Source organism: Cryptomeria japonica, chromosome 5, assembly GCF_030272615.1.
Source record: "Cryptomeria japonica chromosome 5, Sugi_1.0, whole genome shotgun sequence".
NCBI lineage: Eukaryota > Viridiplantae > Streptophyta > Pinopsida > Cupressales > Cupressaceae > Cryptomeria > Cryptomeria japonica.
In genome coordinates this window covers 207,102,422-207,174,510 of record NC_081409.1, presented here as the reverse complement: position 1 = coordinate 207,174,510, position 72,089 = coordinate 207,102,422, and positions in this window count along the sequence as shown.

Genomic DNA, 72,089 nt, shown 5'->3' with positions numbered 1-72,089 from the left:
TCATAGAGCTACAAGATTGTCATTATATACCAGTCCCAATAGATGTAGAGAAGTACATGATACAAAGATAGAGTAAAGTACAGTCTAAGATAATGGCTATCTACAAAGACATTTCATCAAATGCTTGTCTTGTAGTCATTACTATTATAAGGCACAACTGGTAGTCACCGTGTACCATGGTTACAAATATTAAAGCTAACATATTCATCTAGAAACTTTGTTCAACATTAAAGTTTTCAAACAAGTATTAATTAGAAGGTTTGTGTCCTTACAACATAAAACAATCTTAAAACAACATAAAAGTCTTAAATAAATAGTCATAAAATGGGGCTCATCAATAATCATCTACATTGCCAACGAGATCAGAATCTTGATCACTAGTGTTTGCATCTACTTGATTTTCTTCCTCGTCCTCATTTGAGAAATGAATTACATTCTCTCTCCCAATTTCTTCATTTGTAATCAAAATTTCTTCTTCAAACAGACCCTCATTGTCTTCATCCACTTCTTTGAATGTTTCTTGTAAATTAGCATATAGCCCATCAGGCATTACATCGACAACTTCCATGAATTTTCATTTTGAACGAGACTCTGTTTGAATGACATAAGACCATCCTGGGTTTCTTACATCATCAATTATAAATGACTGGTTAATCTGAAGAGGGGAAACATATGGCTCATCTGTCTCTGATAAAAATTGTCATGTATTTGCACGCACAAATCCATGCTCATCAAATTGTACCATAGATGGTCGGATCCACTTACATTTTAATAATATAGGACTATTTTCACCAAAATCCACTTGAATAATATTTTGTATGAATCCAACATAAAATTTCTTCTCATTTCCATGAAGAAATTCAGCACTAACAACACAATCACAATTAGTCTTTCCTTTGTCTTTTTCTTCCACTCTTAAGTGACTACCATAGGCCCACATTCCACTAAAATGCATAGCCCATAAGTGTGGAGATTGCGAAAGTTCACTTTCCTCTATTGTTATATCATGACCTCCTTATTTTCAATCATTGATTGCATTAGCAATCCATTCTTCAAATTTTGGAAAAGAATCACCTCTAATCAAATCATGATGGCTACGCATTTGAGGTCGATGTTGCATCCAAGTTTGGTTCTCTTCTTCATATTTTCTACATAAAATAATAACGTAAAAATAGTAATATTAATAATATAAATGTGTAAATGCAATTGAGTAAATAAATTATTGTGTAATTTCTTTTTTACCTGCGCCACTTATCAAATGAAGATGTGTTTTGAAGAATAAAGGCATGTATTGCACTTCTTTCTTAATATGATAGCTTGAAGCAACATCCATTGCCTTCTAATACTTCACCTGCAACTCTATCATCTTCATCATCATCCCATACACGTTGATTAACAATTTTAAAATCCTTCATATATTTTGTGCAAAATCCCATGGCCTCTTGCATTGAATATCCCTCAGACATGCTACCTTTTGATTTTGCCCTAGTACGGACAAAAAAATTCAAAACCTTCATACATCAATCTATAGGATACATCCATCTCGTTCTTATTGGGCCAAAATGCTCTAGTTAATATTCTAGATGTATCAAAAGATGCATAGAAATGTTAAAGATTGTTGGTGGAAATTCTTGTTCCAATAGACAAAGGACTTCAACAACCTCCTCCCTCAAACTATCAAAGTTCAAAGGATCTAATACATGTAAGCTCATTCTCTTTAATATTAGGCCCAACCTTATAGTTTCCAATCTAGTGGGAAAGCGAGTCTGAGACATCAACTGTAAGAATTGTACACATTGTTCCTTTGTCCAGACGTAAGGAGCACTAGGTTTTCTATATTTTTCATTATCATATTTTTCAACCCAAAGATTTCAATGAATCTTTATTTCTCAAAAGTCTTCACATGATGAAATAGTATCTAAGGCACCAAAAAGAGTTTCTATAATAGCATAGGCTATATTTTTCTCAGTATGCATAAAATCAATAGTATGCCTAATGGCTATATCCTTAAAGTATGGCAACTTATACAATATGCACAGCCATTTTACACCACTTTTATTACATGGATCATTTCTACTACCCGCAATCACGTCATTTTCAATAAATGAAATTTTTTTGTCCATAGTCAATAATGTAATCACCTGTTATTAGCAATGGTGCTTCATGATTCTCTTCTTGACCATTGAAACGTGTTTTTTGCTGACGATATGGATGATCAATTTTAAGGTAAGCACGATGTCCACAATAAATACACTTATGCAAACTTCTTGAGTGTCTCATAAAATCCTTAAATTTGCAAGTAGGACATCCATGGTATCCATGAACAGAGAGACTAGATAATGTGACATACGCAGGAAGATCATGAATCGTAAACAATAAGGAAGCTCTTAAAGTGAATTTGATTGAATGACCATTCCTTATAGATTGAATTTCTTCAATTCCTTTCCACAATTCCATTAGCTCATCATACAATGGCTCTAGATAAGCATCTATTGTTTTTAAAGTCACACTTTTCTTTCCTGGTATAATCAATGATAACATTAAGAAAAATGGCTTGGTTGCTAACCATGGAGGCAAGTTATAATTTATTAGAAAAACTGGCCAATTTGACCATTGAGTACTTTGATTTGAGAATGGGTTCACCCCATCTAGAGCCAAACCCAACCTTATATTATGAGGATCTTGACAAAAATCAAGCCATTTATTATCAAATTCTATCCATGTCCTTGAATCAGGCACATGTCATTGTTTTCCATCAGTGCTCTTATTTTGGGCATGCCACTATATAAGTTCAGCAATATCTCTGCACCTATACATTCGGAGTAATAGTGGGATTATCGAAAAGTGGCAAAGAACTTTTCTAGGAACCACAGCTGATTTCAGCCCTTGTCTATACCTCGCTTCATAATATTTCAGACATTCACTATCACTTGTAAGATTTTTGCAAAATAATACACAACCATTCACACATGTGTGGATGTTTTCATACCCCAAGTCGAGCTTACTAATTTTCTTTTTACATTGACTTCATTTTGTTGGCAATGTGGAGTCAGTTGGTAACAATGAACCTAATAATGCCAATAATTGATCTACACTCTCATTTGTCCAACTATGCACCACTTGCAAGTTAAGAATTTGAAGGATTATTGTCAAATGACTTAACTTACCATTAGCATAAACATGCTTTAAAGCATCCTCCATTGACTTGGCCCAATCATCTCTTAGACCCTCATTCAACATTCTATCAACTTCAAACCCTTCGTCACACATTTATGCCTCTTCATCTATATTTGGTGCCACTTCATCTATGTTTGTTGTCACTTCATCTATGGTTTTTTCCTCTTCATCTCTCACAGTCTGCAATTCTATCACATCTTCATAATAATTATAATCCCAAGCGCTTATACCACTAATCCCACAACTTATCATATGTCGATAAATCACATTTCTTTTTTTCACCTTTCCACCAAGACAATCATTACATGGACATGGATATTTCTCCAAGCTCCTCTTATTAGCTACTCTTTCATCATGTGCATGATATTTCTCCATAGTCAACCTTTGGCACTGATCCATATGTAATATTTTGCATTCTAGTATTAATTTAGTTTCTAATTCCAAGAAAAATAAATAAATTTGAAAATGGAGATGCCAAAACATTGTTGAAAGTAGTCACTTTTAATAGAGACTGTAATAGAAAGAAGAGGATAAAATGAGTCATTGTTTTGAGATATATCTTACATTCATTTGAATTTTACCTACTAATAATGGAATATGTCTGTGTTTCCTATCAGCTTACTTTCAGTGATGAGGGTTTCAAATTACCTCTGAAATTGTTGCAGAGGGCCTCACTAACTTCAAATTCATTGCAGCAAACTCTAATTTCCTCGCCCATCTTTTCAAAAGTCTACAGGTCCTATCCAAACAAGCTTTATCGCCCATGCAAGTGCTTCAATACCTATCCATGAGAACAAACGTAAAAAATAATCCAAAGATGACACATTCAAGGCACATTCAAGTAGCTAGTGATATTCAATGATGACACGTTAATGATTTATACTACGATGCAAAGAAATTCAAATACAACATAATCATGAAAGTTTTGTTTAATACATAAATTTATAGAAGATTGAAATCACATTTTATATATCTTACCATCGACGTAACAATTGCACTTTATTTGGTGCAGTTGCTAGTTATTTTGTGGATGACTAATGGAAAGCAGATGAAAGCTATGCACTTTACAGGGTGCTTCCAAATGTTTGATGGCCACTCCTGATGAAATCAAAAGCAACAAGAAAAGTGCAGAGTGGATTTTAGAGTATGTTATCAAGCACTGCAATAAGGATTGGATTATTTCTAGACTCATCAAAGCTCTTCCTATTTCAAATGAAAATTTTAAGCTCAAGAAAATGATGTTGTTGAAGAGTATTTCCTCATATGTTCACAATGAGTCAATTATGCAAGCATAGATAATGGGACATCATGGAGTTTGGTCATGTTATAACTCCATATCTAGATTTTGTGGATGACTAATGGAAAGAAGATGAAAGCTATGCAATTTACAGGGCACTTCCAAATGTTTGATGTTCACTCCTTCTGAAATTAGAAGCGACAAGAAAATTGCAGAGTGGATTTTAGAGTACATTATCAGGCACTACAATGAGGATTGGATTATTTTTGGACTCATCAGAGCTCTTCCTATTTCAAATGAAAATTTTAAGCTCAAGAAAATGATGTTGTTGAAGAGTATTTCCTTAGACCTTTCAAAGGGCATTATTTTTGATAAAACCATAGAAACTCTATAGTCTCTCAAGGATCTTAACAGGCAAATACGCAGAGATTCTAACAGTGAAAATTTTATGCAGGAATTGTGTTGCAAAGTAGTTGTGGGGTGTATTGTAAAATTTTTGAGGGGACCTGCAAAATTAACTAGGATGGTTATAACAATTTTTTATGTAAGCTATGGACTTATCACGTCCAGGACACAGAAGATATAGAAATGGATGGTGTGTTTATTGACGTAAAGAAGGAGCTTCTTACGGTTGCTTCTAATCCTAAGCTTCAGGAAAGACTTATCAAAAAATATAAACAAGATGATGTTTTCAAGTCTTTCCATCGTTCTTAAAAATTGTAGTTGAAGATGTGGTGCAGGGAAGGTATAATCTCATAGTTGGACAAGATTCGAATCACAATGTCATTACTTCAAGAATGGTAGTTCCTTCATGTGAAACTGGAATTCCTTCTTGTAGATTGTCTGACAACAATGAGGAAATCACTTCAACGTTTCCTCCTCCTTGGGATGGTATGCGATTTGATCCATTCACAATATTTTTGTGTTTTTGTTTCATGTAATTACTCTTGTTGAATCATAGCCCTTGGGTGTCTACATGACATTTTTCATACATGGGTAGTTTTTATGGGCTCTTTGTTCACAATTGTCTTTCTTTCCCAAAAGATTTTCAGTATTTGAATATTCTGCCAAAAAGCATTAGCTAAATTATAAAAGCAAATGTGGCAAAATTTGAAAACTACGCATCTGCATTGGATATGTGAAAGTCATTGCACTTGGGAACTACTACTATAGTTGTCAGGTGAAAGAAGTGGTAGAGATTGAAAAGTATACTTGGATATTGAATAGATATAATGATTTTTCTTTGACACTCAGGAGAGAACTTATCGATAGATTGTACATTTTGGGGAATGGGAAGATTCTTGATCACTATTCTATGCACATTAAAAGAATTCCATCCCTTAACTATTACTTTCATTCTTGACACAATTTTTGTCAAACCTGATTAATTTATCTAAACTAGTAAAAAAATGTAGAGATTCCATAAAGTAGCTGCACCTACAAATATTACAATTTCAAAATATGGAGAGCTTAATTCTTAAATGACACAAAATCAGTGACAGAGATCATAAATAGACTTTCTATGATAGACATGATGGAAATGTACAAAGTATAAAGGAGACATATCATAGTCACATGAAAACATACAAAAAATGTAGTCATGCTTCACATAAGAATCAAGGCAATCAATTCATTATTACATAGGGCGGCAACATGATCAATGATCACAACTACAAAGAAGCTATACAAAACAAGGAGAAAAGTTAAAGAACAGTTATGAAGTTTTGAAGAGTTTCCTCCCTCAAAAATAACATTGTAGAGAAACACAGTCTAAGCACAAAGAAGCAATCAAAATCAGTTTTGACAGTCATCAATAGGTAGCATCTAGGGGCATTAAATGATAATCCTTGTTGTTGAAAGTCAAGGAAAAGATATGAGAAGATTGATCCAAGATCTTGTTGCTAAACATAAATTCAAAATGACAACCAAAAATCAATGTGATATAGCTTAAGGCTCAAAGATCACAATGACTTTAATGATAGACTTTGTCAAAGCATGATATGAACAACCCAAGAGGAATGGTAGTCATAAAAAAGTCTTAAGACACAGAGTAGTTAAAGCTCAAAAGGGCAAGGCAAATATAGTCATAACAATCATCTACCCAAAGGAGCAATAGAGATTTCAAGAAACACAAAGCCACCATCAACGAGCTTCCAAAGACCATTAAAATGTACAAGGGTCACATACAGTCCTATTATGCCTGTCATTATGGTCCTTCCAAGACAGACCCAGTGGTGACAAAAGAGATACATGAGGTCATGATCAAGTCTACTCAAGGTGTAGACAAGGTTAGGATAGTATTAGGATAGAGTTAAAACCATTAATACAACAAGAGCAGCCATAGAACAATCATAAGGGAGATTTATTTAATGATTTAAAAGAAGCACTCAGCCCCATGAGACAGAGAAGCAGTAATCAAGATATCAAAGAGAAGAACACTTAGTTATCAAGAAGAAGGATATCATTATGTTTATAGAATAGAGGTCATAGAGCAGCACACACTTAGGTGTGATCAAAGACACTCAAAACATTAAAGAGCAGAGTCAATTATCAAGTAATGAAGGTCCAGACCTAAAGCATCTACAATGGACATCACAACTAAAGAGAAAAATAGTTAAAGGCATAAAAGAGATATCTATTGTAGTGCATACAGGGGCAGTTAAGTTGATTGCTCAAGAGGGACAAGCAATATAATCATGGTAGTAATGTTATATTGATTTACAAGTCTAAAAGGTTTACAAGATAAAAGTAGTCAATCATTGTTATTGAACAATTGTAAACAACAAAGACTGTCTATTGATTTTTTATATGAATATTTTAGTAAGGTCTCTTTGTTTGAAGGGTAGACTAGGACAATCTAGAGCAAGATTGAGCAACAATTCCATAAGAACAAGGATTGCAATATTCATTGGGACAAAAGACTCTTAGTAATCTTATAGTCCTAAAGCCAAAATGACAATAGCAAAGGACAACTATTTGCAATCAAGGCACAAAATAACAGTGCAAAGTCACAAGGGATTCTCAACCTTAAAGAGCAGCGTTGTCAAACCCAAAGAGAGCAGCACACTAAAGTTTTTAGAATTAAGTAAGAGTTTGATATTTACATAAAGAGTCATACATACCAAGATAGTGGCCCAAAGGATAGTCTAAAACATAGAAATATAGCCTTCATAAACTGTAGATATAATGGTTCTTCTTGTCAATAACAAGAGTATTCATGGCCATATAGCTATTTCATGTCATGGTTAGATAAAGAGCAAACATAAATGAGAAATTACTATTATTTTTATGGTGGTATTGTTTTTGGGGTTTGTTGTTGTCCTACTATCGACTATGGATAGGGGTGGGTGGATTCAAAGATCCTTCCCTGATTCCTCTCTCCCAAGACCTTGAATCCCTGCTAACATAGATTGAATTTGAGGGAACCCAACTGATATGGGAGGGCATGCCAATGATCAATCTCCTCTCTAGGTGGGTAGTATATCTAATACAAAAATTTCATATTTCATACAAGAAAAAGATACAAAGAAATTATTCGAAGTTTTATAATTCAAAAACACAGAAATGTACGGTACCTTTGTTTGTCAATGTCTTCCTTTGGTCTTCTTCTATCGTGCGTAATTTGTAGAGTGTTGATAAATACCACTTTTTTCTTTCCTTTTTTTTCCACAGCAAAGTTTTGATTACACCGTTCCATCCATTGGTATGGTTTCCATAGCTCCTCTTACTCCGGCTGTTGATCGAAATTCTAATTTTGCGCTAATTTCTTCCTTGGCGAGAGTCATTTTTTTTTGGAAACAAATTAGCCTTTGGAGGTCTTAGGCTTTATTTACTCTTTAAAGAATTCAAAACCCTTTAAAATTTCAATTATGACCATGAAATCTATATAGGCTATTTTTAATCTAGATAGATGAAAAATGGGTGACAATAAAAAAGGGGTAATCTGCAAGAAAAAATATAATGCAATTTTGATAAACAGTAAGATGTATATATACATTTTTTTTTTTTTGATCCATAACATTATGAATTATATTGCTTAGAATAGAAAACTATTACATCCAAAGAGCAGATAGACTATCTGCAACACAAAGGGGTCACTCCCCTACTACAAAAAGGAACCCAAAAAGCACCATCCCACCATGACCCACAGCCGGGTCGCATACATATACAAAAAACTACACATTAGACCCCGACCAACCCAAACCTAGCTACGAAACCACCCCAATGCCTCTTCTCTTGAGAAATTGGGGATACCCCTACTGGGTCCAGCCTCCTGCGTCACACTCCCTCCACCTGGCTCCATTCTTGGCCTGCTTCCACACAGCGACCCACACTCCACCACCTTCACCGATTTCATTGGAAGCTGATGCCGAAGCAAAGGCCTCCCATCCTCGTCTAGAGGGGCCTTGGACTGAATTGGAGTCACCTTCCTGCAAATCTTAACACTTTCAGTCGGCCCCAATTGGCGAACAAAGTTCACAATCTCAACCCAGCCATTCCTTGTGTCCTCCTCCTGCAAAGCAACCAGCCGAGAAGCCAACTAGATGACAAAAGGCTGCAGCTCCCCAACGGCCACTCCAATCCTCTTACTCAGGCCTACCGCCATCTTCAGCCCCTCGCCAATGACAGCTCAGGCCACCACTTCCTACAAACCTCCTGCCCATTTGGGTCTTAACACCAGGGAAGTAATCTGTTGCACTTCCTCTATAGACTTCCCCACCTGCAAGGCCAAAGCAGTAAAAAGCGATGAAATGTCAAGATTTGTTCTCGGTCACCAATCCTGAGTCAGGAATTCCTCTCCAAACAACAACCTAACTGCCCTCCAAAAATCATCTCCATCCACTCCAAAGACATTTGTTAGCCTAATCCTTGAGACCAGCCCATGAAACGCAAGCAATTGTCCATCTGATTCCAACAAAAAATTCGCTTACATCCTTACGCGCTGTTGCAAAAAATGAAACCCTAAACACTCTGCCTACCACTGAGCAGTCACCACAAAATGCCAGGAATCAAAGCACAAAGGCCTTTAAAGCCGCCTCCATCACATGTCATGAGTACTTCACACACTTCCCTGAAATCTAAACATCATCACCAGTCACTCACAATGCTCGCCTCCATCATCATCCATCACCGCAAGGCCACTTGCAGTAAATTTGTAGAACACACACCACGAGGGACATAAATCCCACAGAACCATGGCTACGAATGGTCATTTCAAATCGAGCTTGGGTTCACTTTTCTAAAATAAGCCTTCTACTCAAAATCATAATCAAGAGGACTACAATTTCTAAAGTCCTCAAACAAACTAAACATATTTTCCAAGGAGCCATTCGCTCCCACATTCGAAAGTTTGTCAGCTTCCAAGTTTACTTCCCGAAAGACATGAGTCACCTTAAAATCTTCAAAATCATTCAGCAGAAGTTGCATTCTACGCACCTACTTGTCTAAAAGCCACGCTTTCATTCGCCCTCGAGCTATCCCATTCACCACAACTTGAGAGTCACCTTCCAAATGAATTTTCTTGACCCCCAATTTCCTAGCCATTAGGATAGCTTCTAATGCTGCATGACATTCAGCAACGTTGTTCATTCCATCCACCAATCTCTTAGCAACAATGGCTAGAGTGTTGCCCCGATCATCGCGTGCAATCACCCCAACACCTGAATCCCCTGGGTTGCCCCTCGATGCACCATCAAAATTAATCTTAATCCACCCCTTCTCAGGTGGAGTCCACTCTGGGATTGATAGGCCCTTACTCTGAAGATTAGCCCTCAGCAACCCATTAACAAGCCTGAATTTGACCAGAGGCCATCTTGATAAAAAACTAGCATCAAACTGTGAAAAAGGAGTCTTGGCTAAATTCACATAAGAGGCAACATTAGAAACCAGTTCTGAAATGGCCCTCTCCAATCTAAACAAAAACCACTTACAATTTTCCACTTTTCCTTCATACACTCTTCGGTTTCTCTCCTTCCAAAGTTCCCATAAAATAGTAGAGGGCAAAATCTTTCATATGGCGGCAAAGTTAGAAGTCTTACCCAAAACCGGCCAAGATTCCAACCAGTCACACAAGTTCCCAGCCATAGGGCCCTTCCAATTCAATCTCTGCAGCCCAAAAAGCCATGCTTTCTAAGCAAATTCACAATTTAGCAGAAGATGGTCCACATCCTCCTCCGCCTTTTCACATAGCACATAGTGAAAAGGTCCTGCAAACCCCATTTTCCTCAGATGATCTCCAGAGAGAATCTGCTTATTGCCAGCTAGCCAAGAAAATTTCCAGCTTTCGGAAGGCACACATTGTTCCAACACACCTTAGATTCCCACTCCTTCGTCCCGACATCACTTTCCAAAAGAGAGACTCCCACTTTCATAGAGTAGATCCATTCTTGGACCTGCACCAGACAATTTCATCCTCCTCCCTCGAGAATGAGACTTCACAATTTTCCAGGATCTTGCTCAGATATCTTTCCTCGTCTACCCCCAAATTTAAAACCCAAGGGTCTTTCCATCTCCATCTCTATCCCAACAAGGGCATATCTTGCGACAAAAAATCACTCACCTTTGAGCCCCAAACTTGACAAGTCTTTAAAACTATTTGTTGGGGGGCCTGGGACTCCAATGTTGGATGACCATCCCAGGAGTCCTACCAAAAGTTCACCTTACGCCTATCACCAATACGCCAAGAAAGGTGATTTGTGATCAGGCTCCTACAACTCACCAAAAAGTTCCACAAAGCCGACCCTCTCGGGGGATCTCTTACTGTAAGAATCCTTTCCTTTTCCCTACTATCCAAATATTTAGCTTGTAGAATTCTGACCCATCTCTACTCCGGTTTACTATAGATTTTCCATACCAACTTAGCCCCCATGGCCTAATTAATAAGCCTCCAATCATGGAGCCCCAACCCTACCCAACCTTTGGGTTTACAAACTCTGTCCCATGCCATGAGCGGAACTTTATCCTGTTCCTGATTTCCATTCCACAAAAAATTTCTCATCTTCTATTGCATACTCTTGATGATCGAGCCTGGGAATTGAAAACAAGCCATTGGGAAAATTGGCATAGCCGATACAACTGACTTCAGCATTAGAATGTGACCAGCCAAAGAAAGCCACTTACTTTTCCAGCCCTCCATCTTAGCTTTACAACCATCTAGCAACCCTTTCCAAATGTCCATCTTACCTGCTCCAGCAAAGAGCAGCATACCAAGGAACTTACTAGGTAGCTGTCCAATCTTAATCCCAAACAATCTAGCAATAGCTCTCTAAAACCAACATTCCGTATGGAAGAAAAAGATCTCTGATTTGAGCCAGTTTATTTCCTAACCAGTGGCCCAAGTAAATCGATCCAAACCTTTCTTCATAACCGAAGCCTCGTGCATAGAAGCAACACCAAAAATACAAGTGTCATCAGCAAACTAAGAATGAGTTGTGGAGTCCACCCCTTAGGCAATCTCAATACCCTTCCACAACCCTTGAGCTCTCTTGTGAGCAATCGACCGTCCAAGAACTTTAGCCATCAAGATAAAGAGAAAGGGGGATATTGGATCCCCTTGCCGAATACCCCTAGATGTCAAAAGGAAGCCTTGAGGGCTGCCATTGACTAAAACCGAGGCTGAGAATTGCATAATCATACTAGAAATCCACTTAATCCAAGAGTTATCAAAACCAAATCTTTCCAACACAACCACAAGGAAAGACCTATCCACCCCATCATAGGTTTTTCAAATGTCAAGCTTCAGGATCATTCTCCTCTGTCTACCCTTCATTTCCGTGTGAATAGCTTCATGGGCCACAATCACCCCATCCACAATATTACTTCCAGGAGTAAAACCACTTTGTTCACAAGAGATCAGCTTATCAAGAATTAACTTGAGCCTGTTAGCAGTAACTTTTGTGATGATTTTGTAAATGGTGTTGCACAGTGAAATAGGACAAAACTCCTCCATCCCATCTAGCTTGGCCTTCTTAGGAATAAGAACCACTAAAGTGCAATTGAATTCCTTCAAAACAAAGCCTCTGGACCTAGACTCTTCAACCACAGCTAGCAAATCCTCACCAAGCTCATCCCAAAAGAACTGAAAAAAGAAATCCTGAAACCCATCTGGTCCTGGTGCTTTCTCCCCACCTAACCCAAAAATGGCAAATTTGACTTCCTTTAGTGAAACAGGCTCCTCAAGCATGATGTTGTCCTCCCTCGAAACTAAGGGAGGGATTAACTCCAGAAGCTCAGTCTGCAAGCCCGATTGAGCAATCCCACTTCTCCTCCACAAATTTTTGAAGAAGTTAACAGCCTCTTTACCTATGTGGTCCAGGTCTTCAGTGATCATTCCATCCGCAAGCCACAAGGAAAGAATTATGTGAAGACTTTTCCTTGCTTTCACCGAACTATGGAAGAATTTCATGTTTCTGTCACCTGCTTTCAGCCAATTTTCTCGCGACTTTTGTTTCCAATAAATCTGCTCCCTCTGCAAAACTTCTCCATATTTACTAAGAAGATCTTTCTCTATGAGGAAGTCCACTTCATCCATTCCTTCTGCCATGACTTTCGCGTTCAAAGCCCCCAAATCTCCTTCAAGCCTTCTCTTTTCATCAAAGATATTACCAAACACCTCCCTATTCCAAGATTTTAATTTTTGTTTCACAAAAATAAGCTTTTTGAAAAACTGATAGGCCAAGAACCCTTCCACCACCCAACTACACGCTCTTTAAAACTCGGTTCCCTAATCCACATCTTTTCCACCTTGAAGGGACATCAAATTGGAACTTCATCTTTCTACACAAACAAGGAGACCAGAAAATGATCTGATCCTAAAATGGCTAAAACCTCAGCCTAAAAAACCAAAGGGGCTAAATTCCAATCCCCTGCAAGGAAGAATTTATCAATTTTCTCAGCAATATTGGAAAAGCCTCTAGGTCTATTAGTCCATGTATAATTCCCACATTTAGCTGCCACTTCAAATAGAGCATTCCCATTAACAAAAGATTGGAAGTCTGATTGCAACCGACTCAACCTCCTCACCCCTCGACGCTTCTCAGAGGAAGAAAGGGTGGCATTGAAATCTCCAGCAACAAATGCTAAAGACGGCCTCACTTCCTCTAGACGCTTAGAGATATCCTCCCATAATCTGCACTTATCTATAGCCAAAGTTAGCCCATAAACATTAAAAAGAAAACAAGAGAAATTCATAGTCTTCGAAATCACCTTAACCACCTGCCAATTCTTAGAACTTGAGACAACATCCACTTGAATAGCCAATGGATTCCACGGAATGCCCAGCCCACCTGATGCCCCATCTGAATCCACAAAGTGTCTAGACCATCTCTGCCTTACCCCAAAAATACAAGCAGCTGCTTCACGACCCAACTTAGTCTCCTGAATACAAATAACTTCTGGCTTGGCCTGATCAAAACCTCTTTTGATCAAATGTCGCTTGTCAGGGGCATTGCAGCCCCTGACAATCCAGGTTAGGAAATTCATTTCTGCCCAGGAGAGAATAAGTCTCTCACAGATCTTAGAAGTCGTGTCTGTCCCTTCATGTTGCCTGCTTCCTCGAGAAACTTCTACCTCTTCTTCCTTCCTCTCAAGTTCCATTTAGACTTAGAGGGGTTTATTTTAGTCTGTTTGATAGTCCTAACCTCTGTCTCCCCAATTTCTACCAACAGCCCCAGAGAATCATCTCTAAATCCTTCCTCCTCCTCAGACTCCAGCTCTACTGATAATCCGTTCACCTTGCCTGGGGACATGTGGATGTCCTTAAAACTGATTGCTTTACCATCCACACTCTCAGTCAAATCCTCTGAAACTACTAGGGACTTTGCATTTAAACCCATCCCCTGTCCCTTCAACCCATCCGCCGAGGTGTTGTAGAACCTATGCTATGTTGGATAACCCCCACCGAATGCACGATCCTTTAACACGGGCCCAATCGCAACCTCCATTAGCTTCCCTTCTACATGAGAACCAACTCCCCCACCATTTCCCATAAAAACTTGACCCTCTTTCTCCTCACCCAGACAATCTCCTTGAACCTAAAGAAGCTTAATAGCCAGCTCACCCACTCCACTCGACGTCATCTCAACAGACTTTACTCCATCCAAGCTAGTGGCCTTCTACATCATAACCTGACCAGGGCAAGAGTCTAGTGGTGCTTCCATCCCTTCTTGCATGTCTGGGTTGTGGCGAAGAACCTCATCCCTTACGACCTCCGGAACAAAACTCAAATTGGTCTTCTGAGTTCCCAAGCTCTGGTCTGCTTCCAAACCTGCTAAAAGTTACTCCTCCAAAGCACGATCTGCCCTTCCTTTCCCCTAATGCCCAAACAAACAATCCCGGTCCTCATGACCCCATTCTTTACAGGACTTACGTTTGACCATGATTTCTTCTATTTCTATATCTTGTCTCCATACACCCTCTGGAGAACTAATCTCAACAACCTTTGGGAGCCCTGGATGAGGCTTCCACATAACACAGATTCGGGAATACATGCATGAACTAAGTTTATCAACCGCTTCATCCAACTTGATGAATCTCCCTATTTTCTCACCTATACTCTTGAAAAATTCCTCCTTCCAGTATTCATGTGGGAGATTGTACAATCTTATCCAAATAGGAATTTCCTCAATGGTGGCTTGTCTTGGGTCAAAATTAGGGGTCTAATCCTTGATAAAAAAAACCAACTCCCGACATCAAAAATGGCCCCGAGTCCATCAGTGAAAACTTCTCCTCAGTCGACCTGACAATGATAAGAAAAAACCCATTAGTTAGAGTTTTTATCTCGAAGTGGTTCCCCCATTCTTCATTGACCCAGTTTCTCACTTTGGGGAAAGCTGGCCAATCACCTTCCCACTTCATGAAGAAAGCCATGTCGCACAAGATTTGTACCAATTCCTTCCAAGCCTTTGAATCAATGCAAATATTGACCGTCCACTTCTCAGACGTTGTCGATATCCCACCTAGGGAAAGGTCTTTTGGGGGTACCTAGAATTTCTTCCTCGGCCTTTCCTCCGACTGTTGCTTGCTCCATTTCGGAAAGTTCAGATACCTTGAATGGCCTCATTTGGATTTATCTTGCTCAAAAGGAAATCGGTTATTCCCCCAACTAAAAACCTCCCTTCATCTCTTGCCCATGCCACTGATTTGAACGCGGTGGACACCATGACTGCTAGTTCACCCTCTATCCATGATCATGTTCCCATCCTCGCGATCGAGCAGCACCTCCATCTGAAAACCCTAGCTTCCTCCTACGCTCCTCCATAGCTTCTTAAACTTAGCCTATTCTAACAAACATATATACATATATATTTATTAGAATATATATATACATATATATAATTAGAATATTTTTAATTTTTAATTTAAGATAATATAAAGAATAATTTTAATATTTAAGGTAAAATATTTATTTTGTCTTCAAAAATTATTTTAAATCCAAGTGAAATTATTATACTTTTATTCTTATTATATTTTTAATAGAAATAAAAAATATAATATAATAAATCTGCTAATAAAATAATTTATTATTTATAAATAAAAACAATATTGAAATAATAAATAATTTACAAACAAAAATATTAGGATCAATTTTTTATATCATTTCCACAAGTACCTAATTTCTTTAAGAGAAGATCTAGACAATTATCTAGTCATTTATTTAGTTATTTCTCTATCATCTATCAAATTAGTCATTTAGTTAGTCATTTTTATTTGTGTGATCTCACCCGATGACCAAATTAGTCATTTATCTAGTCATTTATAGCTTTGTTGTAAAAAATGACTAAAATTTGGTCATTTTTACTTCTCGTGACTAAACATTTTGGGTCACATAGTCATTTATTTGTCATATTTCTACTAGTGATAACGAGTCAATAACATGATGTGTCAATAACTCGACGAGTCAATAGCATGATGAGTCAATAACATGATGGGTCAATAACATGACGTGTCAATAACATGCGTGTCAATAACTCGACGAGTCAATAACATGACGAGTCAATAACATGACAAGTCAATAACATGACAAGTCAATAACATGACGAGTCAATGACATGACGTGTCAATAACATGGTGAGTCAATAACATGGAAGGTCAATAACATGATGTGTCAATAACATGACAAGCCAATAACATGACGTGGCATAAGGGTCTCTGCCCGAGATAAGAAAATAGTGGAGCAGAGAAGGAAACATTATCTCGGGGAGCAAAGAACGACATCCAAAGGTCATCTGAGATAAATCTTACTGAGGGATCACGAAGAAGGAAAGTTGCCCCAAGGAAGTCTCTAGCTAGTCCCCATAGGCCCCGAGATAATTTTACAAAGGAACAAGGAATGCTTTCCTTGCCCCAGGCGGCTTTTCAAAGTCAAAGACTGTGCTCCGGGATAAGAAAATACATAGGAAAGGGTTATCCCATGGGGTTCAAAGAAAAGGGAAAGAAAGCCCAAGATAAAAATATAAAGCCGTTGGCACGAAGGAAAATACCCCAGATCGAGTAGCGAAGTATTTTAAATGATCCCTGGATAATGGTAAAAAGGAAATCTAAGCAAAGAATTATCCTAGAGGAAGAAAATATACACGAAGTTAGCTTCAATATGTTGATGTCCAGGATAAGGAAAAGGAATAATAAATAGAGAAAATCTTATCCCAGAAGGTCACGAAGACTAAAAGAAAATGGCGTGGGATAAGGAAGCGAAGGAAATACAAAGGAAATCTTATCCCGGGGGGCTATTGAGGCTCTAGGGTAAAAATAACTAAGAAAGACAAGGCGAGAGTTATCCTAGGGGATGAAGGGCATAGTGTTCAGTAAGTATAAGTGACAAAGATGAAAGCAATGCTCTGGGATAAAAGAACAGTGATTTCCAAAGTAATTCTTATCCCGAAAGGATGTGATAGATAGAGAAGAGGGGCCTGAGATAAGAAGAAAATCCAGAAATGATGAAAAGTTATCTCGGAGCAATCAGAAAAGGTGAAAAGTGACGCCCGAGATAAGGAAACATGGTGATTTCAGAGCCTTTATTTTCCCATGTGGTGACTGACATGACGTAACAAAGTAGAGATGACAATTATGTGAATTCTTCGGAGTTTAAGTCTTTTTGGCTTAAAGAAAAACTAAGAAATGCAGCTCTAGGGGAAGAAGTAAATATTGACCCAAATAACATGATGAGTCAATAACATAACGGGTCAATAACATGATGTGTCAATAACATGACGAGTCAATAACAAGACATGTCAATAATTCAACGAGTCAATAACATGACGTGTCAGCAACTCGACGACTCAATAACATGACATGTCAATTATGTCTCAAAGTTGTCATATGAAAGTTGTCAAAAGTTGTCAAGTTTGGTCTTCAACGTACATTTGGTTTGAAAAGTGGTTAAGGGAAGCTATACCTGCCATAAAAAGGCTTAAATAGACCTTGGATGGTCGGCCATGAAGAGTTGTTGAAATATTTTTATTGTATTGAAGAGCAATCAATAGAAAACACAAACATTTATGCACTTTCCTTCTTGTTCCCTTGTAATAATTTGATCTCAGCCTTCAGATCATATTGATTCCTCATTCTTTTGTTGTGCAAATCAATTTGGAATGATACATTGAAGAGTTTTTTGTCATTTCCTATTCGTTTCCTATGATTTGGTTTTAAATTGAAGGAGATCTAACATTTTTTGTCAAAACTATTAAAACCCTGATCCAGGGTGAACAACAACGTATAAAACTGTATCTTTCATGTTTTTTTGCTAATAAGCCCACCAATGGGCACAAACCTGTATTGTGTTGTGTTCTATCATTGTCTTAAAATTGTAGGGGTGTTACAAACATATTGCATGTGGGTTTGAAGAGATTTGATGATTGTTATGTCTCTTAGTCAGAGAAAGGGCGGTGTTGAGAGGGTTTGGTGTCAACGTGTGTGTTAGATGATCATTGTGTGTGGATGCTCTGCATCATGATGTAATATAAAAAGGCAATAAAAATATCCATGAAAGATGTTTAAATTCTCTGAATACGATAAAACATTCAAAATGTATAAATCAACTCAATCTGATGCATTGAATATTGTAACCATTCAAGGTGCTTAAATGAACTCAATCAGATTTGTAACTAGTAAAGATGTGTAAATATAATCTATCATATTTATTTTTAACAACAATTGAAAATTTTCAAATCAAAACAATCTATTTTATTGAAAATAAGCATACAGAAAACCAATTAAGGTGTTCAAAAGAACTCAATCTGATTTATTCAAAATTACCGTTGAATATGTTTAAATGAAATCAATTTGTTATGTTGAAAATAACCATTCAATTTGTTTAAATTAACTTCAATGTGATTTACGTAGAATAACCATACATGATACAATAAACATGGGATTCATTGAAAAATAGCATACCCATATCAATTCAAAATGTCTTTTTATTTTTTGGCAAATAGTCTGCATCATTTCTGACGTCTTATTGAAGAGAATCCAGCCATATAATCTAGAAAAGTTTTATAGTAGAACAAGCCTCTTATGAAGGCAAACAACAACTAATTAATAAAAAAATTTAGTCCCCCACTCCTCGCGGTAACAAGAGGCACACCCTTTTCATCAACTTTATCGCTTGCCAGAGCAGCTGCCTCCTTGAACCTTTGTTTCCAGTGTTCAATGTTTGTCTCACATGCATCCAACATGTTATTAAAGTGGTCAGCTAAAAATAAAAAAAATCATTATCACCTCACGCGCTACCTCCACTTTCTCCATCGGCATCTAATTTTTATGCACTTCCATCTCCAACTCGACATTCCTATCGGTCAAATCCATGATATTCTTTGTGAGTTCACTACATCTCCTTTCCAATTCAATAACCTTCTCCTTCAACCTTTCACTTTCAGCCTTGGTAATTTGAACCTTGTCCATTAGCAGTTGTACATGTAGGGCGTCAAACTTCAGATAAGCCATGCAATGAGGGCTTCGGTGATCCTTCGACTTTGGCAAGGGGGGTGTTTCTTTTGTTGTCATCTTCGCTAAACCGTGAGAAGTGAGAACATCGGAGGCCCCATGCTTGGGTGTTGCTTTTGTTGTCGTCTTCCCTTTCCCATCAAAGGTGCAAACATCTAAGGCCCCAAGCTTGGGTGAACTCTTTGCAATCTTTCCATCCACCTCAAGATGTGTTTCAACGACCTTTGTTTTGCCTGCCCATGCTTTTCCCATTATCATCCCTACAAACATTAACAAAAGAAGGCATATTAGTAGACAACAAAGAAAGAAAATGTAAAAGACAATGAAAGATGCATGAAAGAAAAGTGTAGACGAACATGAAATGGCCAAGTTTGTCTTCCATTTTTGTCTAAAAATGAGAAGCTATAATTCTAAACTAAAGATGTGATGCTCAATGGCCCAACAATCGGGGTTGCAGCTACTTTGCCTCCAAAATCTTAAAATCATACATCATGTTATTAACATTTTGCAAAATCACAACACTTACACACAAAATAAATGGGCAATAATGCGCGAAAAGGTCAATAACATGATGTACGATTTTAATATTTTGGATGCAAAATAGCTATCGAGGGGAGGGGGCAGTGGGTGCCATGTTACCTTGCAATTAGGAATGCACTACTGCGGAAACTAACTCCATCACTCACTGTTCCTCCACCTGTTGTTTTCAATCGACTCATTAAACGTCTTTTTCATGAAATTTTTGTGTTGGTCTCATAATTTTGTGTTTATATTGTTCATTTAAATTATTAGTTCATTTCAGATGGTATGTTTAAAAAATAGTCAATAAGAAAACTTTATTCAACTATCATAACTTACAATGGAAAGAGGACATGTTCGACAATTACAACAAACAAATTCAGCATACACTTGGACAAAAGAAGAGACATGGAAAACGTGGCAGTAACATATATGAAAATAGATTATAGCAACACGGAGAAATTTGTGAAGTACGATAAATTGAGAAAAAGGCTATGTTACATTATATGACAAGGTAGATTAGGATGCTGCACCACGATATCCCCTGGGATGCATTACAATATACACACATACAATGAAAAAATACATAAATAATTATTCACATGTACACACAAACATAGAATAAATGTAGAAATAATTGTTCACAGATACACACAATGTTTAAACAAATTTCAACATCTAAGCAGCTGAGATAGGGTGCAAATGGTTTATGAAAAGTATTCTTCCACTAGAGTATCTGGCTATAATTATTACTGTCTACTGTCTGACCTTTCAAGCCTCTATTTTGAGTCCCATAAGGGGGACAGACACAACAAAATCTATCGCCTCCTTTGCCTATTTTGTGCAATGGAGTTGACACCAAAGTAGAAGACTTGACGCTTCTTCAGGTTCTTATGTAACTTAGGAGGAGTGATGCCAAGTATTCGTAGCCTCACACTTGTCTATCTAATTAGGGGATTGCATTTAATATCCTAATTTTCTGGCTCAATATTTTTGACAACTATAACCTACCACATAAAAGCAACATCAAATGACTGCTACCAATATTGTTGCATTCGAAAAAGTTAAATGGTCGCATGAGAGAGAAGAAGAAATGATCTTGCAATCTTACCATAGATGGGACACGTATGAGGTCTTTGCTATCCCACACCTCTCACGACTTAAGGGAGTCTGATAATGACTTGGCGAAGGAATGTGGATAAGGCGGTGAGGCATTGCCATCAAAGACATCCTTGATTCAGACTTTAGCACAACCTCGTTGGAGCGGATTGTTGTGATATCACACACCCCTCCCAACGTCATCAACAATACCTTTACCAATAAATTTGCCATCAAGTTGAGGGTGCACTTCATCTCCAACAGCAAGAGTGTGCCCATCTTCATCGATATAGTCTTCCTCGTCTTGCATGGTTGGTTGCATGAGTAACGTATCCAGGTGCTAACGTAAATAAAATTTTTGTATAGATGGCCATCAGCGTAACTAAATCACTTCATGTAAATGCAATAGAACAATACCAAAATAGGTGGCTGACACACATTATCCCCTTCATCCCCATCGTGGTCTGCAGTTGCAAAGTCACTGTTGTTTTCCTTGAAACATTTCTTCCCATCAACATTTCCTTCTACAGTAGTATGTTGCAAAAGAGCGCACATTCAAAAGGAGTGTAACTACAAAATTAAACCATATGAAACCATATGAGGGAAAAATGGTTGCAAAACTACTTGTCAAGAACACAAAATCTGAAAACATGAGATTTTTCAAGCATTAGAGATCCTTGATCGAGATGGGCTAATTTAGCAACGGCTTTTTTTTTGGAAAATTTTTGGAAAAGTGAGTAACAAGAGATTTATAACTCCTTTTGCAACTAGTTTAGCCATGTAAAACTTCTTGTATTACCTTTTGATGTTTACTTGTATCCTCCAACGTTTGCCCCAAATCAGGAGACTGCCCTACATTCTTCTCATCTCTGAGTGCACTCAACTTTTTTTTCATCGTCTCCTTTTGTCACTTCATCCAAATGGACGTCAGAGGTTTGCGGAATGATTTTTCTGGTCCACTACATACAGTGTCAGCCAGAGCTCCATACAACTACGGGCTCCCTCCACTAACCCCGTCAACATCAACCTAACATCACAAGGATGGAACAATCAACGTAGAAGCCTATGGAGTAAAAACAATAATATACAATGAAAACACATATATGAACAGACATTCACCTTTGATGACAAATATTTGACCTCAACTGAAGTCAGCCTTTTTCTCATGGCAGCCTTCGTCTTCTTTTGCCTCCCCAAAAAAGAAGGTGCACGATCGTTGAGTCGCACATTTGTTGCACGCAGTGCATACAATCCCATATTCACTTTAATATCACCTTCATTGTTACAAACCACCTGCCCAGCAGCCTAGGATAGCTTAATTATGCGTACTTTAGAAAATTACATCCATTATAGTGAAGTATAAAATAAAACAATCACTAGGAATTACCTCTCTTCCAAGTTTCTTTATTTCCATTAACTGTAAAACCTTGTTCAATCTCTCCTCCCTCAATGGACTGCTATTTTACACTGGCATTGCTTCATTTATCTCTTCCTTCTCTTCGACAGGAAGCTCATCAAATGTTTCCATCCCATAATATCTGCACACCCGATCAATGACCCGCTTTATTTGCATATTGTACCGTACTGTCATATGGTACTCAACATCACCCACCTTCTTATTCATGTATCTATGTGTTGTCTCTATGCGGCATTGGCTGTGTTTATTGGTTCAACCTCCCCAGATCCCAAATCTATAGTCTCCATTATATGAACATTCGCTGAAGAGACAAAAGTAGAACAACCTGCCATCGACATATTCTCTTTTGTGGTTGGACTTTTTCTACACAGACCGTACACAACAAAACATCACATTCAATTTTATTGGAATAAAGTATTATAGAGATGATATGAAATATAATAATAAATAGTACACCTCAATACTACCCCCTCGTTGTCCATGTTTGTGACCATCAACACCCTGCCCTTCGTTGTCCTTAGTTGTAGCCTCGCAATTGCTACGGACGTCCTCTTTTTCACTATCACCATAATCCTCAACCATATTCTCGCACTCCTCTACATTCCCAATGGCCTTATCTTCCCCACCAACAAACATGTTATCATGTTGTTATTGAATAAAAAAGCAGACATCAACAGTGCTTTTAACTCCATAAAGTAGTCTATTTTTTCACTTATGAATCCCCACTTCAAGTAATCACAGCACACACATGTGGAAATAAATTGTTATAAAAACAAGAGATATGATTACTGATATGGTTGTGCAGTCAGTTTGAAGACCACCTATTGATGGCTTCAAAATTGAATGGCCAACTGGTGCCTACTTCAGATTTGAAGCCCCAACTCCCTCCTAGGTATACAAATTCGACCTCCCAATCACAAGACTTAAAAAGGATGACAAAATCAAGAAAAAGTACATGTTGTCTCATTGATTGAATCTGTTGCACTTACATGCAAGCAGTTTTCATATGGCACAACCAATCGAGAAATGTGGCCAACTCTTGGTGTGTCATCTGGTTCAAAGAGAGGTCAAGCAATAGCGGTAGCTTCTTTGAACATAGCTCTGAACACATGTGACATATTTGGTCTGAAGAAGGCAACAAGGAGGATTTAGAGGATAGTGAGAAAGAGAGGGTAAGAAGAGAGAAGAGGGAAAGGGAGGCTGAGAGGGAGAGGATAAGAAATTTTGGGGAGGAGGCATGGGAAGTTTTCAGATGTGCAGTGATGAATGGCAACCTGGCTCCTTTTTGTAGGCTTGGGAACTCAGAGGATTGGTGGATTTTGGAGGCATCTATGGAGAAACTTCTTCAATTTGGGTGAGTATGCAGCGCTGATCCTCTATTTCATCAGAGGTTAGGAAATTTTTGAATGCAAACGTTTGTGTGGGATTTAAAATGTAGCATCTAAGGCCTAAATGCAGAGTATTGATGATAGGATTTTTTAAATTGTGTTATGTAAGTGTGTCTTAGAAGGTTGTGTAGTGAATGATAGTGAGGTTGAATGTGTGTTTAAGTATGTTTGTGTCTGGTTAGGGAAGGATGGTAGGTATTTCAAAATGCTAGTATGAGTCAAGTTGAAATATGTAATCTCTTTTTTGAAGAAATATAGGGATCTATCCCCATTATAGATAGCACTTATCTCAAAAATATATATATATATATATCATAAATTTTAACTTATATAATTAATTCATTTTTCCCCTTCTAAGCCTTTCATCATTCAAATGAATAATTTATTTTATGTCAATCATCATTTTCGTAAATGAAATAAATATTTTATTTATTAAATTGCTCCCACTTCCTCTATTAAATAAATAAATTTTTATTTGGACAATTAAATCATTTACTTTTCAGTCTATGACACATGACATTTATCTATTAATCTTCGTTTGCCCAGCCCCTTCATTATTTTATTATAATTTCTTCTACATGCCAACTTATTATTTAATCATTCTATATATGTACCCTTTAATCCTAGCCAACCATCTTAATTCTATCTCTCGATTTTCTAAAAGGTCTTGCATATAGCAAGATTCTTCCATCTTCATCAATCCTAATATGCAATTTAACAATTTATCAATCTAGCATTGGAGCCTGCTCTATGCATTCTAGCATTTTTTTTTTGCATTTGTCATATTTCATAGATTCATTGACCATAGATTCATGTGCATGTTCTTTTTAGAGCATCATTTTTTGAACACAAGGTCTTCCGTGATATAAGAGCAATGGAGTAGATTTTACTATATGTGTGTATTGCTTAGTTCATTTGGCTTTGCATTGTGTGGGTATTCCAGGTTCTCTATTGATGATGATGAAGTAAGTCTATATCTTGTCTCCTAAATTTTCAAATATATTTTCTCTATACACCTCAATAACACTGCACGTTGAAGACAAAGGTTGGAATGGCAACACAACTGATTATTTTCACATTGTGAAATGAGGCCCGCAGATGCCTATGTTATATACGACCAACAAGCAGTGACCCTCCTAAGTATTTGTATGCATGCCACTTGATATCATTGGTAATAGTAATAAGGATTGGTTTCGTTGCATTTGCAACAAATAATGGATTATGATCCATCAGGCATATTCTCAAAAAGGGTGCATGTGATGTCCCCATCCAAATTATAATACAGTCACTATACTTCGTTAACGATCGATAAAAAAACATACAAAACACTGATAATCATTCCATCACAATCTACTGTGTAGCGATTCAATTCCTCCCTCTTTCACGCTAATTTTTTTAGTCGATAAATAGCTAGATGGGCCAGCACATTATATTGTTGCGTAGGAAAAAATTACAAGAATCGGAGGTATCTATATGCTATTAAAACCTTTGTCAAAGTAAAAATGCCCACAAACTCCTCATGCAAGTTGTATCATGTAGATTATAAAATTTTATCAAAGATGTCTATGTATCGTTATCCCTCTGTCACATACATGATAAAACAAACAGCAAGAAACCATAGCACTTCACCTGCTCAGAGTGAGCATAGGGAACAAAAAGAGCACCAGTATGCTCCATATCTACTATTAACCGCTTAAAATCCAAAGATTACAGAAAAATTCTAAAACCAAACAACAAGAAATAGTAATAGATCTAAACACGAGGAAAGAGAGGGCCAGCATCATTCCTTGCTACTGGAGGAGTAAGATATAGCTTCATGCACCATCTATGCAGTATGAGCTTTCACAATCATCAGGAAATCCATTCCACAGTTCACATGGGCCGAACCAGCAGCAATTTCTTCAATGAGCCTCATGTCCTCGAGTATCCACATTTCACCTAGGCCCAAACCCCAATTGTTTCCCTCCTCAATCTGATCATCCTTGGTCACACCAATATCTTGCCTCTCCTGAATATTTTCATCATGAACAAACTGCCCCATGTCAAAGAAATCTGGGTGCATCATATAGTCTGCCACATAAAGTAGGAAATTCAAATTGTGTTGTCTTTCTAGCCTATTTCGGTTGAAATCCTCCAATTCCATGGTTTGAATTAACTAGAACTTCCTAACTTCATTCACTCCCTCACAAAAAATGTAATAATGATTAGCCATGGGGATACATTTTTTATCATTAATTTTGTCCAACACCAAGTCTATTTCCCCCAAAAAATAGTGGTGAAAAAGCTTCGAGCACAATAGCTTCATTTTGGGTTTCCCTACCTCCATTTTGATACACAAATCCAAAAACATAGAGGTGATATTCATGTTCACTTGGTATCTATTCTTGGCACGGAGAAATTCCTTCCCTAGCACCTTTTTTATGGCATGAAGAACTAGAGGATGATTTGACTCCAAAACCATCAGCAAACGCTTCTTCGAAATATTCCCAAAAAAAGACATTTGTTGCTTTGTGGATTCCAGTAGAATAGGAGTGTCCATCATGATAGCGTCCAAACTCAGAAAACACTCTTTGATGTTAATTAATGTCAATAAAGAGCACCAATTCATTATTGGAAAGACATATCTCTTTCCAAATAAGTATCTATTCTAAAGATTCTATCTCTTACTTGATATGGGGATATTAATTGATAACCTAGTATAAATTATTCAATGTAGAAAAATGGAGAACAAGGATGATAGATAGATGAGGAGGGCTCGATCACAAATCTCCACCACTGCAATAGCATGCATACAATATCCCCTCATCTCCCACCGCACTTCACATATCATTTCAAATCGGTATTGGAATGTCAAAAACACATGGTACTCTTTCATTGAGGAACATTACTAATCTATATTTATGCAAATAGTCAGATGAATGTAAACTCTCTTATCCAGATGAATATCATATATACGGAACAGTTGTTTCAATTCACATCATCTGCAGGAATTTGGATATAAGGTTCATGTAACTAACATTGGTTTCATGAGGCCAATTTCCATAAATAATATTTCTACTGATTTCAAAACAAGGAATAATATCTTATTATCTAAGATGCACATGTACAAAAAACACTATAAGGCAGCACACAACTGCATTGATTGTTTTCTTCCTTCACTAACGTGTTAAGCTAAGGACCATCAATATTACTTGATAAAATACATGAATTTTATTCAAATATTTCTACCGAATGGAAGAATAATATGCATCAATATATATAAAAAATGCCTCTTATAAGAAATTAAACAAGCCCTAAATATTATTAATAAGGAGACAGTGCAGTGCAAGTAATATCAAAGCACGTAGAGGGAGCAAAAACCTAGAAAATTTGGGCGTTTCAGTGGACTTCTCAATTGTCCTTCAAAATGAACAACCTACATGGATAACTAGTGTTAGTGGTAGTCTACAGTGGGAAGTAAATGCAATTCAAGACACATAGAATAAACCTACATGTTCAAATCTGAAATTGCATTAAACATTCAATATAAACTAACTCTAAGTAATGCATATCGCCAAAATTATATGTGTCAGTTAGCCATAGTGCCAGAGGTATGATGAAGATAGCGTAAAAATGTGTTTGGTTTAAGTTCTTAAAACATAATAAAAATATTCCAATGTGTCCTAATAAGATAGCAGTAAAAAAAACAATTATTCAATGAACAATGAATACAACGAATACTAAAAAAAGTAAACACAAACATAACAAGACCACAACTGTCTCTATGCAGCCCATCTTAGGTTTTCCTTCCCCACTTGCAATGAAGCCTATCCTTTGCCCCTGCAATCATGAAAGCTTTTGCATTGACAATCTATCCACATTTTAGCTTCACCAGATCCCATAATTTATAGACTCCTCAATTTCCGGTCGCAACCCTGAGGGTTTGCAAAAGACCGATTGCATGTTATAAGCACCCAAAAATCTGATGACCTGACATACGGTGTGAACATTTTATATGTCGATTCCATGTCATTAGGGCCCACATGATGTCCACATTGTCACTGCCCATGCGATGGAAATTCTTGCCTTCCAAGTTAATGGCTTTGCATGTTATTGACCACACAACATGAAGAGATAAACATTAAATGTGTTGTTATTGAACTAACCCTGACAAAGTCAAGTCTCCAAGTTATTGTCCCCAATTACTTGCATATTATAGTACGATATCAGTTGTGGGAGACAGTTGTCTCCCACTACTTTCCTGCCTTCCCAACAAAGCACTTTGCGGTCTCCTGGTGGTTTGACCGATTGTGTGTTATACGCCTCTCCAAACCAAGCAACATGACATGATGTGTGGACATCCTTTCCGGCAAGTCCACATCATCACATCCCATGCATAGGCCCACCTGTAACTGGGCATGGGTATGCATGTATGTTATGCATGTCATCAGTACAACACTAAATTTTTGGATCCCGAATAGCTATGTCATCCGGGGCTAAAGTGGCTCCAAAACCGCACGTCAATAACACAAAAAAAATTAATAATGCACAAATCTTGAAAAATTACAAATCGTTAATTATGATCGGCAAAATTAGCTGTGACTTTGATTTTTAAAATACTTTTGAAAAACTCAATAACATGAGTTTTATAACACTATTTTCAACCTAATTCTGCTAATCACAATCAACCATCTCAGATCTTTTGATAAATTTTGGGTTATTGACTCTTCCTGCCTTTTTCAAGCTAGTTTAGCCAGGGAGTGCCTAGAATAAGTGGTAAGAAACTTTGTGTTATTGACTTTTCCAAAAATCATGGACAGTTGTTTGTGATAGGCACAACACGATATTTTTAATGTTCCTAGTCATCCAATGATGCATATGTCTATGTCTATGTGTCTATGTTTGTGTATGTATCATTCTCCATATATATAACATGCAACATATAATTGCCTATGTATATATGTATGTTAATGTCTGTGCATGTCCATGTGCATGACATATAGAGAGAAAATGACATATGCATAACTGGCTGAGTAGAGAAATGAAATACTAAAAATATGAGTACCAATGGATTGAATAGGAAGGTTAGTCGGATTTTTTGGAGCACATAGGCAATGGAAAACACGCAATATACAAGCAGCGGCAACAACAAGGGTAAACACGCATTATACGAGCGGTAGCGATAGCAAGGGAAGACATAGGTTTGTGCGTGATATATATAGATAGAGACTGAAAGACATACAATCACACAAATATACACACATACATATGCATAATTGTATGACTACAGAAATAGAACACTAAAAAACATGACACATTACACCAAGGTTACTAGGTAGACTGAATCATTTTTCGTATCAAGCTTTAGGATTTATTAAGTAGGTTGTTAATATGAGAGTTACTTATCTGTACCGATGAGGGATTCTATTTCATAGGTGAGGAGGAGATCAGAAAGTTTGATATTTATGTGTATATATGCATGTTTATGTGTATGTCAGTGCATGATATATAGAGAGAAAGAATGACAAACACATAAACACATATACACATAGACATATGCATCAACGTGATTTTTCTATGGCATTTTGTTTCTTAAGTAGAAAAAATTAAAGAACATAACTTTTGTAACTAGGACAAGGATTGAAGAGGGATGTTTCATTTGTGTATATATGTATGTTTGTGTGTGTGCATGATATATAGAGAGAGAATGACAGACACAAACACGCATATACACAAACATATGCATAGTTGGCTAGCTAGAGGAACATAATACTTACAAAAATGAGGCATTGCAACAATTTCAAAGTTATACAAAGCCAATATAACAAATAAAACATGTTGGGCCCTATCATCCAACCTTTCGACAAATAAAACAACATCGTTCTGTTTGGTTAGCACAAGGAAATAGCAGACACTTCCAAAAAAATTCAATTTTAACATACAAAAAATGAAAAAAAATGGCATTTCATCTTTCACAACTCCATTCACTATGGAAGACCGGCACATGTGATTAGGCAAATACACACACCTTTATACTCTTCTTCACCCAGACATAGACAAACATGCATGCTTGGCTTCCTCACACCTCCACTTCAATGCTGCAAATTACAAACAAAATTCACAGTGAACAAAGTAAATGCTAGAAGACAAAAGAATGTCATGTTATCCATTAGGGTTTATGGGAATGGATTTTCCACTCACCAATGGATTTATTTCTTCCTAATGGGATAAATTATTTTTGCAGCTAGTGGATCATGTTTTTCCTTCAAGATTTCATCATTGGTACAAGAGCTACTTCTTTATGGGAGGGTTTATATCTAGGTTATATCTTCCCTATTAGGGGTACATCTATTATACTTGTGTGACAAAATAATTCATTGGGGGTCACATAGAGTCCTTCTTCTATCCTTCTTTCACTAAGTGTGGTTATTTTATTTTCTCTATTTTGGAGAGGAGTTTTATTTCATGTGGTTTTATCATTTTCTCTCAATATGAGAGTTCATTTTTTAACATACATGGGTACCTCATCAAGTCTTGTTGTCAGGACGCATATATACCTCCATTCGTGCATCCATACATTCATTGTTGTGTTCATCATTAGGTTTTTAACTTCTCCCTATGTTAATCTTAAGTGGTGTTGGATTAATTAGGACAATCACCAAATTAATTATTTGAAATTAGGTCTCTTATTACTTTATCTGCTTAAGCTAAACTTGGGAATTCTTTATTTTATTAGATTGAGATAAATACAGCATATGTTGTCTTATTTTATAGGATGTAGACACTTGTCATGCTCTAATTAAATCCCCACCTATGTTTTAGATCTAGGATTTTATCTTTATTCTGCAATAAGCATTTCTTGTATTCATCATAATATATCTAGTCATTGTATCAATTCGATGTAAGAATATCTATCATGATTTCTTGGATAAATCTCTCTATGAGGGTTGCATGGAATATTCATGGTTTTTTCTCTTCAGATGTGATGGGTGCTTTGGTTGCAGGTGATTTCTAGGAGCTCTGGGTTTAACTATCAACTTCAACAATTTTTTGGTGCACATTAAAAATATTTGGAGAGAAAAATAATATTGTGTGTTTTATCTTTGAGAAACTTGTGGAGTGTATGCTCTCTTATAGCACTACAAAGCAATCTTAAGGATCAAAAACTCTATTTATCTCTTTTTTATTTAGATTTTCTCCTAATGAAACTATGTGTGTATTCTCTCCCCTTGCATTGCAAGCTGATCTTGGGTATAAAAAAAATTGTCTTCATTTCCATTTAGGGATTCATCCTAAGAATTTTATCACCCTAGGAGATAACCTCAACCACACAAGTTTGCAAGGTATAAAAAATGAGAAGAATAAAATTTGTTCCCCAAGGGAATTATCATCGTTTCTAGCATGGCCCTATTTTTATGTCAAATGGCCCTTGAGGGTGAGAGGTTGTGTGAAAGGGGGTTATACCTTAGCCACATACTTGTAAATGGGATCAAATTCACAAAGTTCAATTTCACATACCCTTGTGGTATATAGAGGATATCCTTTAGTCATCTTGGAAAGCCTAGTTTAAGACCTTTTGAATATCTTTTTTTTGGTGCATTAGTAAGGGGGGTGAATCAGTATTCACTAGAGAAAATCATAGGAATATGTTGACATCAATGACAACAACATATCCTAGAAGAAGCAATGTCTAGCAAACTCCACAATATCCAACAATCTCCCCATTTGGAATTGATGGCAACATATGAATGTGAAAAACAATCAATGCAAAGAAAGAAGATATCTCTAGCAAACTCCCCCTAAGATCAAGACAGATAAAGAATTTTTTCACATGATATCTATCCCCATTTGATGAAAATGCCAAAGATTCTCGAAATAGAAAACCAAACTCTCTCTCCCAAAATAGGAACATGAATCTCAGGAATCTCTCCCCTAAAACACAGACTACTCCACCAAAGGAGCAGCACCAACTCACCAATCCGGATAGAAAGATAAGGCTCTAAAATCCACTGGATTGATGCAACATAGTGCATCTAGTACTCATTATGAGGGATAGATACACCCAACTTGTCTCTCAAATAGACAAATGTCTCTACAGGAAAAGGCTTAGTGAAAATATCAGCAATTTGTTCCTTTGTAGATACATACTCCAGCTTCACTTTCTCTTCACTAACATGTTCCCTCAAGTAATGATATTTGATTGACACATGTTTAGTCCTTGAATGTTGCACCAGATTCTTTGACATATTAATAGCACTTGTGTCATGAACTATATTTAACTATGAGTATTTGATTAGGAAAATAATGCTTATTTTTCATTTATGAAATGAAATTGAAATGGAAATGAAGTTTTAAGTAAAATTAAAAGATAATGAAATGGAAATTTAAATGCAGTGGAATGACTTAAATTGTGTTCCTTTTTGATATGCAAATGCAATTGAATGATCAGTATTATTTTTATTATGAAATTGGGGATCGTCATTGCTAATGAGCAATTGAGTGCAAGTGAATGCGGGAATAGGTGAACGCGGATGAAGGCGAGAACGGGGTTCAGGTAGAGTTCTCTTAGCTCATGGACTTCGGTAGAATAGATGGAATCTCACACACCACCTTAGAATGTGTGTGTGTGTGTGTGTGTGTGTGTGTGTGTGTGTGTGTGTGTGTGTGTGTGTGTGTGTGTGACTTAATTTTTAGATTGAATTAAATTCAAAGTTGCATGGGTGATTGTAAAAAAAGATATGTTTTAGTTAAAAACAAGATTTAATTTTAAATATTAGGTTAAATATACATATTGATCATAGATTTATACGTTCTTTGTGCGCAGATGGATGAAATATTGTACTTAACTGTTTATTTTTGTATTTTGATAATTATATATATATATAAGTGTATGATTTCGAATATATTGATTCGATCATATACATATATATGTATATAATTATGATATATATACACATCTTATTATCATGAAATTTAGTTACCTTAATCAATGTATATGTATATACATATACATATAAATATATATATATACATATACATATAAATATATATATATACATATACATACATACATATATATATATATATATATATATATATATATATATATTATTTATACACTATAATGGTAGACTTGGCATGGGATTCCAAATTTGAAATGCATGTTGTATTATGCATTGACACTGAATGGTGACTGTCACATGTTTCTTGAAGTAACAAATGTCATATTATAAGGGTGAATGTTTATGTTTTCGGTTGGTTTGTTAGGAAAAACCTTTGTGTTGGGTCAAGCGTAGACCCATAAAGCCCCATGCCACCACTGCAGAAAATAGCAGTGCGTGGGTGGTAAACTCGTGAACTTCTAGTCTTTGGTGGGAGATAAGAGAATCATACGCATCATTGGAAGGTATTGGGGAATTTTATCAAAATAAAAAGAAAGTATTCAAAAGGATTCAAAAAGTGATATTTTGGCTCAGAAAAGGCATTAAATTCATACACCCAGAAGGAAATAGTGAACTGCGACAAAGGATAGGGTTGGAATACTGTGATATCCATTGGCAAATTGCACAATATTCATAGGTTGGTCATCATGAGTCTCTAGTTTTGCAAATAAGTATGCTTGATTTCCAAAACATAGGTACTATGTTGGTCAAATATGTATTTTCTGAGTGCAGTGGAATGATTCAGCATATATTATGAACATATATAGATATATATTTATATGTTTATATATATATATATATATATATATATATATATATATATATATATATATATATATATATATATATATATATATATATATATATATATATATATATATATATATGTTCATAATCATGTACAGAAAGCTATTCAGTAAATTTGTTTATATATACACAGGAATAGATGTATTTATATGCAGAAATCTTTGTGTCAGAATAGAGCTTTCACTGTGACAAACTTTAAATGGAACATATATATATATATATATATAACGAAAAATTGTAAACAAAATCGTGAAACTGAAGATAAGTATTTTCAGACTTATGCAAATGAAGAACTTTTCCAGAATACACATAATGTAAACTTTTTCAGTTTACCTTTGAAAGATGAATGATCATAGCTTAATTGTCTTTATTTTATGTCGAAATTCATAGTGATAAATCATTGAAAATATATATATATATATATATATATATATTTTTTATATATGCACGTACTTATATATATACATTTATATATATAAATACGTACACATATACATATATGCAAGCATATACATGATATTTTCTGTATAGTTGGATTTCTTTGTTTGTTGTTCTTATGTTTTCTCAAAACTTGAAACTGAAAAGAGACAACTCCAAAGCTTGTAATCATTAGATTATTTTCTTTAGAATACCTAAGACAAACACAACAAAATAGAACACCAAAGTGTTCACATGATATTATAATCATTCAAACAATAATTAGAAATAGATCACTCATGTTATTTTCTTTCAGAATAAAAATTGAAACATAGGAATTAAGGACAAAATTTGGAGTTTATACATGATAATCATATACTTAGGATACATTACTAAAGTATGATTCGAAAGAATGTGTCCTCATATTTCCAAACTTGTATTTTGTTTATATGAAAAATGTGCATACATGTGTTACACCTTCTTAAATGAGATTTACCTTATAATGATTGAAAATGAAAGATTGGCCTTTTTCCAAATTATAGATGATATTGGATTTATATAGAGAAAAGTTAGACATTCTAGATGAATGAATAACTAGACATGTGATAGTGGAAATTTTATCTTCCGGGACGGGTGCCGAATGTGGAATTATACAGAAAATAGTTTTCTTTTCCAAACTATGTTTATTTGCTATGCATGGCATTATACTCGGCCAAGTAACTTATTGACCATTGAAATAGATGAATTTATTTATGTTCTTTATCATATCCTTGTTATGATCTTTCTTATTTCTTAATAGAGTTAGAATAATAGAAAATACATGTATAATTCTAAGGCACGCACTAGATTCTATCTTGTATATCGAATTCTTCTTGCTAAGCAATTCGTGCAGGGTCGAGTATTCTAAATTGATTAAGAATTCCAAGGAAGTATATACTTCAAGGTTGGGTGGAAAAAGCACCAGAATTTTGTTCTCGTTTTCATACTAAAGATTCCATTGAAGATAGTTTGTGAAATTGAAGATCAAAGGATGTATCATGTCACATATTTGAAATACTTGTAATATTTATATAATTCACCTTTAAGCTAATTGGAAAGCCCAAGATTTGTATTGTAATCAATAATGATGTATAGTATGATTGAATTAATATGAAGATAGTCTAAGTTGTAAAGATTCCTTTTATATCTATTATTGAATATAGAAGTGTGATATCGTTCATGAAATTTGTGTATGTAAGAATCTTAATTAAATGTTGCTTTTGAATTTCAGATAATACCTAGGGGAAATAAGTGAATTTATTAATAGAATTATGAATTTATTTAAGAATAGAGTTTTTCATTTTATTAATTGAATTAGAACAATTGCGTCTTTACAACTTGAATTATCACAGTATATGACAATAGGCTTATCATAGATAACTTTGATATCCTTCAACATTTGCTTCATCCAAACTACCTAAGTGCAATTACTAGAAGCGACAATGTACTTAGCTTCAGCAGTAGATAAAGATATTGAATCTTGTTTCTTACTAGCCCATGAAACCAGTTTCTTACCCAAAAAGAATGATCCACTTGTAGTACTTTTTCGGTCATCAACATCACCAGCCCAATCAGCATTAGTGTAAGCACATAGCATGAAATCATCATTCCTCAGATACCACAAACCATAGTCCACAATTCCCTTCAAGTATTTGAATATCCTCTTAACAGCAGTGACATTACTCTCTTTCGGATTAGCTTGATATATAGTAGCCATGCATGAAACATGCATAATTTCTGGCCTAGTCTAAGTAAGATATAGCAATCCACCAACCATATATTTGTACAAACTCTGATTAGCTTTCAAAGATTCATCATTCTTAGACAATTTACAACCAATCACCATAGGAGTTCCAACAAGTTTGGAGTCATCCAATCCAGACTTCTTCAGCATTTCCTTCACATATTTAGTTTGAGATATAAATATACCTTTTCCAGCCTGTGAAATTTGTAAACCTAAGAAAAATTTCATCTCTCCAATCATAGACATCTCAAATTCTTTCTACATATGACTGGCAAACTTCATGCTAAAGTTATCATCTCCTCCGAAGATAATATCATCAACAAAGACTTCAACAATCAAGATGTTATCATTATCAATCTTAAAGTATAGATTACTGTAAGCAACATCTTTATTAAATCCCAATTTCAACAAATAGTCATCTAATCTAGCATACCAGGCTCTAGGGGCTTGTTTTAATCCATAAAAAGCTTTATTCAACTTACATACCATGTCTCCATCATCTAATAATGAAAATCTATCAGGTTTCTCTATGTAAACTTATTCCTCAAGATCACCATTCAAAAAGGCACATTTGACATCCATCTGGTATACCTTGAAATCTTTATAGGCAGCATATGCAAGCAATAGTCTAACAGCTTCAAGTCTGGCCACCAGAGCAAAAGTCTCCTCATAGTTAATCCCTTCTTTCTATGAATATCCTTTGCAAACCAATCTAGCTTTATTTTTGACAACTTCACCGGTCCATTTCAATTTGTTCCTGAATACCCATTTAGTACCTATAACATTCTTATCTTTAGGTCTAGGCACAAGCTCACAAGTGTTGTTCTTTTCAATCTGATCCAATTCCTCTTCCATAGCCTTCATCTAATTTTCATCTTTGCAAGCTTCAACAACATCTTTAGTTTAACCTTCTTCTAGTCATCATGCCTTTATTTTTATCACCAATAATCTAATTTTTTGAATGATTCAATCTTACATACCTCAGAGTCTTCAGATTGTTCTAATTTTTAGGTTCCTACACATCTTCACTGGCAGCAGCAACATCCAGATTAACAGTCTCTATTAGATCATTCTGCTTTGGCTCTTCAGTACTCTGAATAGGATTTAGAACAATATGTTGACCATCATCATATTCACATGTTATGATCTATTTCCCAAGGTTCTCATCCACTTTCACATTTGCACGCTCTACTATCTTTCTCAGTCTTTTATTATAGCACAAGTAGGCTTTTCTCTTTGTAGAATATCCCAAGAAAATTCCTTCATCACTTCTAGCATCAAACTTTCCTATATCCTCATCTCTCTTGATATAACATTTTCTACCAAATGCTCTCAAATATCTCACAATAGGAACATGACCAAACCATAACTCATAAGGGGTCTTACCGGTATCACCTTTAATATGGACTCTGTTGAATGTGTAAAAAGAAGTGCCAAAATATTCTCTTCGGTAGATTTTTGGAACATTCCCTTCAATCAGCATAGTCCTTACAGTATCGAAGGCAGTTATGTTCTTCCTTTCAACAACTCCATTTTGTTGAGGGGTTCTAGGAGCAGATAGTTGTCTTCTAATCACATGCTTCTCACAAAATGAATTGAACTCACTGGAATAGAATTCTCCACCTCTGTCAGATCTTAGACATTTCACCTTCAATCCAAACTCAGTCTCAACCTTTGCTTTAAAAATTTTGAATTTGTCCAATGTTTATAATTTTTCCTTCAAAAAGACAACCCACATCATCCTGGAATAATCATCAATTGGCAACATAAAGTATCTATCACCCTTCACACTTATAACATTTGTAGGTCCACATAGGTCAATATGCACAAGATCTAACAATCCATCATATGTATATTGTTTGCTCTTGAAATAAATTCTTGTTTTCTTACCCAACTGACATTCTTTACATAACGAATTAGCAGGCTTAACAATCTTAGGCAGATCTCTAACAACTTGAGTAGAACTAATCTTAATCATTGAAACAAACTTAACATGACACATTCTCCTATGCCACAACCAAATTTCATCAATCTGAGCAATCAAACAACTTTTCTCATCGGAATTCAAATGAAAAATATTACCTTCAGTCTTAGTTCCAGATGCAATCTCTATAGTGGAGGCATTTAGGATTTTTACATTTGCCTTTCTTGAATTGTAGATCATAACCTTTATTAACCATATGTCCAATACTTAAAAGATTATGCTTCAAACCTTCAACATACAAGATATCATCAGTATGATGCTTACCATCAAAGGATATAGAACCTCTCCCACATATCACATAGGCTTTGTCATCTCTAAATCTTATTATTCCATCATCATAACTTTCCATGCTCACAAATTTGCTTTTATCACCAGTCATTTGATGTGAGCATCCATTGTCAATCACCCATTCATCTCTCTCTTCAAATTTAACAGTTGAGGCTTTCTCCTTAACAGTATAGCTAGTGGAATCAATAGGTATCGGTCCATCTTCCTTAATGGCAAGAAATACAACTTCATCTCCTTCTAATTATTCATCTGTAACACCTTCATCAGTAGCATAATAATAGTTCTTCTGATTCCTATACTTCTGGTTAGACTTGTAAGGCTTATCATACTTCTCATTCTTTTCATATCTATCATTTATATCATGCTTATCAAACTTATCATGCCTATCATATTTAGTCACTCTTTCTAGGTATCTAGAAGAAAAATGTCCTATCTTATTGCAACAGAAACATTTCAAAGGGAATTTTACATCATACTTACCAACTCCTTTAGGCAATCTCCAAGAAATCAATGCTTCAAGATCATCTAGTTCTTTTTCTTGCTCTTCCATCTCTCTTCTCTCTCTTTCATATCTAGATATTCTGCACTCGTCGAGATCATACTTATGCTTTCTGGATACAAATGTTGATGCTCTAAATGTTCTTAGACTTTCCATGTGATTCTCCAAACTTGCTTAGCTCAAAAGTAGCAAACTTTCCAACCAGCATATATCTTGTCACTATAGTCACACTCTAGTTCTTATCAATAGCAGCTACCTTATGTTTGTAAGCCAGAGGCAATGATCTCAACACCTTAGCAACAATTTAATCTTAATATAGGGTTCCACCGACACATCTAATACCTAGGACAAGGTCATTCATCTTAGCCATGAAAGAGTGTATGTTCTCATCTTCTTCCATCTTCAACATCTCATATTTTCCTTTCAAACTCTGCAACTTAGCAACTTTCACCTGTTTGTCTCCTTCATACAGGGTCTCAAGTTTCTCCCAAATCTCATGTGCCAACTGAAGTTCCATTACATTTTTCATCTCTGAATCAGTCAAGGCACTAAGAAATGCTTCCTTCTCTTTGATGTTACTTTCATCATCCATGATTTCAGTAGCAGTAACTAGTCCATTTTGAGGAACAGAATAGGCATCCTTTGTAATCTTCCAATGATCTTCTCCAAGACATATCAAGTGCACCTCCATCTGGTTCTTCCATATAGCATAGCTACTTCCATCAAATCTCGGACTGTCCTTCTTAAATATAGTTGCCATCTCGGATCTCCTCAAGCGGTTAAGCTTATTTCGGAGGATCTAGCTTTGATACCAATTGTTGGCAACAACAATGAAGGAAGAATGAGAGTGGGGGTGAATCAGTATTCACCGGAGCAAATCACAGGAATATGTTGGCATCAATGACAACAACATATCCTAGCAGCAGCAATGTCCAGCAAACTCCACAATATCCAACAATCCCTCTCGGTCTTCCTTCATTGTTGTTGCCAACAATTAAATCATACTTTTGAGATGTCAATATAGAGATCGCTATAAAAAAGAAATTATACTCCATAGTAAGGGTTTAAATATGATGGCATGATCTTTGTCTTCTATAACTATCATCAACTTGGTAGATAGTATATTAATGATTCCATATAAATTAATACTCTTGCTTGAATAATTCTAGTTTCTGCATGTGATTGTTATGTCTTCTTTTGTTAAACCCATAATTACCTTCAAATTCAAAATATTCAAAATTTTAAAACCAAAAAATAAAATAAAAATGATTTTGTTTGTTGTGTGTTTTTATACCTCTTGGTAAGGTTCAATCTTGAACCACCAAAATTTTAACCAAGCAAACATCCAACCTTCAAAGAAAAACCAACACTCACCTCCATTGCTACTTCATCCACCCCTTTCATTAAAATCAAAGAATAATTACTCTAAATCAAATTCAACTATTGAAACCTTAAACCACATCCAAAACATTCAACCAATCCTTTTAAACCTCCTTTTCCCCTAACATATCAGTCCTTAAACCAATAAAATAAAAACCTTAATCCTACTCTCATTAGACAAACCAATCCAAATTCAATCCCTAAGCCTAAATCAACTTTAAACCTAAAACCAAAATCCCAATATCAAACCATAATCTAAATCTTAAAAGCTAAACATATTATATCCATGTTCAACAAAATAAACATCTATATACAAGACCAAAAATATTAGATCAAATTAAATAATAGATCCAACTTTCATGGTAATTTAATCTATCCCAAGTATAGCAATCAAATCTAACCTATAGTTAGGAACTTATCCTATCCTAATTATAATGAATCAACCAATCTAAAAGTCATCCTAAAGTTTGTATGTCTTCATTATTTAGTCCTAATCCACCTTAATCACCTCCAACCCATCTAGCTTTAAACCAAACATCATCCTTCATCATCCTTGGATCAAATTCATTTTCTAAACATAGACCTTTAGTCAAATAATACCATTAAATGTTGTCTTACCTTCACTTGAGAACTTACCTGTTGGTTAATAGATTGTGTTCTCTTAAAAAATATGACAATACGACTCCCAACCTGAATAACAAAATAAACTATTAATTAAAGTTGGATGAGTTGCAACTACTTCTGCAACTTTCATCTGAATTTTGAAGTACAACTCCCTCTTATGGTATAAATTTGTGTTTTTTGGGGTAGGCTTTTAACCAGAAAGAAAGAAAGGTGAGAGTTTTGATTGGAAATCCTTAAAACAAAAAAGAAAAGAGAAAGAAACAATATGCAGAAAGAAATTTATAACTAATTATCAATAGCATCACTGCCATTTTGTATTCATAAATATATAACAATGAACAAAGGGGAAATAAATAATTTAATAATCCAAAGCATAGAATCTTAAGCAAAGAAGCACACACGTAAGAAGAATGCCAATTTATCCATCATAGCACAAAGTCTAATCACATCAGATAAACAATTCAAAATTTCCTTACTTGATATTAAAGCAATCAAATTTAGTGAAGTCTAGAATTCTTAGAAAACAACACAAAGTTTGTATTTCCAGAAAACCTCCCACCCCCCTTATTTCTTTTTTTTACCCTCTTTTTATAGTGTAAACCCCTTTAGTTGTTTTCAAGAAACAGTTTCTATAATAGTAATGGCCTTGCAAATGACCATTTTAAACATTATCTTAACCAAAACAAAACCTATCAGAAGACGTCATTAACACTAAACCCATATTATAAATACCCCTAATTTTATGCTTCCTCATCAGGTATCGAGTTCCTACTAGCAATTCTATTGTCGATCATTTCAGCCTTTGTTTCTTCTTCAATTAGTACCCAGAGGACTGTTGAAAATTAATCTTCATCTAGTATGAATTATCAAGCGAGGTCGGTTAGATCAAAGAGGATATCATCTTGCATATACTCAACATTTGGTTGTATTACTGGAGCCTTGCCTTTGAGCACCATCTTCTATGTTATCTGAGGAACGAGTCACCAAGATTCCTTCTCACAATTATCTCTTCTTGTAGACATCATCGTGATTTTCAGCCTGCTCAACAATATTTTCCAATTAGGTGAATGTCTTTCTATATCCGGCAAAATCAGTTTGTTGTTTCCATTCAAGAGATCGTAGCCCTTAGATAATATTCCCTTGTTCACTTTTCGGCCAATTTAGGTCTGGATTATCAATTGGCAGCTAATTATCATGAGGCAAAACCATTTTGACAAAGGAGGCTCATGATAGCATTTGTTATTTCGGCTAGTTTCAAAAGGTAGTGCATTAAATTTCATCTACAAGGATGGTAATATCAAGTGTTACGACACATGTCACCACCTTTACGTGCCTTCAACCATTTAATCAACCATTAATGAGGGTACTTGCGAATCTTCACTTGATTTATTTCTTGGGAGTTGTGTGATGCATAGTTTTGGGCTGACCTGGAAGTATGCAAAAAAAAATTGAATTCTCCAACCTTTTTGATATCGGCCTATAAAGGAGTATCGGTCATCGGGAGGGGAAAGGAATGGGGAATGGTGTGGATTTTTAGTTGTCGCTCGGTCACCCTATAGACAACGACCCCTCTTTTGAAAACATGACATCAGATGAAATTAGAATCCGACAACTCCAAGGCGTAGTTCTAATTTGCTAAGGTTTTACCAATAAGGTGTGACCAATAGGTAAAAAATGATTTGTTGAGTAGGGGCGAGTATTTTTTGAAAATTGAAAGGGGGCTAATAACTATCTCTGACTGGGGACAAGGAATTAGAGGACGTAGCAAGGAACTCAGAATTTTAAATAAAACTGGTGTCTTATCCATTGGGTTATAGAGTTGGGAAAAGCAGGAAGACATGGAGCTACTTTGCAAAGGGCGGAGGGGAATTGGGCACACCAAAAATGAACAAACCAAAACTAACTGAAGCCTATAGCACATCAAAAACTTTATTTATAAATATTTATGAGGTGGGAGACCCCTTACCTTAGGACAAGTTTGGATGAATCATGCAAAGCTATTGACAAGCTAGGAGAAATATATGCCTCTATGAAACAATGGATTGTGGCCATATGATGTCACTAAAAGAAATTGCCACCCAGCGACAGCTCCAAGGCCAAATCTCGGACTAATGAAATGCAAAAATTTGTTGCATATGTACTCATGTCCAAACAACCACTCTTCATCATAAACCTCTGAATCATAACCTCTCTCTTCATTTCCATGTGTAACCTCCACAAAATATTCTGGTTTAACATTGACTATGACTTCACAACATGGAACAAAAGTATCAAAAACCAACCCTTCTTCCTTTTGACTACTGGATAAATCAATCTCGACACATGCAACTACTGGCTACAACTTCTAAAGATTATATTCTTCAAGCATGGGATCAAATTTAATAGCTAAATATTCTTCTCCTTTCATGCAAATAAAATCATCACTGAAAGTACAATGCATTTTACCCATACTTTCATCTATGGTCACATCGTTATATTCTTTGACCTCATCTTTATCAATTGAACCTTCAGTGTAAGGAGAAAGGGTCTAAACTAGAAATTCTTGAATCTGCATAACATTCTTTTTATGAAAAGATTTTCTAAAATGGGAAGGAGGTATTACCTCTTTTTGTAACTCTAATCTCCACCTTCTTGGTCAAGGAAACTAAAAGATGAATATTTAGGCCGCATTGTATGAAAATATAATCGATTGATTTCTTACATATTTACCAAATTTTCTACCTTCTTCTCAACTTCATCCTTAAAAATAAAAGCTTCCATTTCTAGATTACAATTTAAAAATTCTTTTGCAACCTCATAAAAAGTATTATCTTTTTCTTGACCCTTTTCCTCAATATTAAAAGTGAAAGCTTCAAATTTAGGAGGGACTGAAAGCACAAATACAACAGCATTCATACAATTATTTGCATCATCAGAATTGCAAATGAATGAATCAATTCCAACTTCAGTGATGTGGCCATTTGCATCTTCAACTCCACATTGTAGCTCATCATTTTAACCTTTCATAAACCAATCAAGAATATAGACACTCTTACTCTCATCTGGTGATTCTTCCTTTTGAGGAGAAAAAAATGATTGTTCAATCTTTCCCATTTGTATGCATGTCGAAATAAATTTGATATTTTGTTCATTCATGGTGGTAAGATCATGGAGGTGATGAGGATATGAAGAAATGTAACACTTGACATTTCCAAGTTCCTCTTTGATCATCTTCAACTTCTCCAATGTCGCCTGCAACCGATGAATTTCTTGCTTAAGGTCTTTGAGTAAGTAATATCTATGATGTGTGCTCTTCAACAGTAGTTAAGATTTGTGGTCTTCATAAGGATGTAACCCTTTCTTCTCATCTTCACAGATAGTTTCTTTGAAGGCATTTAAAAATGAATGGAGCAACTCATCATCTTCGGCCAAAACTTCTAGAAAATTTGGTGGAGGCCCCCTTCTAGGCTAGGGCTGATTTATTTGCTTGATTTGGCCTAGAACCATTTTTTTGAGATCTTTAAATTGAGCAGATTTGCTAGCCTTCATTTCTATGAAGGTACCATTAGGTATATAAATAAGAAAAGTATAGGTCTTTTCGTCTTCCCCAGCAGAGTCGGCAAAAATCTCTTGGTTAACATATTTTGTTCTCTTCAAAAATATGACAATACAACTCCCAGCTCGAACAAGAGAACAAACTATTAACAAAAGTTGGATGAGTCGCAACTGCTTCTGCAACTTTCCTCTAAATTTTGAGGTACAACTCCCTCTTATGGTATAAGTTTGGGTTTTTTGGGGTATGCTTTTAACCAGAAAGCGGGAAAGGTGAGACTTTTGAATGGAAAGCCTTAAACGAAAAAGGAAAAGAGAAAGAAACGACATGCAAAAAGAAATTTATAACTAATTATCAATAGCATCAATTCCATTTTGTATTCATAAATATATAATAGTGAACAAAGGAGAAATAAATACTTTAATAACCCAAAGCATATAATATTGAACAAAGAAGCACCCATGTAAGAAGAATGCCAATTCATCCATCATAGTACAAAGTCTAATCACATCAGATAAACAGTTCAAAATTTCCTTACTTGATATTAAAGCAATTACATTTAGTAAAATCCAAAATTATTAGAAAACAACACGCAGTCTGTATTTATAGAACACCCCCCCCCCCACTTATGTCTTTTTTTACCCTCTTTTAATAACTTAAACCCCTTTAGTCATTTTCAAGAAATAATTTATGTAATAGTAATAGTCTTGAAAATGAGCATTTTAAACATTATCTTAACCAAAACAAAACTTATCAAAAGACATCATTAACACTAAACCCATATTATAAATAACACTAATTTCATGCTTCCTCATCAAGTATCAGGTTCTTGCTAGCAATTCGATTATCGATCATTTCGGCATTTTTTTCTTCTTCAATTAGTACCCAGAGGACTTCTGGAAATTCATCTTCATCCAATATGATTTCTCGAGCAAGGTCGGTTAGATCGAAGAGGATATCATCTTACATATGCTCAACATCTGGTTGTATCACCAGAGTCTTACCTTTGAGCACCATCTTCTATGTTATCTTTGGAACTGATCACCAGGGTTTCTTCTCACAAGTATCTCTTCTTGCAGATGTCATTCATGATTTTCGGCCTACTCTGCAATTTTTCCCAATAGGGTGATGGTCTTTCTATATACAGCAAAATCAGTTTGTTGTTTCCATGCAAGAGATCATAGCCCTTGGACAATATTCCTTTGTTCACTTTTCGGCTAATTTATGTCTAGATTATCAATTGGCAGTTGCTTATCATGACACAAAAATATTCTTACAAAGGAGGCTCATGATAGCAAGTGTTACTTCAGCCAGTTTCAAAAGGTGGTGCATTAAATTTCATCTACAAGGGTGGTACGACACATGCCACCACCTTTACATGTATTTAGTAGTTAAATCAGCCAATAATGAGGGTACGTACGAATCTTCACTATATTTGTTTATTGGGAGTTGTGTGATGCATAGTTACGAGCTGACTTGGAAGTATGCGAAAAGAATTTTAATTCTCTGACCTTTCTGATATCAACCTCTAAAGGATTATCGGCCATCAGGAGGGGAAAGGAATGGGGAATGGTGTGGATTTCTAGTTGTCACCCAGTCGCCCGATAGACAATGGTGCCTCCTTTTGAATCATAGTATCGGATGAAATTGGAATCCGAAAACTCCAAGGCATAGTCCCAATTTGCTGAGGTTTTGTCGATAGGAAAAACCATTTGTTGAGTAGGGGCAACTATTTTTTTAAAAATGAAAGGGGGCTAAAATTACCTATCTTAGGTGGTGTGTCAAGTTAATTAAAATATAATCCAATCACTAACCTTTGGTGGATTGGCTTAGTTACTTGGTCTATCCTAAGTTATTTAGTTAAAGTCCTAAACCAGCCTCTTATTTGATAACTTCCCTATCTCAAGCAAAACCATCTATCACACTAAAATAATTAATGTTTTCATAGGCAACACACTTTACTAATTAAAACAACCTAACCCTAAAACCAAAAATCATTCTTTAGCCTTACCCAAACCAAATCATAATTCCAAATACAAACATCTAATCCTAAATAAAATGCAACCCTAACCAATTCTAACCTTTAATAATCCTAAACAAATATAATCATTCAACCCTAGAAAAACTCAAATCTAACCAAAATAACTATGTAAACCTAACAAATTCGAACATCTAATCCTAAAATATGTTCAACTAGTCAATCTCAAACAAACCCATCAAACCTTTGACTTAAAAACCTTTTAAACATTCACATCAGCCTTACCAACAAAAATAAAAGAATACTCAAAACCAAAAAAGTCTAAAAACATTGTTTTATGTTCCACATAACAAAGTCAAAAGAAAAAGGACAAATAGAGAAATAAAATGACACCCGAGTGGTATGTCTGGTTATGATTATCATATTCACAAGGTGAAACATCAATCCAACCAACCCATCAAGACACAAATAATGATCAAGGAGACTTTGTTACCCTATCTAAATATTGATCAAGGTTTTAAGAGTTCCTTTACAATAAGAATGCACAAGAATTCATGGATCTTCTTGTCAACATGAAGAAATATGGATTTATTAAACAAGTAATCCAAGAAGGTGCCTAACTCTCATATCAATATGACACCTCCAAGCTAAGTCAGATCATCCAACAAGGACCTGTTAGGCCCAATATGGAAAGCTAATGTACTAAGAGGGGAGGGGTCAATCAGTACTCCAAAACATTTCTTGAATAATAACTTTACTGTTATGCATAAAAAGAATAGTGCAGTAACATAAAATAAAGTTAAAACAAATAGATAGCAATCATAAATGATTCACTCCGTAACACATATATTTTGGTCACGCAGAAACTCTTGGTTAGAGAGAAAAACTGTGGTGGGGATGGCACCCACAACTTCACTACTGCAATAATAAAGAGTGCTCGGTTAGAGCTACATATTAGCTATTTATGATATCTTACCCTGTTAGGAGTAACAAGATTTGTTAGATCTACCTTGCTAAAGGATTTCACAACATTTAATCTGAATGCTGCACTTGGTTAGAGGCTTTACAATTTATAGACTTGATTAGAGTCTTTTACCCTATTAAAGGTTTCTCTTATAACTTCACAATATTACAATAAAATCATTACAAATATCTGCAACTTTACATCAAAAATGTTATAGCAGATTCTATGTGCTCAAAATAGATTACCTTGCTTATAGCATACCTCGGTAACCCATATTGTAACTCGGTAAACCCTTCTGTTTACTCTGTTCTTCGACTGTTCTCTGAAAACCTTCTCGGTGACCTCTATGTCTCTATAACAGTCTTCTTTTTCATACACACACCTTTTTAACTTATGCTGTATAAATAGATCTCTTAAGACGGTGATCTAATTCATTGCTTTGATCTTACAAACAAGATTCCTCGAATGAATAACTATACAAAATATTTCATTGGTTAGATTGATCTTAAAATCATACACAATCTTCTAGTGCAATTTCCAATGTGATAACGGTTAGATGTGCCTCGATCTTGTAACACATTTTCATATGCATGTCCAAGTTCAATGTATCTGGTAACACGTTACACTCGGTGTGTCATCTTTGTTGCTCGGTAGAGATAAGAAGATACTCAGTAGACAGCTCGGTGTGTACTGCGTTTTGTGACTGCTTTCTTCTTTAACTGACTAGACTATGCATACCGACTTCTCTGTGTATACCGACTGCATGATCCGGTAGTGTTAACCGACTAGAGTATATAGTATGACTTTGAATATAAAAACTAATGGCAACTAGATAAGTAGTAACAATCTCCCCTTTTGACATTAGTTGAGATGTTTGACAAAAACTACTTTCAAAGTCATAACTCAAAAATCTATATACTTTGCAAAATGACTATACTTGACAGTATATACAATAGTCAATGAAATAGTATATTCAGATATACTCCCCTTATCATTATACTGTACATAACTCTGATTTTGCATGCTCATTTTTGTGCTTGTGTGCTTTGCTTACTGTCCTTGGATACTCTGCATACTCTACTCGGTATACTCCCCCTGTATACAATACTCAGAATACTATATCAAAACTATATCACCAAAACTGTATCACTCCCCAAATATATTGTATCACTCAAGACTATCATATTACTCCATAAATATAGTATCACTCCCCCTTTTTGACAAACATCAAAAACTTAATTTCCATCCGGGGGTGGTAACTGATCAAAAATGGATTTATACTTTGTTCGGGCGTCGGTGAGTGCGACAGAGAGTGCATCTTTTACACTTTCCATTAAAGAATTTTGTCCTTGAATATCAACCAATAGTGATATTAAGCCATCAAGAGTGCTTCCCTCTTGTGTAGTAGATAGGCATGTGGCTCAGTGAATCTGTTCTTGAACTGATGAAAGATGAAGAAGGAATAATGTCTAGAGTGTCATTATATCCATCCTAATCTTGTGTTCTTCATTTCTTAGTTCCAATTGTTGAGCCATGAGCTATTGAATCTTGGTATAAAAATTTTGAACTGAATTGGGCTCTGGAGTCAACTTATTTGAGAGATCGGTGATCTCTTTCTCAATTGCATCATTTTTATTCTTGATATCTTTAATGAATATAGAAAATGTATAGAGTTTTTGAAATAATTAAAGAATATGCTTGAGTTGAGGGGACAACTCAGCAATGAATTTGACAAGTTTGACTTTGCCAATAGCTAGAGCTTTCTGTACCTCTTCTATCATTTTTGCAGTAAGCTCCTTGTCTTTTAGCTTGCTCAAATACTCAGATGCATCAACTCCGGATGTTTCTATTTGATTAAGGAGTTCATCCAATTGAATGTGGATGGCTGCATCGGTTGACACTGTAGCTATAGGTAGCATATCGGATAGCAATGTCTTCACCTTCTAAAGTACTTTGTTCTTCTTTTGTATGGCCATCTATTTTTCTTGTTCGGCCTTTGCTTTGCACAGTTCACCAAAATCAATGAGTGCTTGCCCCTTTAATTTTGATATATCCACATTGGGAAACACTATTGGTTTAGATAAATCAACTTTGAAACTATGCTTTTTCACCTTCTTCTCTTTACCTTTGGTCAGTTGGACCAAGACAATAGCTTGAGAGGTTTGTTGACCCTCGGTAGGTTGCTCGGTAGAGACAACACTTTGGTCGATTCGTGTAGCCGTTGTGGTGTCTTTTGGTGTCTTGGTACTGGGTGTCTCAGCTACTACATTTTCAGTGCTCGAAGGTGCTTGAGAGGTCTGGTCTAGAGTAGTATCTTCTCCTGTTGTAGACTTGTGACCTTCGGTGCCTTGTGATGTATCCTAAGGAGCTTCGGTAGAGATAGGTTGATTGATCAGTGGATAAGGCTGAACTTGTTCTAAAATGGATTCACTAGATACAAGTTTTGCATATGTAGTGCCTTCTATCATTTCTTGCTCTTGTTCCTCTGTATCCATGACATCTTCATCAATTTGAATAGTGTCAGCAGGGTCTTGCTCAGTAGCATCAGGACCTTGCTCGGTGACATCAATGATTTCAACTATAGATTGTTCACCAGCATTTTTGATTTTGAAGATTTCCTACCATTTTTCTTTTGTCTCATTTTCTACGTCAATATATAGCCCATTCATTAGTTTTAAGGCTCTCTGTTTGACAAGAAATTTTGAATTGTAGGTTGTCAAATGTTCCTTTATTTCTGCTATAGACATATCAAGAAATAGATGGACTAGACTTCTTTCTCTGATTTGTTTCTCTGAGTCCATTGCATATTTCCACCTATTATCAATATGCAAGTAAAGTTCTTTTGGAAGTGACTTTACTAGTTCTAATGGAGCTAGCCGAAACTTTAGAAGTGTACAGATGACAGCTTCTTCAATTTGTCTCTTCTCATCATTATTTCTTGTTTCATACTTGACATATCTAAAAGAACCAAATCCGCCATATTCTTTTAGATTGGCACAGAAGTTTTCAACACTATGTATATTTACCTTGTTGCTCTTGACAATCTAGAACTTGTTTGCATCTTCAGATTCTGTCAGATTCTATATCACTAGACTCTTTTGCCAGAATGAGTCTCTGAGTAGATTTCTTGTATGTCTTGGTTACCTTGGGAGCGGTAACACTCTTTTATTTCTTACTCGGTGATGCAATTGATGCTCTTGTGTTAGGTCTCTTTGTTGGAGGAGTCAGTAGGGCCTTTGAAGTGTCATGTTTCTTTCTTTTCAACACTTTACCCTTAGGCAATTCGGTGCTCAATGTTATTGCTGCCTCTTGAGCTTCTGATTCTTCTTCGGTGATGGCAAGAGTGCCTTTGATAGGTGTGGAGGAAGAATCTTCTCTGAATTTCTCCATTAAAACCTTTATCATTTTTGTTGCTTTTCTTGTAGCTTTGGGTACTACAATGCTCATTTTTACTTTTCCCTTCACCTCTTCATAGGTTCCATACCTCAGCTCGGTAGCATGCCTTGGTAATGAAAGATATGCATCAATTTGTTGTTGTGTGATGTCAAAGTCAATCTCGTAACCCATAGGTGGCAAAGATTGAGTTCTTGGTTCCAAAACATTCACATAATAGTAATCAGTGTCTACTTCAAAGCATATGTCATCTTTATATTTCTCCACTAGCTGGGGTGGAATCCGGTAATTGTTGTGCATTTTCTCTTGAAATTTACTAAAATAATCATCCATTATGTCATTGAAATTATCACCTAGCTTCTTGATAAAGTCGTTAATCTGATGGGTGATTGGTCGGTGTAGCTCCAAAACTACTTTACTGACTGATGGAAAGAATTTTTTAAAGTAGAAAAACATGCATACAAGAAGTGAACCAAACTTTCGTGTATTTTTTGAGTTGTTCTTTTTCGGTTTCCTTATTGTGTTCAGATTCTCAAACAGGTTCTTCAATAATACTTCACATAAGTCAACTTTCATTCCCTTTTTCACAATTTTATAAGCTAAGTCAACTGCTGCACAGGGTACATTGTTTTCCCTTGCTGATTGGAAGAAACAGTAACCAATTACTCTTATGGCAAACTTAAGTTCTGCATCAGTGACATTGTTCAATTTCAGTCCTCTATAGTCATATTCTACTCTGGTTAAACTGATCAATTCCTTCTGTGATATCATCTTTTGAGCTCATGCATGATCATAGATAGGATAAATGGTGATCACATGAATGATTTCCTTGGTGATTTTAAATGGTTGCTCTTCTAGCCACATGAAATCATCATGAACTCTGCTCAAAACAAACTTGACACATTGGGGCTTGAACACACGAGGATAGGTTAGGGCTTTAGTCAATCCTTTGATTCTGATGTGTTCATACTTGTTATTTACTACACCATCGGTACATAGTTCATCATAGGTGTCTCTTATTTCAGCATGACCAAGTTCTTCAACATGGCATTTGGTGAAGAATCTCACATCTTCGACTAACAAGAATCGATCCAGGATGAGTGAAAAGGTGGTTTTGTCATCCGGTTCAAAGGCGACTTTAGGATTCAAAGTGTATTTCAGTGAGGGCTTCTCTACATTCTTGACAACTATGGGATCTTGGATCTTGGGTGCCATTGTAGATTTCAGGTAAAAACTTAGCAAACTATCCTTAGTGTTTGACGGTTTACAAACGGCAGACACTTCACACTCAGCAGATAATAATAATTTGATAAGATCGGTAAACCAGCTTAACAATGCAATGAGATTTGATGTAAATACCTTGGATTCACTCTGAATGAGGTTTGATCACCTTGATTCGCTCTGCTCTGCTCTTTTGAAAACTTGGTATGTGTAAATGACCACGAAAATACCTTTTAAGTACACAAAATACCTTATCGAGCTCCGTGCGTGTTAGGTCAAAAACATTAAATGCACTCAGTTCACCTTTAACCGATTTACTCTCTTTTTTTTCATTTTGACCGAGTAACCAAATTTCCTTCATTTACTGACTTGACAGGCTTCCTGTATTTACCGACTTGACAGGTTTCCTGTAAAGTACTTTTGATAGAATTTCAAACTTAATAATGCATCTTAACTATGCATATTCTGAATTTAGTATATAATAGAGTAGGAACTGTTATGATTTTAACCTTCAGAGAATGCAGTCCCTTCATACCTTTACTAATTAATTTGGAACAGGTGCACCTAACTCGGTAGGTAAGGTGCTTTCTTCATTTGACACAATTTCCTTCTTTTTCCAAATCATTTTTAATTTTTCTTTTATTTCTTCAGTGTCTCCTTTAGGTTGATCTGTGCAATCTCCAGCCAAGTGTCCAACTTTGTGACAATGAAAACATGCCATACCAGGATTTCTCCATGATCTTTGATTGTTCATTCCAAATCTTATAAAACAGTTGGCACTAATATGTCCATATCTTCCACAACATTCACAACATATCCTTGTATTGTAATCCCATGGTACTGCTACATATTGTCGGTAAGGATCTATGTAAGTTCGGTAACCTCTAGTGTTTGCTCGGTGTGCAGACCACATATAGTTCTTTTGCTTAATCCAGCACTTCTTAGTATTATGTCCATATCTATTGCAGTTTCTACAAAACCCTTTGTATTTTGCCTTCTGATAGTTGTTAACGGACTTTGTCCTACATTGGTTAGATGTGTGACCATATTTATTGCAATTGTAACAATAACCATTGAACTTAGTGATATTTGGTTGCTTACCTTTTCTGATTTGGCACATGTTGGCAGTGTGACCTTGATTTCCACAGTAGTTGCAAATAGGCTTCTTTCTTTTGATGTTATTCCTTTTTCTAGCTTGCTTTGATGATTCTCCTCTCTCAGTAGTATGAATTCCTTTCTCGATAGAGTCTTTTCCTTTGTAACCGAGTCCTGCATCTTTGTTGGGTCTTCTTGTATTCAATTGCTCATCCAACATCTTTGATGCTTCATAACTCTTCTTCAATGTTTCTTTGGATTTCTTCTCTGTTTCAATTTCATTGGTCAACCTTGATACTTCGAGTTTCAATGCTTGATTTTCACCATTCTTCAGAATTGCTTCCTGATGTACATAACCTAGTTGATCTGTCATATTTTGTTGAATCTCAGTCAACCTTATGATTTCATCATTTTTATTAGATACTAAGACTTCAAGTTGTTGTTTCTCTCTTTGTAGATCTCTTGTTTTATCCTCAGTTGTCCTTAATGCATCTATATTTTCAGTCATTTGTGTGCTGAAATGTTCATGTTCTCTTTTCATTGCTTTTAGTTGATCAGTTAGTGCTTTGTTCTTTTCTTTCAATATTCCAATCATTTCTTCAGTCTCTTCAGATATATTGTTCTCAGATGATGTCTCAATTTGTTCCACTAACTCTTGAGAGTCCTGTAAATCATCAGATAATCTTCTTCTTACTTTCAGAGATTTTTGCATTTGCCTTTGCATATCTGCAATCACTTGATTAGCATGATCCAGTTCTTCTTGCAGATACACAATCCTCCGAGATTGTTTATAGCTTTCCATTGATAAGATCTTTCTCTTTAGGTAGTTAAACCCTTTTCCAAGATTCAAGCTCTGATACCAATTGTTAGGCCCAATATGGAAAGCTAATGTACTAAGAGGGGAGGGGTGAATCACTACTCCAAAACATTTCTTGAATAATAACTTTACTATTATGCATAAACAGAATAGTGCAGTAACATAAAATAAAGTTAAAACAAATAGATAACAATCATACATGATTCACTCCATAACACATATATTTTGGTCACGCAGAAACTCTTGGTTAGAGAGAAAAACTGCGGTGGGGATGGCACCCACAACTTCACTACTACAATAATAAAGAGTGCTCGGTTAGAGCTACATATTAGCTATTTCTGATAGCTTACCCTGTTAGGAGTAACAAGATCTGTTAGATCTACCTTGCTAAAGGATTTCACAACATTTAATCTGAATGATGCAGCTAGTTAGAGGCTTTACAATTTATAGACTTGATTAGAGTCTTTTACCCTGTTAAAGGTTTCTCTTATAACTTCACAATATTACAATAAAATCATTACAAATATCTGCAACTTTACATCTAAAATGTTATAGCAGATTCTATGTGCTCAGAATAGATTAACTTGCTTATAGCATACCTCGGTAACCCATATTGTAACTCGGTAAACCCTTCTGTTTACTCTGTTCTTCAACTGTTCTCTGAAAACCTTCTCAGTGACCTCTGTGTCTCTGTAACAGTCTTCTTTTTCATACAAACACCTTTTTAACTTATGTTGTATAAATAGATCTCTTAAGACGGTGATCTAATTTGTTGCTTTGATCTTACAAACAAGATTCCTTGAATGAGTAACTATACAAAATATTTCATTGGTTAGATTGATCTTAAAATCATACACAATCTTCTAGTGCAATTTCCAATGTGATAACGGTTAGATGTGCCTCAATCTTGTAACATGTTTTCATATGCATGTCTAGGTTCAATGTATCTGGTAACACATTAGACTCGGTGTATATCAACTCGGTGTGTCATCTTTGCTGCTCGGTAGAGATAAGAAGATACTCGGTAGACAGCTCGATGTGTACTGCGTTCTGTGATTGCTTTCTTCTATAACCAACTAGACTGTGCATACCGACTTCTCTGTGTATACCGACTGCATGATTCGGTAGTGTTAACCGACTAGAGTATATAGTATGACTTTGAATATAAAAAATAATGGCAACTAGATAAGTAGTAATAGGACCTTGTACCACAACCACCTTTCACAGCCTATATAGACATATCCTAAAAACATCTCGCAACCATAACATAGAATGAACAAGTAGTGATCATGTGATGTGAATTTTCCCTCCCTCTTCATCATCCAACCCACTATCATCCTCCCCAAAAAATACCCTCTCACACTCAAAACCCTTCCCATATAATTTGCATAAAAATTTCATCCAACCACATCATGTCCCCTACCAAATCATCCTCCAACCACATCATTGCTTCAACATCATATCCCCTATATCCTCCTAAAAATTCACATTAACATTCAAGATGATGTAGATCATGTCATCAATCACAAAACCAAACCAATTTACTCACCTAGGAATGCTTGCAAAAATTCAAGATGGGAATATTTCCCCCAACTCACCGAACCCTTCACTAGCCCAACTCAAATGGAAATTTTCACCCAACCTTAGGAAAGACCCCAAAATGGTTCAATCTTTCAAGGGAAGCCTTTTAAAATGTTTAAGGGAATCACAATAACATCCACCAAACCCTAGTTGAGGTCCCATAACTTGCCTTGAGGTGAGTTGCTTCACAACTAGGTTAGGTTTCTTGTAGCCCTACTTAGAGGGTTTTTCCACCATAACTTTTTGTAAGGAAAGTTCCTAGACAAAAGGAGAGAATTTATGGATACCCATTTGGCAATTTTACAACATATTTACTTTTCCAAAGGGGTTTTTTTTAAACAGGTGCATCTGATTTGGAATGGTAAAATGACTTTTAAGCCTAATTAGCCCTATTTTCCAAATCAAGTACAAGAAATTCAAGTGCCAAATTTGAAACAACCACTCCACAAGATGAAACATCAAAAAAGGACCAATTTCACAATTTTTTTGATCCACACTCACCATTACTGGACTGACTTGTAGCTTCCTTATTCTACCTATGCTCACTAAGTCGAACACATAAGGATATTAGACTAGGGCTCACTCAAAACACCCCAAACTTCATCTTTTGCAAAAATCCTTCAAAACCCATCTGAAGCACCCCTAGACCTCCCATTCCACCTATTTTGGAAAAATTTGAAGGGTGGAATGGTGATATATTCACATTTCTTCGCTTCAAACCCTCAAACAAGGGTTTCAAGGTAGTTTTCAAATATTTTCTTGTAAGATGCTCAAAATTTAATTAAACCTCACAAAATTAGTACCAAATGAAAGGAAATTCAATTATATTTCAAATAAATCCATCCTTGAGTCATATTCCTTCTGTACCAGTATGGAATAAATGTTACAACTGGGAAAAACGCAGAAAAATTTAGAAAATGAAGTTTGTTCTTGTTTGATTTCACTCCAAAGTGCTTCAACAACCACCGCCAACCCTTGGTTCGACCATACTAGGCCCTTATAAATCCTTTTTAAATCTCCACTATTACAACTAATTTCAACCAAATTTTAAACAATATGCATGTTGTCCTTCCACATCTCACATTTAGACAACTTTTCCAACTTAGCAACTTTTACATATCTTAACAATTTCTAACTCACAGACCCTACTTGACTCAATTACATGAAAAATGGCTTTGTTAGGCCTTATTACATAAAAATGAATACTTAAACACCAACTTAGACACTTATGACCCTTATTGACAAGTTGGTTTCAAGAAAAGTTGCTTAATAACTTTTCCTGCAACTTGACAAATTTTGCAAAAAAGGACAATATGACTCCAATTGAATCTTATTACATTATGAATGGTCTATTATGACCTTATTAAACCCAACAAGACACAAAAACACTAAATTCTAATATTAGACCATGTTCTCAACAAAGTGACCCACTTGTATTAGGTGCTTTTGCACCACAAGTTCATACACACATTATAAACTAACCATATTATCCCATCATCATCCTCTATATCCCCCATAAATGTCATATTCACCAACCACTTAATATCTTCCAACAACATCCCATCTAACCCCGCCAATATTTTATCTAACTATAACCTCATATCCTCCAACCACATCATCGTATTCTCTTCCACCAATGTTTTATTCTCCACCATATATTACCATCCCACAACATACCTTCAAGCATCACAACATACTCAACCCCCAATAAATCACCAACAACATGTTTTACATCAAATTATTGATCACACTACCTATGAACAATTAGTACCTTATGGATCCACCCCCCAACCCCCTCAAAACCAAAGATTAATTGTACCTTTTCCTACTCAATTTGGAATCCCAAAATTTGATAAATATAAAAAGGAGAATTGTAGTCCCATGCCAAATAGTATTACTTCGAATACCAAGATATTTCCAATAGCAAGTTGTATCTCATGTGAATTTTCCCCTAAAGTTGGAGAGGCCAAGCCTTAGAATGGTTCATGCACCTTCCTCAAGTATTTATTACATACTTTGGTAACTTAATTGAAATCATTGATGGAGATTTACTTTCATCCAACATGACTTCCTAGATAATTAAATTATTGATAGAGATATTAATTCATATTTTTGACAAAGGCAGAATGTGCACCAATTTTTAAAGAAACATATTCACTTGGTAACTTCATATAAGTAAAAATATGGGCTATTAAGGAATTTTATTACAATTACATTAAAAGGAGATTCTTTAGCCAATAATTATCTAAGTCAAATTTTGATCATCATGGGATAGATTTCTAGTCAGCTAATACAATATCTCTAAATGTTAACTTTCCTTTGATGATGTGGTAAGGTCTCTTTTCCTATCATTAAATGCACCAATGGAAGTGACTTTAAACACTTCATCAATTTTTTGCACTTTTCTATGACATGACCATTTGTACTATCACCCCCATCACATGATCTCACATTGACCTTCTCCTCATCCATCCAAAACTCATATGTTGAAATCGATAATATTCCATGTCTCTTGAAACATTTCAAAATAATGAAGCTATTATTTCTCCCAAAATTATTGGGACTCGATAATGACATTCTCACAAATGATCATAAGAATATAACAAAAAATAATAATAAATAAATAAATGGCCTCATATTTATTGATGGAAACTCCTCAAGGAATCGATGGATGAAAAACTTGGACTTCTCCTCGTAAGGTTCCAATGAAAAAAAAATCATTTTTTTTTTTTGAAGAAGCATGGAAATTAAATCTGAATATAGAATATTTTCCTAAATTAAAATATATAGCAATAAACGTATTGGCACTATAATAGGAGACCATCACTAGGATACTCAATAAATTAGAAGATGTATAATTTTCTTTCTTCATACATTGATATTCTAGGCTAAGATCCCTCCCTTTTTGTGCATGATCATATGGTACATCCAAATGTCAAATAAGTGAAAAAAAACTATATAAGATACACCCGCATATTGCATTACTAGTTAAAGAAGAGCTTCAAAACTATTGGAGGATGGCTTTATTTTCCCAATTGACCATTCAAAATGGATACCCAATATTATCATTGTTAGAAAAGAAATGGAAAGAATCAAAATTTGCATAAATTTTAGAGATCTTAATAAATCATGTCCTAAAAATGATCTACTACCCAAATGTCATTGAGTATGTACTTGAATATTTGATAGGACACAAGGTCTGAATCAATCCTAAGAAGTGTTTATTTGGTGTTAGATCTAGTAAACTCCTTGGCTTCACTATCTCTTGTTAAGCCATTGAATTTTATCCTACCAAAGTTTCTACTATCATGTAAATACCACCACCAAAGAATCTTAAACAATTATATAGTCTCCAAGGTTAGCTTTAATATACTCAAAGGTGTATTACACAACTACCCAATAAATACCAACCATTCTCCCATCTATTGAGGGATAATAACATCTTTCATTAGGATGAATCATGTCAACAAGTATGTAATAAAATCAAAGAGTATTTGGCATCACCTCTAGACCTCATTGTGCCCATTTTGAGTAAACCACTTCTACTTTATATTTTAACAACATCAACCCCTTGGGGGAATTATTAACACAATATGATTTAAAATGCTATGAGAAATATCTCTACTACATCAACAAAACTTGAGTGGGTTATGATCTAAATTACACCCCAATAAAATGTGCATGCTTAGTTGTATTATTTAACTCCCAAACTCTATGACACTACATGCTAAGTCATAAAACAATGTTTGTCTAAAAAATTGGCCCACTAAAATGGGCCACCACAATAATTGTGGTTGGAAAATTAAAGGTATCCACGGTACTTCATATGCTCCTATCTTATTTTATTTTTGTTTCCACCAAAATCTTGCATGATATTTGTACAAGTGTGATGTTTTTCCATTATAGTCCATCTAACAAATCATGCCACCTACCTAAAATGAACCCTAGATGTTCTCTACTTGTAGTTCTTGTCATTTGTGAAAACATGTTGTATTTGGATAGCTTTATTTCCAAATTCTATTCTTGAATACTCTAGTTTGGCAGTAATTATAAACATATTATCCAATTTCTTATCTATTTTATTTAACTCTATCCTGAGACTCAATGAAATTGATTTCTCCTTTTTCCTATACTAGCACATCTAATGCCTTCTATTTTTTTTATTTTGAATGAATGATGCTAATGCTAACAATTGTAAATCCCCCACACATAACAATGGATTCCATTTAGTGTCATATGGTATTATTTCAATCTGCTTGGCCAAGGCTGTCGTGGGGGTAGCATCTATGCATGACATATTAAGATCACAATTATGATGTAGAAGCTCGTCAAACATAAATGAAATTGTGTGCTAAATGCAATATTGTAGGAGTAGGTCGTTCAGACCATTTAGTTGAATATTTTGCATGGTATCCTTAGTCATGACATTGATTGTTGTATGTAATGCCATTAATAAAAACATCAACAACTAGATTATCAAGGTATGTTTATTTTGGAACAACTACATTGCCTAACATGATGTTTGCAAGTTTTCCAACTATGTGAATGGTTCGGGGATATTTTCTTTTTATTCCTAGTTTTTTTAGACATAATTCCTATATTATTTATTATATTTTGGGACATATGTTATGTCTTGAAATAGGAGAATTTTGGCATAGACATTTCTCGATTTTCCAAGGAGGTCAAATTTAGGCTCAAATTCATACTTCTTGGTATTCAATCTTCCTAGAAATGGTAGTTCCTTATTGATAGCATCTTTCTTATGGAGTTGAAAAAGGATTTAACTATGGTTTATCACCATTGGTAGGTTCCTCGGAGGTAATTTTCATGACCAATGGTGATCTAGGAGTTCATAGGGATTTTCCTAGGAAACGTTGAATGTCACTAATCTCAATAACATATGTCAAGTATTGGATAGTGTTGTTAGTGTAAGCCTATTGAATAGGGTTATCGATAGGATTGGGTGTAGGCTAAGCTAGTATTTGTGTCACTCTCAGTGGATTAGGAGAAGGATTAGTAGGGTTTGGTAGGATATCTAGTTGTGTAGACAATGCTTGCAATTGTTGTAGGTAGCCTATATTGGCATTAAACCAAGGTTGGTCACCACACCATTATTATTGTTTCCATGAATATTGGGGTAAATACTAATTTTGGTTTTGGCCTTGTGAATAGTTATTTTATGGAAAAAATCCTTCTGGGGATCCCATCCAAGCAGCCCATAGTTCATCCACACTAGCGAAGATTGATTAAACCATGGAGAATTGTTTTGCAAAAGAATTTGAGAAAGGATAATTATAACATAATGGATCCTAAGGGGTATCTTGTTTCTAACTCCATGGTTTTTATTGGACCAGGTGGAATACTTCACCATCCTCATCTTCCAATGCCATGAATTTTGGTAACTCATATCTATATTTGATGCTTGTTGCCCTTTTATCTTGCAATCTCATTTATTCTTGTTATAGTGTGGACATTATTGGTTAGAGATAATTTTGCATCCTCTTGTTACTTTTTGACATGTAAGGTTCCCAATTGGGTTTTTGAGTGGTTGATTATATCTTTTTGTGTGTCTTTCAATAGGTTATCAAGCTCCACATGTGAGACACTTGCAGCTATTTTGGTAGAAATTTTCTCAAAATTTGTGTAACTTCTTCATTATGGAACATGAATATTTCCTATGAATTTGGAAGACATTCTCCCAAGGAACTTGAGATATTTAACCTACTCATATTAAGTCTAGAGAATCTAAAAATTCTTCATCAACTCCTCATAGAAAAAATAATTTCAAAGAATCCCTAGTTAATCACTTTTGTTTGTAATTTTGGAGGTGGAACAGGAACCTCTCAACATAATCTTCCAACGAACCATCTTCTCTTTGATTCATCATCATCATGTCATTTCCCCTCACATCTCCTCCCCTGTAATAGTCCTTGTATTTCTTCAAAAAATTATCCTTCATGTTGTCCCAATCAATCATTGCATTTCTTCCAAGTCCCATGAACCATCTCAATAATTGCTAAATACTTTACCATTAATGGAAACAATTTTTATTTATATGCATATGTTGTGTAGTCATAGCTCCTACATAGGACATCAAATTCAAATAGGAATGTATTATGCTTCTCTATTATTACGCCATGGAAGTTGAGAAGAGTGTAGGTGAGTATTATTTTCATAGTAGAATTTTTGTCTTGATCAGATATGAGTAATTTGTTTAATTTGTGGTTTCATGAGGCTATTCTTCTCCACCACTAACATTCCCCATTTTTATTTGAGAATTAGAATCAAGAATTGATGGAAAGTGAAGTAGTGAACTAGAACTAGTACTATTACTAGAGTTAGGGTTTGATGGAGGGGATTGATGTAATAGGCTGGCTTTGGGTCAATGTAACTTTAACTCTAAGATCCACTTGCTTTGCCTACTCTAATTTATACCACTACAATATATTTCTAAGTCTATTTTGGAAGAGATCTCCCTAGAGGATCTCTTCTTTTGCACATACAATAGCTGTGCACCGATTACCACCTTTCATGAGAAGTGTTAGTAGAAAATTTGGTATTCAATATATCTATTAATTCTAAATATTTAAATTAAAAAAAATTATGGCTACAGAATTAAGAAAACTTTTAAAAACCTAAATACTCTCATAGCTTGGCACCATCCCTGACAACGATGTCAAAAATGTGTTTTCACCTATAAAACTAATAATATGGAGCAATAAGGTTATCCACATATTAAGCAACCATCAGTTGTAATAAGTTACATTAAATTATCAATCGGGGATGTACACTTAAGATGAGGCATGTACTCTATGTACATTAAGAGGCTTCTAGTGCCCCTAAAATGCTTCATAAATTAAAAATATCATTGAATTGGAAGGCACATATTACTCAATTAGAAAATAAGTAAAAATTCTTAAAAAATACTATTTCTATGTATCTCATAGATTACATCTACAAGTAAATTATAAGTTCAACTAAAATTATATAGTGAATTTTGATCAGCAGTTGCTACATGAATTACTATCTTCAAATCCAACAATTTAATGCAAAATTATTAGCAACTAAAACACAGAGTAGCAATGTACCCCAAGTGGGCCCTTACTTGGGGTATATGCACTCATTATATAAAGTTTCCAATTAGCAGTCAATGCTTCATGTGATGGACTTGAAAAGCACTGAGAGGGAGGGGTGAATCAATGACACCAAAAATAAAACTACTTCAAACACTAATCGGTAGATGAACTTAACAAAGCTTTTAAACACAATGCATGCAATCCAAAATGTTATAACAACATCCACAAAAAGTAAATCATCCACCATAACACAAGTGTTTTTACGTGGAAAACCCAAATAGGTAAAAACCACGGTGAGATGGAACTCACAAGTTAACTATTTGCAGTAATAGATAATTGACCGGTTAAGGTCTACAAAGTGCTCTGCTAGGAGCGAATCTTGTTAGAGATCCCAAAGCTTGATTAGAAGCTTATATCCTATTAAACGTAGTACCCTGTTAGGAGTAACCTTGGTGGAGGATTTCTGAATCCAAACTAATGGATCACCCTGTTAAAGGATTTATACATTGAAGCTTGTTAGAGATTACCCGGTTAGGGGATTTGATTATGTTGTAATGGTTAGAAAATAACAAGAATGGTTTGATATGTTCTGAGTAGCACAATACTTTCTTAATCAAATCCTTCTAAACATATTCAACACTGCTCTTCTGCATACTCTACAACTTAACTCTTTTTCCTTTCACACATAACACTTTTCACTCACTATATCAAATAATTCATTGCGATGTCAATATATAGACCTTATGATTTCATGTCGGCCTTAAGAAATCATAACACAATTTCCTAGGTGCAGTGTATCTGGACAAGTGATCATAACTCATCACAAAAATTGCCGCCAAGTAGTCGGTGCAAGTAACTCATCACGAAATGTGGTAACTCATCACAAAATTACCAAATACCGGTTGGAACAATCAAATACCGGTTTGAATAAAACATATGAACCATTGTCCTTAAATCTCCACTTGATCTCCATCCATATCTTCATCTTGATTCTGACTTAGTATAATCACAAACTGTCTCTTATGCACATATTGGTTGACACAAATTACCAATTAGAGATAAACCTCTTGGTATAACCTCTAACATGTCAGTTGACAGAGTAAACAATTGAAGTTATACCGGTAGTCAATATAATCATATGTGTGTGTGAGAGTGTTTCATCAATGACAAAAAATTATGAATACATTACAATCATCATCAAGACAACAATCTCCCCCTTTGGCATTGATGGCAACACTTAAAATAATTTACAGTAATACCGCTAAGTGTGCATACACAACAAAATTTACTCATTTACTCATGCTCCCCCTTAATGCATACATTATACAATATTTTCCAAACACACATACATATTTCTACTCCCCCTTTGACAACAATGCCAATTTGAAAAGTAAAATAGATATATATATATATATATAGAAAATTTGTATCAAAATGTTCAACATATACAACAATTAGCTAATCTCATAAAAATATCATTGTATCTCTTCTTCATCTATGACAAAGCATTTTCCCATGATTCCAATATGTTCTCAGTATACTCAAATGTAGACAGCAACTGTGAATGAAATTCTTCCATTGAGTCCAGTGTGCAGGTTTCAAGGGTTGCAAGAATAGCTTTTGTATTGGAGTGGGCTCTCTAAAGTATGTCTACCTATGATGTGAGCTGACTTTTGAGTTCTTTAATAGATCGGAGTCTCTTTGCCTTCTCATTATCATAGATTTCTAGCCCGTTATGCAAATCATCTACAGATTTGCTAAAGGCAAGTATAGAGTCCTAGAGTGGAACATATGCCTTGCATATCCTTTCCAATTCTTGCTTTGTTTCTATTTGACTTTTTGAAATATCAGAATAAAAGAAAGTAACATTGGAGGTAGAAGCAAGATACTTTCCTCTTGTTTCAATAGCTTTACTCAAAAGACTTTTATTGTGTGATAGAGATATTTTTCCACTATCAATATCTTTTGCCAGTTTTTCTCCATATTTCTTCTTGTGACTCTTTTCAGCATACAGTTGAGCAGCATCTTCTAGTGACTTGATTTGATCAGATGCATCTGCAACTAACTGACCAAGTTTGCTAATAGGTGTAGATAGATGTGTTGTAGATGTTTCCAGTAGTAGACTAGATAAAATATCTACTGTAGTCTGAATTGTTTCAGCTTCAACCCTTTTCTCTTTCAATCTCTTCGTATGCACTCTAGATTGCATGACATTTGCAATCTTCATCATTTCTAATGCGCTCAAATTGTTCATATCGATAGGTCCTGAGATACTTAGAGAATCATCATCTTCTTCTTTGAGTTGTTTCTGCTTTGCTGGTTCAGGGGATACAACCTTAATGATTGCTTTCTCTGTATTCTTCTTCATTTCCTTTTCAGAGGACTATGTGACAATAATTTCAATAGGCTCCTTCTGAATAACTTGAATGACCGATGGAGATTGGGGTTTCTCCATTTGTTCTGTTGTCGGTGGATTGTCCACTTTTAGTTAAGTTGTCGGTTGTTAAACTAAGGTAACTTGTACATCAACATTTACAGGAGGCTCCATATCTAGTGCAGTGTTATCTCCAGATAGGTCAACTGTGTCCTGAACATCATCACCAACATGAATAATGGATTCATCTTTTTTCTTGAGAGGATAGACCTTATCGAGTTGAATAATCTCATCTTCATCCATTTCTGGTCGATTAACATCATCAGTAACATTATCCTCATTCATAATGGATTGGATAAGTTCTTCCATTCTTCTGATTTCACAGGCTATTTGATGGGTCTCAATTCCAACAATTACCTTTTTTCCACTGAGTAACTTCAGTCTTCTTGCTTTGAATGTAAACTGAGATTTGTATTGAGCAATTAAGGCACTAATATCATCTTTAGAAAATTCAGAGAAATATTGTACAAATACCTCATCAATGATTTCTTTTTCTAATTTAATAGCTTCCTCCCATTTATTCAAAAGAATGGTGTACAAATAATTTGAGATATCCTTTTCTAGTTCATGTGGATATCTACTATAATGACACAAATGAGTGATTACCTATTGAATCACTTGCTCTTTCTCATTTTTAGTGAAGGAATCAAAATGCGCTTTTACATTGTCAAACCTATTCCTCCTTAGTGTCTTCATTGTTCTTTCAAAATGGGTTTCTGGTTTGAAGGATGCTATATCAATAGGCACAGTTTCCTTTGGCACTTCCTTAACCTTCTTGGATATTCTACCAATTGTTTTTTCCTTCTTTGGTTCTTCATCAAAATCTGTTCCCTTAGACTCTAGTTGCAAAATTAATTTTCTACCTCTCTTCTTTGTCTCCTTCTTAATATATACTTTGGGTTCTAGTTCCTTTTTGGTTAGGACACTCTGGGTAACCCTAGTACTCTTTTTTGCTGGAGATGCTTCATCATATTTTTAATTCTTTCCTCTTGCACTTTTAACAGGTGCAGTATTGGTTTGTGTAGGTGCATCTTGGGCTTCCACAATGTCCAATTTTGCCTTCTTTTTGTCTTTAGGTGATGCTAATAGGGTATTAGCATAACCAACCATTAGATCATAGTTTACTTCATAACTCGTGTCTTCCATTTCTTCCTCTCTTTGCTCAATTGCTTGCATCAGGCAAAAATCAGTGGTAACGGTGAAGATTGTATCCTTTTCAAAGTGCTTTACCACTTCTTCTGGTAGTCTCATTCTCATACTCATTTTATTTTGGAACTCGTTAAAATACTTGTTCATGGCAGTAGGGAAAGTATTCTTTAAAGCCTTGATATTGTTCTTAATTTGTGCTGAGACCGGTGAGTCCTTTGACCACTCAATGTCTCTAATTCCTGGTAGAAAGTTCTGAAAATAGAAGAATAATCCGACCAATAGATGACCATACTTGAATTTTTTTCTATTATCCTTTTTAACTGATTGCAAACTTTGAAATAATTGCCTTCTGATGGCTTCACAAAGATCATAATGTGCATTATCAACAATCATTTTGTGAGCAGTATGAATTGTTGCAGATGGAACACTATTAAGTCTACTAGAGTAAAATACTCAGTAACCTATTACCATTGTTTCTAGTTTCACTGCAGGCTCTCTAATATTGTTGATAGAAAAGGCATGCTTATCAGAAGTAGAACTAGTAACAAATAATGTCGTGTCTTTTGAAATTCTTCTGAGAACAGGTACTTCACCGGTTGAGAAATAACTAGTTACAGCCTGAATGGCTTCCTTAGTTATTGTGTGAGTTCTCTCTAAATACATATTCTCTCCATGAACTCGACTCAAAATGCTTTTGATATGCTCATCCTCAAAATCTTCAAGAAAGTAAACCCTTTTCGAAAACCCTAGCATACTTTGTTTCAATCTTTTCATTCTTATCACAAAGTGATTTCAACTGTGTATAAATGTATAGGGATCCTAAATCTTCTATCTTGCAGTCAATGTAACTAGACAAATTACCTTTGATCACAACTCCACTCGTAACTTTTGACAATGCATTATACGACACAATTTTTTCTGCCTCTACAGCTTCCATAGGCTTAGAAGTAATCATTAACCTCTCTACAATCTTTGAAGTTGATTCCATTCCAGATGAACAAGATTCAAAGCAGTACGCTCAAATAAATACCTTGATTCACGCACGTTGCCCCGTTTACCCGTTGAAATGCCCAAGTGCACACCAGTTCGACCTTCTGCAACCTTCAATTCAGCTTAATTTCATAAATCACGAAATAATTCGGCAATTAACAGCAAAACAATCTTTCTCAGCTCAACAAGCGCTCCAAATTTCTTTCTAGAATGCGTTAGGGTAAAAATGCCAAAGTAAAACTCTCTTTTATCCTTTTTACCTACTGCATTAAATGCTCGCCCGTTCAGGGTTACAAACCCTAATTTCACCGCTCAAGGGGAAAACCGGTTGATAACATATTGACAAAAAGTTATCAAAATTTCATGTTTCAAGATTCTTTTCCCACTCATTTTTCTCAAGGGGTCCAGAGGTATTTTAACTGCTACGCTCCCCTTAGCCATATTAAAAAGGCTTAAGTCACCGATGCAGGGTTCTCTTCACTGGGTAAAAGAATAGTTTCTTCTCCAAGTGAGTCATCAGTTTTCTTCTTTCAAATCCGATTCATTTCCTCTCTAGTTTCTTCAACATTAACTTTTTGCTTTCCTTTCTGATCCTTAGAAGAATTGACTGGTTTGTTTTTTCTGAATCTACAGAATTTTGCTAAGTGCCCCGGTTTGTTACAGTGATAACAGGACATACCAAATGATCTCCAAGGTCCTGCATTTCCTCTTCTTGTTCTTCTTCTGCAGTTCATAGCCACATGAACAAAGTTATTATAGATGGTGCAAATAACATTTTTTACCTTTTCCATCTCAAATGGACTAAACCGATTGTCGTAGGGTCTTTGCCAGTTTAGGTTTACCCGGTTGTCAAAATTCCTCATCCGGTCACCATTTGGTCTTGGATGCATATGTGGTACAGGATTGTTTTCTCCATATTTGCACTCAATAGATCTATGTCCATACATTCCACATGTGAAGCAATGACCTTCAAATTTCTTGGACACATGCCTAGCATTAGTATTGTAACTTACATTTCTATTAGGTTTGTCTCTACAAACATTTGTAGTGTGACCAGGTTTATGGCAAACAAAACAAATAGGTTTAAAGACCTTCTTACCGGTAGGCTTGTTGACCTTAGGAGCAGATTTGTTCTTAGGATTGTTTCTCTTTGTACCAGAGGATTCAAATTTTTCAGTTGTGTGAAAACCAAGTCCAGAGATATCACCCTTCATTCTTTGTGATTGAATTTGTTCTTTCAGCATGGTAGAACTTCTACTGAACTTCTCCAATCTCTCATTGGCTTCATTAAGTTGTTTGATGAGATCTTCATTATGCTTTGACAGGTTCTCTCTCAGAGATGATGCCAGTTCAAGATCTAGCTGCAGGTTCTCCTTTTCTTCTCTTTCAGCAATCAAATGATCATGCATAGTGACACTTTCCCGTTTGATCTTTGTGATCTATTGATCTCTTTCCTTGATAAGATCTTCAATAGCTATTTTGGCTTCCAATTTCTGACTCATGCAGATAGTGAGACCTTCTAGCTCTCTCCTCAAATTCAGTTTCTCACCATTTAACTTTTCAACTTCCTCTGCTAAAGCATCAATATTGGCTTCATCTGAAGAACTATTATCAGATATCTCTAATAGTTGTTCAGTTAGCTCTCTCCTTTTGACTTGTGAAGCTTTCAGTTTGACCCTAAGGGTTTCAAGTTTATTTCTACTATCTTCTAGCTCATGTCCCCCATGGTGGTTTCAAGGCTCCCTTCTAAGTGATTAGGCTTCAAATAAGTTAGGCTCTGATACCAATTGATGGACTTGAAAATCACTGAGAGGGGGGGGTGAATCAGTGACACCAAAAATAAAACTACTTCAAACACTAACTGGTAGATGAACTTAACAAAGCTTTTAAACATAATGCATGCAATCCAAAATGATATAACAACATCCACAACAAGTAAAGCATCCACCATAACACAAGTGTTTGTACGTGGAAAACCCAAATAGGTAAAAACCACAATGAGATGGAACTCACAAGTTAACTATCTGCAGTAATAGATAATTGACCAGTTAAGGTCTACAAAGTGCTCTGTTAGGAGTGAATCTTGTTAGAGATCCCAAAGCTTGATTAGAAGCTTATACCTTGTTAAAGGTAGTACCCCGTTAGGAGTAACCTCGGTGGAGGATTTTTGAATCCAAACTAATGGATCACCCTATTAAAGGATTTATACATTGAAGCTTGTTAGAGCTTACCCGGTTAGGGGATTTGGCTTTGTTGTAATGGTTAGAAAACAACAAGAATGGTTTGATTTGTTCTGAGTAGCACAATACTTGCTTAATCAGATCCTTCTAAACATATTCAATACTGCTCTTTTGCATACTCTGCAACTTAACTCTTTTTCCTTTCGCACATAATGCTTTTCACTATCACTATATCAAATAATTCATTATGATGTCAATATATAGACCTTATGATTTCATTTCGGCCTTAAGAAATCATAACACAATTTCCTAGGTGTGGTGTATCTGGACAAGTGATCATAACTCATCACAAAAATTGCCGCCAAGCAGTCAGTGCAAGTAACTCATCATGAAATGTGGTAACTCATCACAAAATTACCAAATACTAGTTGGAACAATCAAATACTGGTTTGAATAAAATAAATGAACCATTGTCCTTAAATCTCCGCTTGATCTCCATCTTGATCTTCATCTTGATGTCGACTTAGTATAATGACAAACTATCTCTTATGCACATACTGGTTGACACAAAGCACCGGTTAGAGATAAACCTCTTGGTATAACCTCTAACATGTCGGTTGACAGAGTAAACAATTGAAGTTACACCGGTAGTCAATATAATCATATGTGTGTGTGTGTGTGTGTGAGTATTTCATCAATGACAACAAATTATGAATACATTAAAATGATCATCAAGCCAACATCATGTATATCACTTCATAGAAATATATATAAAAATTATTGGATTCAATTGTTTTCTTGAAAAGAAAAAAATACAAAATACTTTGTAACTTGCATTCCATTATTTTTGCAATATATATAAACTAACTAATCTTAATTAACTCATAGTTACTTGTCACTCATCCATGTTAAAAAGGGAAAGAGCTATTCTTTTGAAAGAACACAACTTAGAGATTTAGGAATAAAAATCCTAACACAATTGTTCTAGTATTGAATAGAAAACTTGAACATGGATTTTGTTGGAAACAAAGTTCTAAGGTAGCTACTTGATCTCCCTTTGGCACAATCAAATCAGGTCTAGTTGCATATTGCTATAGACCTGGACTTCTATCTACTATAGGTATTTTTTATTTTTTTATTTTGTTATAGATCTCTTGGCTATAGGGACTCTCGTACTACCTATAATGGTGAAAAAGGGGTGATGTGGAGATCAAGTGGAAAGATTAACCCTCCTCAAGAAAGGAGTGAAAGTTTCACAAAGGATCCTCTTCAACCTCTTTGATGCATTACATTTAAAAAAGGGGGGTTGAATTCACTAGATCCAAATGGAAAGAGATTGAATGCTAAGTGAATTGACAATGAATTTAAAAGTAAAAGTAACTATTCTTTTAGAATAGATAGGATGAATCAAGTGAATTGAGACTAAGTGTAAAGATGGTAAAGAAATTATTATAACTTGAGATAAAAAAAAAAGTAGGATGAAGTTGTGCACCTGGAATTAGCAGTAAAATGTCAAGACGAAGCTACCCTATAAATTTGATTGAAAGTTGTCAGAACCATGTTGAAAGTGTACTTAGTCCTCCAGAAAATCCATGAGCTGAAAAGGGTTTTCGTCTCTAAAAATGAAGCTTAAACCTGCAAATACAGTTGGGCACCTACAACCTACACACAGAAAAGAGAGGAAATATTGTTGGGATTGGGGGTTTGTCTTCAGGTCAAACCCCAATTTTGGAATTAACCAAATGATGAAAAGTACTTGCAAGTAAATGAAAGTAAATGACTGAAGTAGAATTCACCTCAAGACAAGGTGCAATTGAAATGTTGATAGAGTTGTTTGAAAGGATATGTGAAGTTGAATGATTTGAATGTTGATAGGGATCTCCTCTTCAATGGTTGAATACTTGACTTGAACGCAACACCTAGCCTTAAAAGGAGAGTTAAGAAGCTCAATGCTTGAAAGGAATGCTTGAATGCTTGATTTTGCTTCTTGAACTTATTGAACTCCTTCACGTATCGAACTCATCCAAATGAGAGGGGAAAATGCATCTTAAATATTTGCCAATTAGGGTTTGTAATTGATTTTCCATCTCAGGTTGACATAGAAAACCTTTTCCCGCTTCTCATTGACAAGCCCAATGGAGGACTTAAGTGGAGGGGGCCAAAAATAGGGCAAGGAAAAGGGTGCCATGCTGCCATGCTCCTATCCTACACTAATTTAGGACAGAAAGCAGGAATAGGGAGAGCGGGGTGCAAGGAAATGCATGTTTGGGGAGGTGCGAGCATGTCTCGAGTCTCCAATCAGGCTTAGGGATTCATTTTGCCAATGTGAAAACCCAAATGCGGTCAAAAGTTGCAAGGTTGCAATTTTATGACATTACATTTAGCCCCCACTTTAGTTGGAGTATAAGCGTACACCAATGCTACCGATAAAGTACAAGGAAACAAGATTGAAAGAGTTTCACCATGTCAAGGAGGCAACATACACCAAGCCCCCAGTGAACTAAGGATCTTACAACTTCGATTGACAAAGTAAAAGGGAAGATCAAAAGGGAAGAACCATGACTGCAAGTAGTAAGATTCCCCATACCATGAGTCATGAAAAAGAAAAGATACTAAAAAATTACAAAGTAAGGTCAAGTTCACTAAGTAACTTTAAGTATCAAGAAGGAAAATATGAGCATAGTGTATGCCCCAACGTTAAAGTGATCGTGCATGCCTTATCAGGAGCGATTGCTTTAAGGTAGGATACACCCGAGAGAGAGAGAGAGGGATCATGTTATCGCAAGGATTTAGTCCCCAATTGAGGAATAAACCAAAGGATAATGAACAAAACACAAAGCACGAGGTAGTTTCATTTCCTCGAGATCAGTATATTGTATGATAACTCATGTATATCATGTATATATATGCATAGAATAGTCGTCATTCCCCAAAGAAAGGAAACTACCTTGGAAGAAAGGGAACATAGGTGTCCTTTGAGTCAACATAAAAGAGACCAAAAGAGATCTCAATGCTTTGCATCGTCCTCAAGTAGACATTACTAGGGACAACAAATAGAAGAACAGGGATACACATAGAAGAATGGTCACAAAAGAGCAAGAAAAGAGAGAGAAGTAGAGGATCTATGGTGCTAATGCAACTAGTCTAGCACGACATCCACCTCCCGATCTTGGTGATCACTATTTCGAGAAGGTAAGAAACAC